General features: G+C 38.6%; 1 protein-coding gene across 1 annotated transcript; it reads left to right on the top strand.

Moving 5' to 3' along the window:
- Positions 1-2105: 2105 nt before the first annotated feature.
- LOC134801325 (uncharacterized) lies at positions 2106-41701 on the top strand. The gene is made up of 11 exons (XM_063773866.1): positions 2106-2231; positions 2825-2910; positions 3015-3096; positions 3339-3420; positions 12094-12265; positions 13898-14123; positions 28618-28781; positions 29776-29918; positions 30798-30933; positions 34685-34850; positions 41576-41701. The coding sequence occupies exons 1-11, from the start codon at positions 2106-2108 to the stop codon at positions 41699-41701; spliced, it is 1509 nt and encodes a 502-aa protein (XP_063629936.1).
- The last annotated feature ends 30388 nt before the right edge of the window (positions 41702-72089 follow it).

Raw genomic sequence — 72089 nt, forward strand, 5'->3', positions numbered from 1 at the left:
CCATGCATTGTTAATTACTCCGAGGGAAAAAATGATAAACTCGAGACAGCGTAAGGCGTCTCTCCTCTCTTTGCACTCTGCACGGCGAAAATGTATGCCTGATGAGCCTGCTGTTTCATGTAGGCGGCGCAGGGCGCTTGCGTGACTTTATGTTATGTGTGACGGACAATGTTATTCACCAAAGAACTTTAGTCATAACGTATCATAATCAGGTCAATTATTTAAAACTGGACTTTTATATTAAGCAATAAAGCTCAATGTTCTAATCTTGTACGGGCTGAAATACGAGGATCTCACAGTTACATTCTAACTTTATATCACTCCAATATAATTCAATAAAGCTACATATTATCTTGATGAAATCGATAATAAAAGTGAACTCTAGTACTGGTGAATAAAACTCAAAATATCATGACCAAATATATTTAGATGCGAGGTCTGCAAGGTAACTTTACAATTTCTATTCGAATTTTAAACAATTAACGCTACAAATTTAAGCTCACTGGCCAGCAATTTCGGAACTAAAGTTTTTCAATAGAAAAGGACGATTGGACAATTATACATAGTGCTGCAGACATTTTGGACTAGTCATTGAGTTTTCACTTCAGTCGGCGCTCCCGGAATGCAACCCGTTGTTTTTTATTTAAATGCCATCTAGTGAGATTCCCTCAAACGGGTATTAATATACCTAACTGTAGTACCAGTAGTACTTACAGTGATGTGCTTAGGGGTCCAGTAATGCGACGATACAACGCTAGATGGCGTTAACATCAATTACACATAGTGCTGCAGACATTTTGCACTATATGTTATTCATATTTTGAGTTACAATGTCGTTGAGTTTTCACTTCTGCCGGCACTCCCGGAGTGCAACCCGTTGTTTTTTTCATACTATACTGGACTGTCCCTCTATAGTCTATACAATGAGAACAACTTACTTTACTCTTCGCATGAGAATAACAGCGCCAAAGAGTAAAGTTGATCAAACCAATTTGTCAGTTAGTAACAACCAGGAAAACTATACTCATCCTTTTCTTTTGAGTGCTAGTACTATATTATAGTGTAAAACAAAGATTCTCTCTGTCTAAGATTGAAATGAGACAGTCCTTTGACAAACAAAATTATTCTGTAGAAATGTAACAAGCTAAACCTCTACCTCTATAAACTCTTGACATATGACGTCATAAAATGTCTAGAAGACACGTAAACAAACCCACACCTACCAATATTTTTGTATAATTCTACATTTTTTACCCAATGTTGCCTTTATTTTATAGTTTTATATTTAGGTTTATATATATCTACTTCTTTTCATAGCAATGTATTTTAGTATTCTGACTTTTATAATAATTTCGTTGGATAGCAGTGAATATATTTTTGCTGAAATGATGGAGAAATCCTCTAGAACCTTTGACACGTTGGGTAAGAACTACCTACTTAAAATACTAATGCAAATTTGAAATTTAGGTCGCATTAATGAGACATGTTTGACCTAAACCAAAAAAGTATTAGTTGTTTAGTTGAAAATCAGGCAGATCATGAAAGTTCAGTCTTGTTACTATCCTCTACCCTCACATTAGGGCCTGTTTATCTACAATTCGATTAGTGTTTATTGCGAGTTCATACATTTCCCATTAGCCGGGTCCACACAGAGCGAGCATACGCGTGAGGCAATTTCCTCGCCCACAAAACGGCCAGTGTAGACGTGCCTCGGCCGAAGAGGCTATTGAACTAATTCAGTGTTTTTCGAACTGTGGGTCATGACCCCACAGGCCTCTGCCAGCCTTAAAACAATACATAAGCGAAACATTTTATACGTAAGTAGGTACCTACTAAGGGGGTCGCGTATCGTGTCATGAAAAAGTTTTAAAAACACTGAACTAACTAAACGCAAGTAGCAAATATGAAGCCCACCCACTTATCTGTATTGACTTTACTAAATTGTATTCCAGAAATGTATCTACTAATATTGTTGGTTGGCCTGACTCTGGCTACAGAGGACGAACAGCAATACTGCGATGGGCGCTACACACACCTGTGTCTAGGGAAGGGGCAGCATGTGGCCTGCCAGTTTCCAGTGGTAAGATAACAGCAGATATACAGAAATGTGTCTACTAATATTGTTGGTTGGCCTGACTCTGGCTACAGAGGACGAGCAACAATACTGCGGGGGGCGCTACACACACCTGTGTCTAGGGAAAGGGCAGCATGTGGCCTGCCAGTTTCCAGTGGTAAGATAACAGCAGATATACAGAAATGTGTCTACTAGTATTGTTGGTTGGCCTACTCTGGCTTTAGATGACGAACAGCAATACTGCGGGGGGCGGTACTCACACCTGTGTCTAGGGAAAGGGCAGCATGTGGCCTGCCAGTTTCCAGTGGTAAGATAACAGCAGATATACAGAAATGTGTCTACTAATATTGTTGGTTGGCCTACTCTGGCTTCAGAGAACGAGCAACAATACTGCTAGGGGCGCTACACACACCTGTGTCTAGGGAAGGGGCAGCATGTGGCCTGCCAGTTTCCAGTGGTAAGATAACAGCAGATATACAGAAATGTGTCTACTAATATTGTTGGTTGGCCTGACTCTGGCTTCAGAGGACGAACAACAATACTGCGGGAGGCGCTACACACACCTGTGTCTAGGAAAAGGGCAGCATGTGGCCTGCCAGTTTCAGATGTGTCATACATTTTACGATGGAAATAGTTCATAATGTGAATGCACTTATGGCCCCGGCGGATCGCTTAAAGAGCGATCTCTTCCAGACAACGTTTAGATAGTGGAAAAATGATAATATTAATTTAACTACGCTATTATTACAGGCAGGTTCGGGGCCTAACTGTCAAAACTACTCGAGGATTCGTTTCACCGCTGAACTTCGAAATGTTATCACTAATTTCATAAACAAGTAAGTTGAATTACTTATAATATTTGCTCGACAAGAAGCGTGTTTGGATGCGCGGCGATTCGCCACAAAATGTTACTTACTTCAAATGCGAATAATTCTTTCAGAAGGCGGCAGAGGATAGCGGCGGGCCATGAAAGAGTGCGAGGAGGCAAACACATACCGACTCCGCAGGTCATGATGCTGGTTGTGAGTATCTATCCTATTACGGCCTTTACGTATTCGGTGTAGTTCGGCCTAATAATAAGAGAAAAAGGTAGGTAGGTACGGTTATCAACATAAGTCTTAATGATGCATCCATTGTATTCAGGTATGTACCTATGGTAGCTATCCCGAACACTTATAGGATGTCATCGTGTAGGTACATATATATTCGCAGCACAGTGTATTCTACTTTAGCAGTTTATGAAGTTATTACCTATTTATTTTAGGAATGGGATGTCGAGTTGGCGAGACTTGCTCAGAGATTGGCTGACCAATGCTACTTTGTCCATGACGAATGCAGAGCGACAGGTATGTACATACCTATAGGTACTTCCGACAAAATAAGTACTGAGAATATTCTTCTTTGCATAGCATTGAGATATACAAGGTGAAATTTAATTCACTGGCCAAATTGAAACACCCGAAAAACTCGAAAAAATATTAAACACGTGTTTTTTCTTTTAATACCGCTCAGTACATTTTTTTCGAAATAAATCATCATCAAGTTGTCCTAAAAACCTCGTACGTTATGGTGAACCGTCAACTACCCACTACACCCGCTTCTCTCTTATCAGTTAAGGTCATTGACACCCCGCCCCTCCCGCTGTTTGCAATCGCGTCACCAATTATGAACCCTATTGCAGCGAGATAAGATGCTTACCTACATAAGTTGCTAATTTTTCCTTCATACTTTAACGGGCTTAGGACCGTCAAAAAGCAAAGGCAACCCATTTTTAATCTAAAATGTTATTTCTGACTAATGATTATTAACAAAACGTCCGTGGCTTTAAAACAATGAGTAAAAACTAGGTCAGGAATCTATGCATTCAGGCGTATTTAAAAAATTGAATCAACTTATGTACATTTGAATAAAAATCGACGCAATTAAACTATTTACATATCACCCTCGGTACTTACTGAAGCAAGTAATTGCACTTTAGTTGTACTGCAATAAATGTTCGAACTGTAATCCGTGCTGCTCCAAACAAAGTGCGGCACGTTTATGCACATTGTTCTTTAGTTTTCTAAGCACTACAACGTTGTTTCGCACTTGGTCAAATTAGTCCGGTAGCAATAACTTTTGAAGTTATAAGATTATTAATGTTGCTTATTTTTTACATATAGTTTCCAGACCACATACCAAACCTAATAATAATAATTTGTGTCATCCTAGGTATTTGCTTAGGTAGAAATTTAGGTATTTCTTTTTTTAAACAGCATTTGGTAAAAAAAATATTCGAGATGAAATTCTTTGTTTCCCTGTAAAAGCAAAGTGGCTTCCGACGTACACACGCATTTTGTGTCATTATTATCCACGGGTATAATGACATTTAATAAATACCTAATAGTGACCCTAAAATGCCTAAAATAAAATTATAGTCGGTAAGTGAAGTGTTGTACTTCACAGGATATTATAATATGTTATTCCATCAAATGTGTGTCAAATTCATCCACCGCTTTTATTTTTAATATTTTTTTTTCTTATAAACATCATGTATCTGCCACAAAAAAAAATTCATGTTATTAAGTTTACGTCTACATTATTATAATGCCACATCAAGACAACATTCATAATTTGGGTCATTTTCAACAACGGTTTTTTACTATTTGGCTAAATAAAACTTTGCATGAACGGCGTACGCGGGGAGGGCTACCTACGCGGGTAAGGTGCTTGCTAGATGAACATTATGGCCCCTTTACACGATGGGTCAACGCCGGCCACTCCAAGGGACGCAACCATGCGGTAGAATGAGATAGCAATATCACTTGCTCCCTCTAACGCATAAATGCGTCCCTTGGAGTGGCCGGCGTTGGCCCATCGTGTAGAGGAGCCATTACAGTGTATTTATTTAATTCGGAGGCATAATTACATTAAATCTTTTCATAGTGTGGGAGTAAGTATGTTGTAAGTATATTTAAAAATAAAATGTAGGCTCCTCATACTGACCAACATTCGTGACGTACGCAATCAAAATGTAGCACTTTATCCTTGCCATAAGCACTCTCTGACAGGCTATTTGTATAAAGATACAATAAAATTTCGTCTTTATGGTAAACGACAAAGTGGTCCCTACCTTTTGAACGAGAATGTCACATCAGCGACTTTTAAAAATAACTTATATTCGATATTTAGTACACTTTTTAAGATTATTTTAAGATGCAATGTATTGCTAATTTTGTGATGTATAAAGCGTGGCAAGCAACGTCAATTACAATGATGATGGTGTACATTGAATAGGTACAAGACTTCATAAATTAAAAAAAGTTATTGAAAAAAATATATGTTCGTTTGAGGAGCAGAATAATTGTTTTAATTATTGAGGTGATACGGCCTCCACCGGGTTGGTATAATCATGAGAAAAAATGTTGGCTTGCGATTATCGTTAGCCACGCCCCCCACAACATAGCATGAATTGAATGCAATGAAAATATTTGCACTTACATGTGCAACTATAATATGTACCTTGTTGATACACAACACAAAGACTGATTTTATTAATTTTAGTAATATATATTATTACGATTATACGATACCTTTTGGTTCAATTGGCGTAAAGGACAAAATGCTACTTTTCAGGAGACGCGAAAAACTGATTTTTTTTTAAATGTTTATAATATATTTTTGTTGTTTATCGAGCAATGTTTTTGATGTGTATTGGAAAAGTAGGTACTCAAAATGTTAGTCTCTTTAACCTGTTTTCGCCTCTTTACGCCCATGAAATTATTGATAATTTAGTGAATCTTGTTTATTAGGGGGTCGTAAGTTACGTTATCAGACTATTTTATACCACATTCGGGGTGTATTAGTTACCAGTCACGGTACACATGTTAACTCTTCTCAGCATAATTTACTGTTACGAAGCTTAAAAATGTATCAAACGGTAGTTGATTATGCCAGGTATATCCCGATTAGAGCTATAATTTTTTTTTGATAATATAGTAATAATAAAGAAAACACAGAAGCGGTGGTAGCCGAGTGGATATGACGTCCGACTTTCAATCCGGAGGTCGCGGGTTCAAATCCTGGCTCGTACCAATGAGTTTTTCGGAACTTATGTACGAAATATCATTTGATATTTACCACTAGCTTTTCGGTGAAGGAAAACATCGTGAGGAAACCTGCATACATCTGCGAAGAAATTCAAAGGTGTATGTGAAGTCCCCAATCCGCATTGGGCTAGCGTGGGGACTATAGCCCAAGCCCTCTCGCGCATGAGAGGAGGCCTGTGCCCAGCAGTGGGACGTATATAGGCTGAAATGAAAGAAAACACAGGCATATTATTTCCGGTTGTTTTCATCTTGCTAACGGCGAGTACTTGCACAGACATAATCTCGTAGCCAGAATTATTCACCAGCAGCTTGCCTTGGCTATACGGCCTTGTGGACCGCGAAGTTCTCAGCTGCGCCAGTTCTCGAAAATGGCCGTACCACGCTCTATTGGGATCGATCTATCATCACTGACAGAACTATTGTAGCCAATAAGCCTGAAATCGTGCTGATAGATCGATCGCAGCGCCGGGCCGTGCTCGTCGACGTCACCATCCCCCATGATGAGAATCTCGTGAAGGCCGAGAAGGACATGTCCAGTAAGTACCTCGACTTAGCTCATGAGATAACCGCCGTGTGGGATGTTGATTCTACGATGATTGTTCCTATAGTCGTGTTGGTGAATGGCCTCATAGCGAAGAGTCTCGCCCAACACCTAGAGAGACTCTCGCTGGGTGGTTGGATCAAGGGTCAGATGCAGAAGGCAGTAATTTTGGACACGGCGCGTATAGTACGTCAGTTCCTCACTCTGCGGCCCTGACTACCGGCAGCTTGGGCCCTGCCCCGCTGCCGGCGGCACCCTAGGTTGGGTTTTGATAATGTGTTTATATATTTTTTGTAATGATTTGTAAGTGTTTTTATATTGTACTTTTATACTCACATTGTAAAACCCTAACTTAAGACCTAAATTAAATAAAGAAGAAAACACAAATAATACAAAATAATTACATGCTCAAAAAGTACCTAATATTCGGGAATGAAGGTAAAGTAAATGTCCCACTGCCTTAAAACAATCATAACATAACAGCTTTTAATCATAACAAGGGAAGTAATAGATCGCCTAGCGATGATTAGAATGAGCGTATTATTATCAAGCATTTGGACGTTTACTTAATTAACAAAAGACTATAATTCTATACAGTATGTTATAATAGGTAATACATAATTGGTTCACTATTTCAAGTGGTCTTATTTTAAAATACGGTTTGAAAATTCCTATTTAAGTAGTAATTTCTGTGTTATTTAGACCCCGTTACCTTTAGCTGCAATAATTTATAATTTCAAACGTTTAAAAATATTTTCTGTTAGAACGATTATGAAACAATTGAATGAATGAATGATTTTATAGGACATTCGCTACACAGATTGGCTTAGGGTCGGTTGCACCAAACTGTTCGTATCGTTAAAGAGTTCGCTAAATTTTTATGTATGGAAAGTTTCATAATAAAGCACCGGGGCGCGCCGGCTGATGTTGATCAGTCTGTCAAATGTGGTTGGTGCAACTGGCACTTAGTCGATAAACAACGATATTATAGAATATAAGAAATTATATGTATATAATACTATAAGAAATTCCACTGCGAGTAAAACGATGATAGTTGTTGAAAAACACCGAGCTGAGGTTTTTTTAATTTGAAGAGCAAACATTACATTTTAGTAATAAAGGACCCATTAAACTATTTATTTATTAGGCATTCTAGACCGCCCATGAACAAAGATAACTGCCGAAAAAACTTTTAGCGTAAATGCTTTGAAAGCAAAAGCTAACAATATTTATATATTTGAAATGTGCTAATTGAGCTCTTTCAAACGATATACAACACGTCATCATTACTTATTTTTATTTTTTTGGTTCGTGACTTTATGACCTCTAGAGGGCGCAGTGTTCATTTTTTGTGACGTCATATAGCCTATAACCAGCGGACGATTAAGACGATTCGAATGACATATCGTTTATCAAATTATAATGAGTACTTTAGAAGTTATGAGCGAACAGATGAACATACATACATACCGGTCAAAATCATAACCCTCCTTTTGCGTTGCCGTAGTCGGACGACAAAAGACATGTAAGTCATTTACAACAATATTTATATTTAGCGGTAACCTTTACGACAATATCTATGAATTTCTAATTTATACCTGGTCATTTACGCCCCTTGTGATAAGCTGTTGTTGCAAGCTCATAGTGCAAAAATTGGGTCGTAAAGGCAACTTTTTAAGAGATATCGAAATTTTCAAAATACGGAACGAAAGCGCTTGGAATTCTGAACAAAACTGTATATAACGACTACCGTAGGCTCAAAGGGCGTAAGGGACAAAATTGCGAAAATGCAGTTATTTATACTCAGTATTTTTTTCTCTATCGAATAATATATTTAAAGTCTCGATAACTTGAAAAAAATATCCGTTAAGCCCTATGAAAAATCAATGCTTGAACACAATTTTCCAACGCATTTGGCCGGATCTGCGAATTCAACTGCGTAACTCCCAACTTTGTGTGCGATACGCCCTTTTGCATCGGAAATTTTATTAAATATGTGGTAATTTTTTACGTTACGCCTCTTTGCAGTAGCTTTTTGAGTGCTAAATGTACGTTACGCCCACAACTAATGGATATTTATACGAGTGTTAGATAATTCAAAGTAAGAGATACGGCTCCATACTATGTATAATTTCGGGTTTATAATTGTTCCTTTTTTGTGTTTAAGTGGGATGACCTTGTCAATTTTTTCATTAAGTAGGTACTTGCATTACCTGCTCATGTGCTCATTGCTTTATTTATAGGGTTACTAAATTTTGATAATTTAAACTGAACTAGTGGGTACTTTTTCATCAGTTTTAGGAAAATGATTAAACATGACTATATTCAAATGATAATTATGGCTAATTCTATTAGTTTTGTTTGTGACTGGGTTATTGGTAATATTGATTATAATATTAATACTTTTTTGTTTAAACCCTAATTTACAGGATTAACCTTATGAAAGTTACTAGTATAATGTCTAGGTATAACGTTTGCTTTTAAATCCATAGAAGTACGTAAGCCTGGCCGTATGCCTTTTTCTACTCTAATGTAATGTCATAAATATGCGATCATATTCATTAAGTTTTACTGAATAGACATACGAAATTTCAAAACTACTATTGTACCTAATAATATTTTAGTATGTAAAAGTAAAATTTATAATCCAATTAACATTACAAACAGAAATAACGCGTAATACTTTCTATAGTAAAATTAATTTGTTACAAATTGTTGTAAGTATATCAATATACATAAATGGTGGGACAGCAGTGATTCTGTTGAAATAAAATCATCATCATCATCATCATCATTTCGGCCTATATACGTCCCACTGCTGAGCACAGGCCTCCTCTCATGCGCGAGAGGCCCCTCGCCCATGAAATAATATAAACAAATAAAAAAAAAAACATTGTTTTTGTGGCTAAGAAAACGACCTTTTTGACGTTTAAGTATCCAAAATAACAAAAATGGGGAAAACTTAACAGTGAATACATCTCTATAATTTTTTGGAAAAAAATGTAAATTATAGTACTTAGAAGTATAGTGTTCCCGAAATGCAAGTTGTCAATATTGCAACAAAATTGTTGGATTTACGCCAAATGGTACTAAAACAGTTTAATTTTTAGTACATTACGCCCTTTTTCTAATAAGATAAACAAACATGCTATTTTCGTACATAAGCATTGTATTATAAGTTCAAGAAATCAGTTTAAAATACCTCAAAAAGTTAGGAATAAGCCGCATACAGGCATCAGTTAATTCAAGCAAACAAAAAGGGTCTGATTTCGTTTCTCAAAACAAAACTGTTTGTTGGCTCTCCTGAAAAATTGCGTTTTGTCAGTTAACGGTAGTCCTACGGTAGTGGATATAACTCATTTTCGCCAAAACGTCCTTTACGCCAATTGAACCCAAAGGTAAATTATTATCCAAGAAGCTTGAACTATCAAAAGTGTTGGTAATTATTATTTAAGGTAAATGTATTCAAAACATCAGAATAAACAGGCATTAAATAACCTCAATACGTGAAATTAATAATACCTATTATAAAAAAATGCTAAGAACAAAAAAATACATAAAAAAAATAATGTGCATAATTTACGTTAAGTATGGAAAGACTGGTTTATGCTATTTATAAGGAAAAAAAAATTATACACGTTTATATTAAAATTTATTAGTCCATATAATTAAGACATATTGAAGTTAGACTTATTAATTAGATATATATTTTTTTTATTTACATACAATATATATACAGTGGTACTACTAAACTAAATTAATAACTAGCTTAAATCTAAAATAGGCCCTTGAGGCATTGTACAGTCGCCATCAGATATATCGGAGCGGCCAAGGTGCTCACAAATATCGGAACACGCCTCTATTGTCAGGGCGTTAGAGCGCGTGTTCAGATATTGTGAACACCTTGGCCGCTCCTACATATCTGATGGCGACTGTACCAAGGATGCTGGCGGCATTAGATATTAGATATAGAAATAAAAATATTAATAACATTAATATAAATTAATTTCAAGAAGTAATATTCAATTGGCGCACAGGCGAAGTAAACATGCGCTGCGTACGCAACGTGTGGTTTTTAGAGAGAGGCCCTTACCCGCCGCCACGCCAAGGTCGCGCCGCGCCCGCCGCGCCCGCCCCCCCTGCACGGCCCGCGTTGCCCGTTTAGAACCACCCGCTAGCGTCGTATGAACGCAAACATTATTTTTGTATTATTTGTTTATGCTATGGATGAAACTGACACAAATTCATATTTCTTATTTATCCCGCCTTTTAAATTAATAAGATGTGAACTCTAGTAACTTTAATAATCTTTTGTTATGGTAATAGCCTGTTAGAACAAAATTATCAAAAATCTTATGAAGCTATGCCTTAATAAGACACAAAAACATGTAACGTACATTTGACACGATTAAATGCGATGTCAGCAATTTTTTTTTACTTTAATTATTTTTTGTGTCATTTTGAATAGTATGGCATAGTATCCGATTGCAATGGACGTAATTGACACAAACTATGTTTTCACATTAAAAAAACTATCCTAAATGCGATACAGTTACATGTTTTCTCTAGAATATTCTTTTCTTCAAAATAATTCAAAATAAAAATAATTACCACAAATTGTTAAATTACTTAAAAAGCAAATAATATCTGTGACACAAAACAAAATGTAAGATTAACATCTTAAAACACTATTCGTAGGCGAAAAAATAATTGACTTTAATATTACTTTAAGTTAGGGCTCAAAATATAGCCAGCGCTACAGGACTAAATGCACGCACAATTAAATAACACCGTACCATTTCGTAATATTCCCGGTTCGAAAACATTTTTTTAAACCTTAGTACGCGCGCGATTATTATTTTAAGGTTGGTGAGTGACGAGTGACTAATCATTTATGCTTACGTTATGTTTACCGCTAGCGCGGAATGGTTTGGACTACCCTCGAAATTGATAAACCTGCCTACCATCGCCAACACTAACTGGGTGGATTGCAACGATTATAAGGTTTAATGAAGGTCAGATAAGGGTTTTGCTGATGTTGTTGTTAAAACCTACTATTAGGTTTGTTTACATTTGTGGTAATAGGGTGACAACGACTCGTGGAAAATATTTAAAAATTGAAAAATGAAAATTAAAAAAAATTTACTCTTTTTTTTCGCTAAATAGATTCCTTAAGTGTAACCTAGTGCCGGGAATGAATATGGCCAGTGATTTAAATTTCACCCTGTATATCTACGTAGGTATTTTACAAATCGCTGACATTTTTTTGTAACTTGTGACCGTTCCTTTGTAACCCTTCTGCCGGAGAAATAGGTATTATTTATCAGTTGTCTAGAATAACTATATATATATATATATATATATATATATATTCATCTTCCTGTTTCAAGTTCGGTACCCTTACGCCGGCCAATCCGTTGGCGAAGTGCGGTGGCGACATCTGAGCGACAACTACGAACTGAGCGCTCAGCGGGCCATTCGGCGTGTGTTCGACGCCTGGTGGGGCGAGCGGCGGCGGGTAGAACCGCACCAGCTGGTGAACCCTTTCAGGATTAGCGACAAGTAAAGTGACAACACCTTTAGATACTCGACAGCTATGAATGAAGTGCGGTGGCGACATCTGAGCGACAATTACGAACTGAGCGCTCAGTGCGCTCGACGCGTGTTCGACGCCGGTGGGTAGAACCGCACCAGCTGGTGAACCCTTTCAGGATTAGCGACAAGTAAGTGACAACACCTGTAGGTAGTTTGTTTAGACTCGACAGCTATGAACGAAGTGCGGTGGCCACATCTGAACGACAACTAAGAACCGAGCGCTCAGCGCGCTCGACGCGTGTTCGACGCCGGTGGGTAGAACCGCACGAGCTGGTGAACGCTTTCAGGATTAGCGACAAGTAAGTGACAACACCTTTAGATAGTTACTCGACAGCTATGAATGAAGTGCGGTGGCGACATCTGAGCGACAACTACGAACCGAGCGCTCAGTACGCTCGACGCGTGTTCGACGCCGGTGGAGCGAGCGGCGGCGGGTAGAACCGCACCAGCTGGTGAACCCTTTCACGATTAGCGACAAGTAAGTAACAACACCTTTAGAGATAGTTACTCTACAGCTATGAATGAAGTGCGGTGGCGACATCTGAGCGACAACTACGAACCGAGCGCTCAGTACGCTCGACGCGTGTTCGACGCCGGTGGAGCGAGCGGCGGCGGGTAGAACCGCACCAGCTGGTGAACCCTTTCACGATTAGCGACAAGTAAGTAACAACACCTTTAGAGATAGTTACTCTACAGCTATGAATGAAGTGCGGTGGCGACATCTGAGCGACAACTACGAACCGAGCGCTCAGTGCGCTCGACGCGTGTTCGACGCCGGTGGAGCGAGCGGCGGCGGGTAGAACCGCACCAGCTGGTGAACCCTTTCACGATTAGCGACAAGTAAGTAACAACACCTTTAGAGATAGTTACTCTACAGCTATGAATGAAGTGCGGTGGCGACATCTGAGCGACAACTACGAACCGAGCGCTCAGTGCGCTCGACGCGTGTTCGACGCCGATAGGGCGAGCGGCGACGGGTAGAACCGCACCAGCTTGTGAATCCTTTCAGGATTAGCGACAACTCAGTAACAACTAAGTTAACTAGAGAAATTGTGGTTATAACTGAAAATTTTGAAGACAGTCGGAATACTATCAAACTGCACAACGGGACTTAATCGCGTATTTAAGTTTTAAGATTTACCTCCGACGTTTCGAGGACGGCGTTGTCCCCGTGGTCTCGGAGAAGACTAAGTCCCGTTGTGCAGTTTGATAATGTTTAATAATCGTGAAAGTTTAAATCAGAGTCGGAATACTGTCGAAGTCTAGACTCTAGACTAAGTAGCTCAGTAATTGATACTATTGGCTCACGATGCTCAACAGATAGAAATAAAGGCTGTTCCTTGAAAATGACACGACCCTTAGTAAGGAAACTGATAGGTACTCGACAGCCTACGACGAGCTAGGCTAGTGCGGTAACGACAGAACTACCTATACTTACCTATTACCTACCTATGATACTCGATCTTATCTAGGGGAGATCATTATGTCTGTTACCAATATAAGACGTAACTTATTATAAGAAGATTGTGGTCAAGATAGACTTTAATATATTAAAACAAAAAATGTTTTCTTGTATAAACCCCCCCTTTCTTTCTCCAGAGGCCTATCCTGGGGCCACTTCAGCCAACTCGCAGTATGGTCGCTCCGCGCTGTCGGCTGCGGCGCCGTCCGCCACGGCGAAGACTACCCTCGCCTGTTACTAGTCTGTGACTTCTCCCATACCAACATGCTTGGGGAGAAGACGATACTTCCGGGGGAAGTCGGGCCGTGCCCGGGCCATACGAGGAGGAAATCGAGGTCTAACTTCCCGCTGCTGTGTGCGCCGGTTAGTACCTACTATTTGTGTACCTTAGTTACCTAATCATTCCTCTAGCCGCCCAGAGGCCTATAAAAAGGTCTCCAGTTCCATTCTAATTTGAATCTTTATTGTGACAAATGAAAATTGCATTTGTATTGGGAAGTTTTGATGTCTGGGCGGCTTAGCATCATGATTAAAAATCAGCTGAAGGTGTTTAGGTCTTATTATGGATGTTTTGAGGCACATTTTACTAGTGTTTCTGAACTTTTCAATCATAATAAAAAGGTTTAAGCGAAATAAGTGTGTGTGTGTGTTCACGTAAGACTGACGTCCCAGCAAATTGTCAACGGAGATATTGCTAAACACCACTAAACTACCTTAAATTAATTTATATAAATGTTCGGGGCAGACAAATAAATTGAAAACCGTTTTTGTTTAATGTTTATTGTCTACGGCTACGGGATGACATAATGACACGCAACATTAGCAATATCCGCACACTGGTCCAAAGATAGATCCCTTGGTTTCAACATCTGAATCACTTGTCCTCAAGTTGATGATATTTAATTTTTAGGTACCCGTCCTCTCTGTTATGAAATCTTTAGAGTGTTTGCATAGTCTAATAAAACATGGTCTTCTCTTCCCAGAGTGACACAAGCCTACGTCACAATAACACTGCCACTTTATATAGCGCTATCTCATATGTGACGTTATCTATGAAAAGGGACCTTATTGTCGATGACGCTTACGCCATTATTAACGATGCTCCGTTATAAATACAATGCCGCTGTGCGGCGTAAGCGCCCTCGACAATAAGGCCCCTTTTCATAGATAATGCCCCATATTATTATATAGCGCTGTCGCATGATGACGTAGACTTGTGTCAGTCACGTGGTCGGAAGAGAGTACCAGGCGGAGTATATTATTATACCATGGGGTGTTTGTTATTTATTTATTTCAAACGCCTTTCTCACGATCCGAGGATAATAGTGACCTAAGGTGATAGTGACGCTCGATGGAGAGGACTTTGGGTTTGTGAAGCTCAACTCAATCCAGCGATTCGTCCCAGTAGTCAGCAAGTACTCAACCATTGCGGATTTCTGTACTTGGCTATTTTTAACAGCCGCTATGTGTTCCTTTACCCTATGTACCGCTACGCTTAGGCTGATCAATTTGCTATATGTATTGTTATTATTACTGCTGCTACTATAATTTATGTTTTAATTTTAACATGAGATCTCTTCTTAAGTACCTTAAGTGCCATACAAATCATTATTGTGGCATTCACTTGGTGGCAAAAAGTCAAATTAGATGCAGGACGCGCTTATAGTTCGTTTTTTTAGCATTAGAAAGAACTTCGCAGAAGTAAGCTTGTGGTTCCAAATCCGGCACTTTTAGCGGTAATAATTTGAAGTAAATTATATGTATTGACCATGCTATAGGTAAACCAGAACTTTGGGAGTATTGTCAAGAGGGCGCTCGTTTTGAATTTTATATAGCAACAATTTGCATAGTGGGGACAATGGAAATTGGCAGATGATTTTTGTTTTAATCCGACAACTTTAATAAGTGCGAAGTTTGATGTTTAGATATTTCTTCGGTTTTTACGCTATAAAATTCGTGAATTTTACGACGTATGACACATAAATCAAAATCATCCAAATCTATTTTCTTTTTTTGTTTTCTTTTTTTTAGGTTTGGTCGTTTAATTCCGCCCTTACGCCCTTCGCTAGCAATCCGTGATACCGATGCATGCGATACACCTAATACATAAATCAAATTATTACAAGACATCAACCAAATCGTGACGACCTGACTATAGTGACATTTGTCCATAAGTTTGAAACTTACCCGTCAATTCAGGTGGTAATTTCGTTATGTTAGCTAATGGAAGAAATTTCTCTCCCGCACGTTATTTTTCCAATAAATAACTATATACACTATTTACAACTTTTTCTCTGTAAAATCTAAAACTTTCGGCATGATTATTGCAGTCTAATAATAATTCACACGAAACTAGACAAAGCAATGTTTACATTGTCAATATTGACAACTATCATAGAGGGTAGATGTTGTCTATTATTAAAATTGTTGCCATTGCAAGAAATTAGTACCATCAAATTTCCGTAACATGGCGCACCCTCAATAGATCCTGGTTCACCTATACATTAGATAATTCAATAATTATGAACAATTAAAGAGCCTGATAAAAACTGCACGCTTGCTTCTGTGGAGTTCTCTCTAATGCTAAAAAAAACGAACTATAAAGCGTCTACGTCTGCTAGACGGTCGCCGACAAGCCTCAGACGGCGCGACCTTGGTCTGTAGGTCGTCGTGAAGGCCGTCTGAGTTTTCTGGCCTATGGCGAATACCGAAGTTCGCAAATTGCGGGCATCTTTCTCTGTCACTCTAATTACGCCTGAATTAGAGTAAATGAGAAAGTTGCCCGCAATTTGCGAACTTCGGTGTGTGGGCCTTCTGGCTAGACGGTTGGCCGACCACAGTGTGTTCGGAACTCGCGGACGGACAACACGGATTGCAAGCGCGCAAAATGGCCCCTAGCCTATCGAAATTTCAAAAAGTTGGCGCGGCATTGGTAGAGTTAGACCAAGAAAAGTCTGCAGCGATTATGATAGCCCACGCAGTGCAAGTGTTATTTTAAACGTCAACGACTATGAAATTATGACTTATAAACAACACTTGCACTGCTATCAAAATCGCTGCAGACTTTTCTTGGTCTAACTCTACATATAAGTGCAATTGACATAAGACAAGAAAAAAAGAAAAGGGTATCGATGAAACGCTGGCTTAAATATCGGCAAACCCGAGTCATTTAAACTTAATGAATTTACTAGACTACTAGACGATGACATTTATAACTTTCTCAGAATGGAGAGGAAAGTATTTGATGAGTTATTAGAAACGGTACGATCTCTGATAACGAAACGAGATACAAATACGAGACCTGCTGTGTCTGCTGAAGAAGGGCTTATCGCTACACTTAGATATTTAGCCACAGGAAGGGATTACCTTTAGATACAGTGCAACAGTTTCACGTCTACTGCTGTCGGAAATACCAGAAAATAGTCGGGCAATCTACAAGGTATTAAGAAAAACAATTAGGGTAAGTTACAAATTATTTATTATTATAAACGTATTTTTAACATGACTATGCCAATTTTTTTTAAATTATCAAGCACCGATATTTTTTTAAATACTTCAATTGCCGGTTCCGAGTATACTGAGCAGAAATTGATGAGTGATCTTGGGGTTCAGGCACATGTAGGGTAGGTAATTGTGTGAAAGAATGTGTAACTTGGCTATGAATGGAAGAATATGTGACAGGTGAAAGTGATTCGGGATTATACTCTGTATCTTTAGGTATTTAAAAAAGTAAACAAAATCTACCCTCAAATGGCTCTTTAAGCCAGTTGAGGGTAGATGAAAACATTACATGATCAAATACTGTAGGTTAAAGTCAGGTTGTTCAGTGACTGATTTAGGCGGTTTTGTATTTGGTTGGTTAGCCAATAAATGTTTTAACTACCCGAAAATGTACAAATTGTTTGTTTACTTTTATTTAAATACCTAAAGATACAGACTATAGGGTTGTGCATTACGGTTGGGGTCGGCGGCGAGTGGACGCGAAGTGTGCAGCTGATAGGCGATGTAGTTGTCACTATGTTTTGTGAGGGATGAAAGGATGGCGAGAGATTAAGAGAGAGAGAAATAAGGATCGAAAGAGCTCGTGATTCTGAGTACATAAAATTCTTCAAAAAAGTGGAGTGTACAACTTTAATAAAAGCCCTTAGCCATTCAGATAAGCTCTCTAATGGATTCCGATATTGTTAAAACACAGCTATGTTCCTCAATACAAATTCTTTCCCTATTTCATATAATCTCCTTTCTCGGCCTAAGTTTCTCAGCCTAAGTTTCTCAGTCACCTCGCTCGTCATTCAATGTTTCCTTCAATCCGTTAAGGCCCCTGTACATATTGGGCCAACGTAGGCCAATCTAAGGGACGCATTTATGCGTTAGAGGGAGCAAGTGATTGCTATCTCGTTCCACCGCATAGCTGCGTCCCTTACATTGGCCTACGTTGTCCCAATATGTACAGGGGCCTCTACCTCAGCCCCAGACGCACCATCATATATTTAGCAAATCTTATATATATTGCGGGTAGCAAATACGACTCTGGCAAATTCAATTCCTTCTTCATGAGTTTTGCATAGAACGATGTATTTTTTATACGGTCGGTGCCCCAACTTAAGTACCCATGTCGCCATACTAATTGTATAGAAAAGTCGATACTTATATTAGGGAACCGACTGTACTTACATAAACTCGTAATTAGAACTAACTACAGCAAATAAAATAGCACTGAAAGTGTTTTTGTACTTATATTATACAGATCCACTTCTAGCATATTATGGATGGCTTTATCCACGTGATAAAACAACCGTCACTTTTTAACACCGCGGCGCGGGATTAAGTGACAAGCACCGTTTTATCACGCTATCACGAAGACAAGAACGACCATCATATCCGTACAAGTTATTTTAGTATCAAAATATGTTTCCCGTCCATACAGCCAACACAATTATGGAATTGCCACTGTTTTTCAAATAACTGTGCAGCCGCTTTCCATTTCTCTTGTGTTTCTACGCAAGAGAAATGGAAAGCGGCAGCTGTAGAATTTAAGATGTATTACTAGAGCGTAAGATAGGGAACAGTGGGTCAGACGGAAGGGTTTTATCAATCTAGCATTCAAATTTCTCGGTTGGCGGTTATTTAATCTTACTTTTTTTATTTTGTTTCAGGAAGAAAGCCGAAACGAAACTAGTACAAAAAAGAATAAACAGAAATATCGTAATGTAAGATCGACACAACAACAGGAATCTACAGCGGTGGAGGAAGGATACCAAACTGAAACTAGTGCAAAAAACAAAATACAGAAATATCGTAATGTAAGATGGACACAACAACAGGAATTGCTAACTACAGCGGTGACGGTGGAGGAAGGATATTATCAAACCGAAACTAGTGCAAAAAAGAAAAAACAGAAATATCGTAATGTAAGATCGACACCACAACAAAATATGCTAACTACAGCGGTGACCTTATTAATAGAAAATAAAAAGGAAATGAACGCATTTCTAACGTACGTAAGCGAAACAATACAACGAATCCCATCTGATCAGCGAGAAGTAGCTGAAAAACTTATTTCTGATATGCTTTTTCTGGCTAGAAGAAATAAATTAAACTGTGATTCAAAAATAGAAGCTAATCCTCGTCATGCTCACAGCCATGCTTCTCTATATCATTCCTCGCCCTATGTCATAAAATCTCCTTACCCGGTCAAAGTTACCCAGTCACCTCACTCGTCATTCAATATTCCCTTAAATCAATTACCTCAGGCCCAGACGCACCATCGTATACTTATGTATACTCCACAAACTACTCAACGAGCTTCTTCACCTATAGTATATTCACATACTCACATCCACAGACAACCTCCGCCTCCCTCGCCATCCTTTCATCCCACTCCCATCACCTATTTATTTCATCACACCGAGTCTCCTATATCCTTTCATCCCCTCCAAAACAAAGTAGCAACTAAGTCGCCTATTACCTATTTATTACCTCAACACATTGCGTCACCTCCGACTGCGACTCTAAAGCAAATTCCTCCCCCTCAAAACAAAATAGCAAATAGGTCGCCTGTTACCTATTTATTACCTCAATACATTGCGTCACCTCTGACTGCGGCTCTAAAGCAAATTCCTCCTCTATCCTTTCATCCCCCCCAAAATAATGTAGCAACTACGTCGCTTATCACCTATTCACCTCCTCACATTGCGTCATCTCCGAGTCCGACTCGAACGCAAACTCCTTCATCCTTTGATCTCTTCCAAAACACAGAAAGAACTGCGTTACCTATCAGCTACATACTTCACGTCCTGCGGCCGCCGACTTCAACCGAAATGCAAAACCCTAATCCCGCATCACTTTCACCTATCACTTATTCCCCCATTCATAGCCAAGTTTCACATCCTAACACACAACCGCTTACCCTACATGTGCCATCCCAAGATCACATATCAACTTCCGACGGCCGATCATACATTCAACATTCACCTCATTACATTACGTCACCTCCGACTCTGACTCCAACGCAAACTCCTCCAACCCACCCCTTCCAAAACACAGTAGCTACTTCAACCAAAATGCAAAACCCTAATCCCGCATCACGTTCATCTGTCACATATTCTCCCGTTCATAGCCAAGTTTCACATCCTTACACACAACCTACCCTACACGTGGTTGAACCCCAAGATGATTTATCAATTTCTACCTTTACTAACATGGATGACTATGATGTAAAATTAAATAATCACGACGATATCGTATACTCGGATCCGGCAATTGATGCATTTAAAACATTGTCGGTGGTTGATGATTAAAAAAAAATTGGCATGAATATGTTAAAAATACCTACATTTATAATAATAAATCATTTTTACCTAACCGCTTCGCTTATCAGCTACACACTTCGCGTCCAGTCGCCGCCGCGCGCCGACTTCAACCGGAATGTAAAACCCTAATCCCGCATCACCTTCATCTGTCACATATTCTCCCATTCATAGGCAAGTTTCACATCCTTACACACAACAACCTACCCTACATGGTCTACATGTGCGTGAACCCCAAGATCACTCATTAATTTCTACTATTATATATGGGATGTAAATAAATAAAATAAATAAATAAAATATCTTTATTTCAGAATATAAAAATTCCATACAATATTGTTAGTACCATAATATATTACAGCTAGATGTTAGTAAGTACATTAAAATTAATCATTAACACAATATTTTGACAATGAGATCAAGATTTATAAATATCCACGACGATATCGTATAGTCGGATCCGGCAATTGAAGTATTTAAAAAGTTATCGGTGGTTGATAATTAAGAAAAAATATTGTCATAGTCATGTTAAAAACACTTTAATAAATAAATTGTAACTTACCTAATTGTTTTTCTTAATACCTTGTAGATTGCCCGACTATTTTCTGGAATTTCCGACAGCAGTAGACGTGAAACTGTTGCACTGTATCTAAGGTAATCCCTTCCTGTGGCTAAATATCTAAGTGTAGCGATCCCTTCTTCAGCCGACACAGCAGGTCTCGTATTTGTATCTCGTTTCGTTATCAGAGGTCCTACCGTTTCTAATAACTCATCAAATTACTTTCCTCTCCATTCTGAGAAAGTTATAAATGTCATCGTAGTCCAGTAAATTCATTAAGTTTAAATGACTTGGTATATGCCGATTTTTAAGCCAGCGTTTCATCGATACCCTTTTCTATATCCTATCTTTTCTTATGTATATTGCACTATAAGTACCAATGCCACGCCAACTTTTAGAAATTTCGATAGGCTAGGGGCCATTTTGCGCGCTTGTAATCCGTGTTGTCCGTCCGCGAGTTCTGAACACACTGTGGTCGGCCAGCCGTCTAGCCAAGGCCTACCGCGTGCACCGAAGTTCACAAATTGCGGGCAGCTTTCTCTTTTACTCTAATTCAGGCCTAATTTTAGAGTGACAGAGAAACATGCCCGCAATTTGCGAACTTCGGTATACGTCGCAGGCCCTTAGAAAACTCAGACGGCCTTCACAACGACCCACAGACCAAGGTCGCGCCGTCTGAGTCTTGTCGGCGACACATATGGGCTAACATTTGGCTCTCATTGACATAAGAGTAGAAACCAAAGTTTTATTTTTTTTTGATTACCTCTATTAGTATTTTCTAATTATAATTTTCTAACATTGGGGACTTTTAAACATTAAAATTGAATGTATATAATTATACTTTACTTAAGTATATCAACCATAAATATAACTTCAAAATAAAGTTCAAGTCATGGGAATCTTTTACGTTATTGCCCTATCAAGATGTATCTTATATATTTAGGTATTTAAATAAAAGTAAACAAACAATTTGTACATTTTCGGGTAGTTATAACATTTAACCGACCAATTACAAAACCGCTTGGATCAGTCACTGAACGACCTGACTTAACCTACCTACATTATTTGATCGTGTAATGTTTTCTTCTACCCTCAAAGAACTAGCTTAAGGAGAATTCAATTATTCTTCATCTGTCGAACGAAGGAGCTCAAAAGCTTCGTTTTGACTACCTTCGGTTCTAGGTACCCTGTTCCAAAGACCTTCTTGGTCTGGCTAGAATTTTTGAGGCCTACTTCTAATTTTCTACTAATTATTTTGTACTAGCTGTGCCCGCGGCTCCGCCCGCGTGGAATTCGGTCTGTGTCAGTAAGCGGCTAATTTCTAATCCTAATTTCTCTCCCTCTCCCCTGGAGGCGGAACTTGAAGTAAAGTTGACAAATGGATATGCTGGAGGACTGTAGTCCAGATAAAATATTTTACAATTAGGTACCACTAAATAAAACTACACTCCAAAATGTATAACAGACGATACAGTAAGGTAAACGCGCGCGAGCGAAAGCGAAGCGGCCTGCCTGGCTAGAGCGCCACCCACTCACCGTGGTCTTCTTCAGACTCCCGAGGAAGACCACGTGCCCCTTGTAACCTCAATGCGTTGCGAGACTTTCGCGAATGATTCGATTTTTTTCGGGAAGGCATGGTAATGCGTATAAAATGCGAGTCCCAAATCGTTAGACTCCGCAAACGACCATTGCCGGAGTAAGATATTTTGATGCCCTAAGCATTTCTAGACCATGATGCCCCCTCTCCCTAGGGTCATCGAGATTACATTGTTTTTTTTAGTTGAGTGACGTTCATTGGCCCATTACAGCTGAGAATGGAAATCAGTCACATAATTTTCGATATAAAAACGCAATTTGATAGACAGTTGTACATTTTTCCTTTTAGTATGGAAATCAGTCAAATAATTTTATCGCGAAAATTGACAGTGCTGCAGCAGTAACGTTGCAACAGAGTAATGCTGCTACAGTCGCCATATCTTAGAAAGTAATTGAAAACGCGAGCGAAGCGAGCGCGAAAATTTTTCGATATAAAAACGCAATTTGATAGACAGTTGTACATTTCTACTTTTAGTATGGAAATCAGTCATATCATTTTATTACGAAAATTGACAGTGCTGCAGCAGTAACGTTCCAACAGAGTAATGCTACTGCAGTCGCCACGCCAAAACGCGAGCGAAGCGAGCGCGAAAATTTTTCGATATAAAAAACGCAATTTGACTTTAAAAGTTATTAAAAACGCGAGCGAAGCGAGCGCGAAAATTGTTCAATATAAAAACGCAATTTGATGTTAGACAGTTGTACATATCTACTTTTAGTATGGAAATCAGTCACACCATTTTATTACGAAAATTGACAGTGCTGCAGCAGTAACTTTGCAAGAGAGTAATGCTACTGCAGTCGCCACCCGAATGTCACCTTTATCATGTCATATAATGTTATTGAAAACGCGAGCGACGCGAGCGCGAAAATTTTTCGATATAAAAAACCCAATTTGACTTAGAAAGTTAATTAAAACGCGAGCGAAGCGTGCGCGAAAATTGTTCGATATAAAAACGCCATTTGATAGACAGTTGTACATTTTTTCTTTTAGTATGGAAATCAATCACATAATTTTATCACGAAAATTGACAGTGCTGCAGCAGTAACGTTGCAAAAGAGTAATGCTGCTGCAGTCGCCATATCTCAGAAAGTTATTGAAATCGCGAGCGAAGCGAGCGCGACAATTTTTCGATATAAAAAACGCAATTTGACTTAGAAAGTTATTAAAAACGCGAGCGAAGCGAGCGCGAAAATTGTTCGATACAAAAACGCCACTTGATAGACAGTTGTACATTTTTTCTTTTAGTATGGAAATCAGTCACTTAATTTTATCACGAAAATTGACAGTGCTGCAGCAGTAACGTTGCAAAAGAGTAATGCTGCTGCAGTCGCCATATCTTAGAAAGTTATTGAAATCGCGAGCGAAGCGAGCGCGAAAATTTTTCGATATAAAAACGCAATTTGATAGACAGTTGTACATTTCTACTTTTAGTATGGAAATCAGTCACATCATTTTATCACGAAAATTGACAGCGCTGCAGCAGTAACGTTACAACAGAGTAAAGCTGCTGCAGTCGCCAACCGAATGTCACCTTTATCATATCTTATAACGTGATTGTAAACGCGAAAATTTTTCGATATAGAAAACGCAATTTGATAGACAGTTGTACATTTTTACTTTTAGTCCCAACCAGGCGCGAATCCAGGATTTCACACAGAGAAGGGATGGGACAGTTTTATATCAGCCTAGCTTCGCATAGGGCTCGATATTTAAGGGTCTCAGCGAGGATGTTCTCATACAGAAAAGATGCAAGAAAGCAGAGCTTGGAATTGACCAAGTGAATGTGAAGTGTGAGCTAGGCAGAAGGCCCAGCTGCGAAAGAGGAAAGCTTAGATTTGGATCCACGCCCAAGTGTAATTAAGGCAGAAGATCAACTTTGCCATAAGGCAGAAGACCTCGCATAAGACCTTACGCCTAACTGTAAAAGAGTGGCTTGAAGCCGAATCTATGCATGTAATCACGAATCTTCTACTGCTCGCTCTTTGGCTTCACTCGAAAGCGCTACTTGATGGGATGCTTTTAGTTTTCGGCTTTCACGGGGCCCCTTATAACAGACAGACCTTTTGACAGTTAGGTCTCAGGATCGCGGCTAAGGAGCAACTCGGCTTGGCCGACAAAGCTGGCGTGCAAGAGAGCAAAATTCGCTATAAAATCGGTAACCTATGTCGAAAAAATCGGCTGGCCGCAAGCCCGAAAGCAAGATTTTTTTCCATGACTTTAAGGGCCTCCGCGTAAGGTCAAATCGAAAGCCTACGTTGGAGATGTTCTTATGTACCCTCACTCCCTTACTTGATCCCTACGACCCTTCGTTATTAGATGGGTACTTGTACACGTATAAAAGTTTCATGTAGGTACACTACTCCACGACGACTGCAATGCTGATGCAGCCTGCGCGTTTTTTTTGCCTACGGTTTGGTGCCCCCTAGACGTGGTGCCCTAAGTAAGTGCTTATTTTGCTTAAAACTAAAAGGGTTAATCCGGCACTGCAAATGACAGAGGTCAATGTTTTTTAGGGTTCCGTACCCAAAGGGTAAAACGGGACCCTATTACTAAGACTTCGCTGTCCGTCCGTCCGTCCGTCCGTCCGTCCGTCCGTCTGTCACCAGGCTGTATCTCACAAACCGTGATAGCTAGACAGTTGAAATTTTCACAGATGATGTATTTCTGTTGCCGCTATAACAACAAATACTAAAAACAGAATAAAATAAAGATTTAAATGGGGCTCCCATACAACAAACGTGATTTTTGACCAAAGTTAAGCAACGTCGGGAGTGGTCAGTACTTGGATGGGTGACCGTTTTTTTTTTGTTTTTTTTTTGCATTATGGTACGGAACCCTTCGTGCGCGAGTCCGACTCGCACTTGCCCGGTTTTTTTTTTTCAAAGTACCCACCTTCGTCGCCATTATTAAGTGCATAAAGGAGGCGATACCTACGTATGAATATGGATTTGATATCCTGGGGGCGATATAATTACGATTAGGTATAATTAATGATGGAGAAAATTTATAATTTTAAATAATTATGCAATTATACGCGTGTTTATATGTGTGTTTATTTTACCACTACGTAACTAATGTAAACTCATTTTTAGTTTTCTTGATTACTTAATGTTTACTCAGTTCCCCAAAAGATGGCACTGTGCAATGAGGGGCAATTAATTTACTGTCGTTTAATTTTGTCGTATTATTAATTTATTAAATCAACATAATTATTCAATTATTTTTGTTGATATCCGTAGCCCCTCTTCTAAACTTAGAGTTAATTTGGCAAAATCTTTCCTCGGTGGCTTATTCATGTCACAACATATTAAATTCAACGCCATCTGTTAGTTTACCAGGGTACTCAATAGTGGTAGCACATATTTGAAAAAAGTTTGCCCCTCCTTCCTAAGTAGCGTCATAAGATTCAGGGGCAAACTTAAGTCAGTCGAGTGTTGTGGCTACCCCCCCTTTTAGGGGTTGAATTTTTATAGCCTATAACCTGGCCGGGAATTTTCTTGACAGATTAGTAAAGTTTTCATCAAAATCCGTTCAGCCGTTTTCACGTGATGCGCGTTCAAATAAACAGACAAACAGATAAACAGATAAACAGACAAACAGACAAAAATTCTAAAAACTTTTGGAACGTGTTCTGTTATCGATTCTAAGTATCCCCAGCCAACTTTTTTTCAAATATCTTCCATGTACAGACTTTCGACCCTCTTCAGCTTTATTATATGTATAGATTGTCTAACGTAGCTGTTTGGAGATGAGAACGTTGACATATACAGGGTGATCAATCCAAATGGGTCAGTATGGAGAAGTCGGAAACTATGAGAGATAGCGAAATCGGTTCTTAGGAACCATGGCTTCGATTTTAGATTTAATAATAATGGCATTCAATTTTTTTTTTTAAATCTATCATACATAACCGGGATTCGAACCTGGTCAATATTCTTGTTGTTTGTTTGTATGGCAACTTTTAAACGATGCGTGTTAGGTGGGGGGTGCACGACCAAATATCATAGAGGGCCCCGAGACAAATCAAACTACATTAAAAAAAAATTCAAAATGGCCGATTTTTTTTAAATTTTTTTAAGTTGGTCCGAGCGCGCTGAGATTTGGCATGCGGCGAGCCTGGGGGCCCAAGATTACCATGTCAAAAAAAATTTTGGAAAAATCTAAAATGGTGGCGGACACGGGCAAAGTCAAATTTCCAAGTAGGTTAAGCGAGCCCGAAGCGCGAGCTTCAGGCCGGGAGGCCGAAGGCCGACCCCGGCGGAGGGCCGAAGGCCCGGGGCCTCCACCCCGACTCCCAAAACTCGAGGCCGAGGCCGAGTAAACGAAGAGGTCACAGGAGAGGGGGAAGTTGGAGCTTAGACACGACCCAACACTTTTCCTATTGGGAGTCGCGTTTTGGGAGTCGGGGTGGAGGCTCCGAGCCTTCGGCCCTCTGCCGGGGTCGGTCTTCGGCCTCCCGGCCTGAAGCTCGCCCTTCGGGCTCGCTTAACCTACTTGGAAATTTGACTTTGTCCGTGTCCGCCGCCATTTTGGATTTTTCCAAGTTTTATTTTGACATGGTAATCTTGGGCTCCCAGGCTCGCCGCATGCCAAATCTCAGCGCGCTCAGACCAACTTGAAAAAATTAAAAAAAAGTCGGCCATTTTGAATTTTTTTTTATGTAGTTTGTTTTGTCTCGGGGCCCTCTATGATATTTGGTCGAGCACCCTCCACCTATCACGCATCGTTTAAAAGTTGCCATACAAACAAACAACAAGAATATTGACCAGGTTCGAATCCCGGTTATGTATGATAGATTTAAAAAAAAATTGAATGCCATTATTATTAAATCTAAAATCGAAGCCATGGTTCCTAAGAACAGATTTCGCTATCTCTTATAGTTTCTGACTTCTCCATACTGACCCATTTGGATTGATCACCCTGTATATGGATGTGTGGCGTGACGAGAATTGATAGATAGAATAGGGAATTACCTCTAATACAGAAAGTTGCACCCATAACCAAAAAACTCAGATCAAATCGCCTAGCGAGGTACGGGCATGTGGTGCGGAGGGATGAAAGTAATGTGACGCGAAAGGTATTGAGAATGAATGTGGAGGGATGTAAGAGGAAAGGAAAACCAAGGCAAAGGATGGAGTGCGTGAGAGTTGATAGGAAAAGAAAGCGTGTGAATGATGAGGTGAACGACGAAAGAGTAAAAAACCTGCTGCGCCGACCCCAAGTAATGGGAATAGGGCAAGCAAATGATGATGTAGCTGTTTGCAACCATCATGTGAATACAGCACATCGAGCACATATTACATACTCGTACTAGCGACCTGCCCCGGCTTCGCACGGGTTAACAAATATACCTAAACCTTCCTCAAGAATCACTCTATTGATAGGTGAAAACCGCATGAAAATCTGTTCAGTAGTTTTTGAGTTTATATATAAATTAAAACACAAACAGACAGACGCGGCGGGGGACTTTGTTTTATAAGGTGTAGGGATAGTCATATATAATATTGATGTTACCTGCTCATTGGAACGGTGATTACGTTAATTGGAGCCCCAAATGTCTATTCTTTCTTGTTGGGCTGCAGATACAGATGTGCATGGGCAAGTTGCGGTCGTTGCGGAGTTACCAAAGTTCGAAAACTCCTAAAATTCAGAAAAAGGAATTTCCAATTAAAAAACAAGGAGTGCCGGCAGAAGTGAAAACTCAATGACATTGTAACAGTTTTTCGATCAGGTCACGTGTCCGTCTTACGAATTTTCAATCTGTCGAATCCGTCGGTCACGTGACCTGTCGCGAGTTTAACATTTTTTCCCCATCACAAAAAATGCACAGCGTCGCTAAAGAAGTTTTCACTTCAAAAAAATCCAAATCATATTTATATTGGTCCTAAGGTAAAAGAACAAATCAAGAACTCGCGAGTGGTCGAGGAAGATGTTATGGACGAGTCGGATTATGATGACGAGCTAGGCAACTCTGAGGTTTTGCAGGAGAGTTTGAAGAAACTCGGCGTGGTTGTCACTGGGAAACCAATAAAACGGGACAGGGAAGAGGAATGGTTCGTATAAGTTTTTATACACATTTTTACAAGCTTTGATTTATCTTGCCCTGTTCTGTTAGTTAGTGTGAGTCAAATCTTGGAAGCGAAAGTTGAGCAACTTCGATTTTCGATTGAGCTGAATTTGAATTTCTGCTTTTCTATTTTTGCATACACATAATTATACATAAACTAAGTATATGTTAATCGGATGACAATGTAATGGATGATTATGATTGATAAACACTATCCTTATGTCCGTTCCCGGCGGAGCTCAAACTATCTCCATGCCAAATTTCGTCCAAATTGCTAGTGGTCCAAAGTGGCTTATACAGTGTGGAAAGATAAGTCGGGCCCTGGAGGGAAACTACCTTAAATCCTTAAGCTGGCTCATTTTACTTAAAGGAGACATTCCTTTAGTTTTAAAAAGAAACAAAACTGCATTCAAAGATTTTCTAAAACTCGCTGGCCTCGCGGGACTCGAACCGACTAAAAATTCCAAAAAATAAAAACTCGCAATTTTATTCTGCTAGTCGATACAGTTAATGTTAATGATAACATTTCTCCAAGAAACATTAGGTCTTACACTCGTCTGTCGTACAAAATATCCATAAAATCTAATATTTAGTACTCAAGATTTTTTTAGACAAGCCAAATTGAAGAAAGAAAGAAAAATACTTTTAATGCAGTTTTGTTTCTTTTTAAAAATAAAGGAATGTCTCCTTTAAGTAAAATGAGCCAGCTTAAGGATTTAAGGTAGTTTCCATCCAGGGCCCGACTTATCTTTCCACCCTGTATATTTAAAGTTCATTTATTTAAGTTATTAGTCCGTCTTTGGGTCACAGACTTACTTATGAGCAGCAGGTTCGGAGCAAATAGGCTGTCATCGTAGACGGACAGATGCATCGAGTGATCCCACAAGGGTTTTGTTTTTTTCTTTCGAGGAATCCTAAAAACTCATGCCTGTGAAAAACACGTACCTACATTTACTTTTTTCTTTTGATTTTTCCGAAAGGGCCGGATATAACAGATTGAAACCGACCGAAGAAGCGGACATCGAAGAAACGGCCACAATGAAGAAATGGACCACGGGAGCATATATAGATCAACACGAAATCATCAGTGATGATGAATCAGATTACATTACTAGTTTACAAGGTAAATATACTAAATATATAGCATGAATTTTATGAAATGATTTTTTCGGCTTTGACCCTAATCTGTTAAACAAAAGGTACTTATTGTTCCCTTTAAGAGCCCATCAACGTGCACACTAGCGCCACTGCTAAATCATCGTGATTATTTAAATTTAACGATAGGTATTTAAAAAGGGGGGCCGCTACGTACTGTATTTTGTATTTAAGTACCTCTTGAATATATCAAACTAGTTTTTATGTTGCTGGATTCGTCAATCTATGCGTCCAAAGTTAAAACGGCCGTTTTTGTTTTGAGTTCGACGAATCCAGCAACATAAAAACTAGTTTGATATATTTAAAAGGTACTTAAATACACAATACAGTACGTAGCGGCCCCCTTTTTTAAATATCTTTCGTTAAATTTAAATAATCACGATTATTTGGCAGTGGCGCTAGTGTGCACGTTGATGGGCTCTTAACACATTCAACACCAAGAACCCGACTGTCGGGTACACTGTTCGTAGCGACTACGCGCTACATACGACGAAACCGTGGCTACGCGCTACGAGCGTAACCCGTAGCACTTAGTGGTATTGAATGTGTTAAGCAGTGAATACTTCTGCTAGTCTGTAGTTACTTTCGGTTGCTTACAATGAAAATGAAAATCTTTATTTTTAAACATATGCATGTTAATAAATAAACTCACATACATACATATAAACATGAACGCTGAAAATAATAGTCCTTTTTTTGGCCTTTGGGTAAAAAAATCGCCTAGGTACCACAACAGGCATACAGGAATTTAAACCATTTTTAAGTAACACTGTGTGGTGGGTTATATGGATGAATGCAAAAAAAAACATGAAAATGACTGTGTTACCATTATATGTAACATTTTCAGGTACAAAAGCCCCATTCAAGAATCTGGGAGTAAAAATGAGACCTGTTACCACTACTGAACCATCGATTGGGAGGAAGGTTATTATAGATGAAGAAGAATATAGGAGTCTTACAGAGAAGAGTGAAAGAAATAACCGGTAAGAATAACAAGTTACTGACTTTTTTATTGCTGACTGTACTTCTTCTCATTTGAATGCAGGGACCGTTACCGGTATAACTAAAAATCAATATTCACAATATTTTTTTGATATTATAGAATAGTATTTAGATAAGCATAATGATTGGTCACATTATCTAAATTAAGTGCAAAAATATACATAAACAACCGTGATATCGAAATTTAATACCGGTTAATTTGTATGAAAAATATACCGGTATGCGGTCCCCTATTTGCATGACTATCCCTATTTCTGTTCTAATGATCTCAAACTCGATGTTTATGTGTTTTTCCATCGAAGAGTTCCGTTTGGTTCCGACAGCATCATCAGATCAGCTCCATGTTAGCATACTATTGCATTGTCACCGGATTGTACTCCAAATTTCAATTGATCAGACACCGGAAAGTGGTTCAAATTTAATTTACAAGTTTTTAAGCACACATTATTACCTACAGGGTGAAATTTTAACCACCGTCCATGCTCTACGTAGCATAGAGTAATATATTAAGTAAAGGAAGAGTGGTAACTCCATACATCAGTTTTCTTACCAAAACGGGAGTTATTTCGTAGTCGACATCTAGTGCAACTATCAGTACCACTAGATGACACCAGATGTCACAAGTGTCGCTACTGACGAAAAATGTACTACTTACTAATACAATTTACAAATAATATTATACCTAAGCAGAAGTTGAAAATAGACTTCCAGTTAATCCGGTTATAATATTACCTGAAAATTGTTGAGCATTAGAGTTTTCGTTCGCCGCGACATCTATTGTCAACTAGCAGTACTGATAAATTCCGCTACTTGACGCTAGATGTCGACTATGAAATAACTCGCGTTTTGGTATGAAACCTGATGTATGGACTTTACTTATTACTTTATGCTACGTAGTGACTTTCTAGGTCGTACTGAACAACTTTTATAATGGGACTAATGCCGAAAACGCGAAAAAAAATTCGACTGTTTCATACATTCCGACTGATGTTGTTCCCGCTGATTTCTATGGGACAGTCAAATTTTTTTTCGCGATTTCTGCATTGGCCCCATATTGAAGTTGTTCAGTATGATCTATAAAATCACTACGTAGAGTATGAATGGTGGTTTAAATTGCACCCTGTATAAAAAAAAAGATAGAAAAAGACAAAGTGCTAAAATAGTTTGGATATACGGGGTAAAGGTAAATAAAAGTGTGTAAAAAAAACCGGACAAGTGCGAGTCGGACTCGCCCACCGAGGGTTCCGTACTTTTTAGTATTTGTTGTTATAGCGGCAACAGAAATACATCATCTGTGAAAATTTTAACTGCCTAGCTATCACGGCTCATGAGATACAGCCTGGTGACAGACGGGCGGACGGACAGCGAAGTCTTAGTAATAGGGTCCCGTTTTTACCCTTTGGGTACGGAACCCTAAAAACGGGTTGGCTATCAAGGGACCTAAAGTATGGACACTTAGCATAAAGAATGTCGTACACTGACCCGGCATTCTCTATCGCACGCGCATAAGTATAGTGCGTCAAGCAAATCTTGTCATGACGACCGGTCTGGTCTAGTGGATAGTGACCCTGTCTGCTAAGCCGATGGTCCTGGGTTCGAATCCCAGTAAGGGCATTTATTTGTGTGATGAACACTAATATTTGTTCCTGAGTCATGGTTGTTTTCTATGTATATAAGTATGTATTTATCTATACAAGTATGTATATCGTCGCCTAGTACCCATATAGGGTTTGCAATCCGGATCTGAAATGTATGAAATTATCCGGATCTGGATCCGGATCCGCGGATCTTCCCATACATTTCGGATCCGTCGTGCAAACCCTATACCCATAGTACAAGCTTTGCTTAGTTTGGGGCTAGGTTTGATTTGTGTAAGATGTCCCCAATATTTAAAAAAAAAAATTAAAAAAAAAAAAGCAAACTAAAGTAGGGCAACACTCAAAGAGTAGTATTGCGCTAATTAAAGCAGCAATGGACAATGTACATCGAACCAAAACTTTTTTTCCGCTGAGCGCGCCCTATCCTATTACGTACGTCAATTCAACTTGTCACTCGCGGATTCTCTATTGAAAATGTTTGAAATTGTTATTAATAGGTATGGGTATGGACTGACAATTTAAAAGCGGTGTGTGATGTTGTTAAAAATGATTAAGTAACTAATTTGAAGATCTCAAAATAAAATTAGAAGTGGACTATGCCGTTAAACGAGAATGTATGAATAAAATCATTGCTTCAGATAGATGTCCTACTGGATTTTAATATTTTATTAGATTTCTCAGTTGGCATTGTAGGCATTGTAGGCACCTTAGCTTTGATTAAGCACAAACTTATCTAATATATTGGTATTTAATGGTGACACAGCAGAAATATCTCTTGAAATAGAATCGATTCAGAATGTAAACAAACAAGATGATGGCTGTCATTCACGATCCACATTCCACAGATAAAACACAGATGACACGCGATTTTCGAATTATTCGAACACAGTGTTGCTAACCCGCGATTTTTCAAATTTGCCGCCGTTTGCTACTGACAAGATTTGCTTGACCCAGTATATCGTTTCCCGCTCGCACAGACGGGACAGCAATATGTGTGCGAAAGAGATAGGATCAAGCGGTTCAATGTACAAAAATCTACGTGCTAATCTAATCTAATCTTAGTTAGACCAAGACAAGTCTGCAACGATTTTGATAGCACATGCAGTGCAAGTGTTATTTATAGGTACGTCATAATTTCATAGAAAATTGCAGACTTGACTTGGTCAAGCTGTAGCGTCGTTACTTTAGTTTAGAAAAGCTGGAACTTATATTTTATTTGATTTTCTTCCACAGTTTATTAACCGGATTTAAGGTCTACGATCCCCGTGAGACCTTACCAGGCTTACCAGCGGACATAGGATCCGAAAGCAAGTAGGTGTTAGCTGTGCCTTTCTTAAATTTCATCTATGTCCTCATTACTTTTTCTAGAATAAACTGTCCTAAGTTTAAAAAAAATTAAATGCTGACGAAATAAAAAAATCATTTAAAGATTCAGAGCTCATGAAATTCCCATACCTAGTTAAAATAAGTAGGAAGTACGTATTTTTTCCGCAATGGACCACCTACAATTTAATTTGACAGAAAATAAGCTACAAATATGAAAATAAACAATGTTTTATTCCTTTGACGGGACATTCCAGCGATGATCAAAAACAATTTTAACATCCAGGCATTCTGAGCTCAAACAATACTTAATACTACAAACTACAAACTGCCCTGCAGTTTGGCAAAAGAAAAAAATCTGTAAAATAGGGTTTATTTCATCTGTAAATGTTTATTTTTTTTCAAAATGTTCCTACTTAAAAAAAGGGTCCTGTTTTTTTCGAACCTAACTTAAAATTTAGATTGATGAACACATAAAAGAGCTAGGTACCTATAGTGCGACATAAAATAGTAGAAATTAAATAAAATGGCATTAAAAAGTTCCATAGGTACTAAATTGTTGCCATGTTTAAGCATTAATACGTCAAAAAAGTGACTGTTACCATAGAGAAATATAGTGTTCACTCCATACATTTGGTATTCAAACTGACTATTATTTTCGTAGTCGACATCGAGCATCGAGTAGCGGAGCACTGTACATTTTTCTCTATGCAGTTACGTAGGAAGTGGCGCCCTCATTTATTTTCTACAATTGTCGGACTATATTAGACATGTTTAATCCGATGTATTATAAGTATTATTTATATTTCAGCGATGAACAGGACATCGATGTACCAGAAACGCTTATTTTAGCAAATACCGTCACCGCCCCATTCGTAATGGACACCAAGCTTCGGAGTCGGATACGGGAACGAGTCCACAATCGAATCGGCTCTACTACCCCCAGGGAGCGAATACCCCCCGGGGAGCGAATACCGGTATATATTTCATACAACCGGTATTCAATTTCGGTATCACGGACTTAGAGCATTTAATAACTGGAGTGGCCAGTGAGAGCTTACCCCTCTGCCGAAAAACTTGCACAATTGTGCAAACTTTTGTCTGGATATCATTCGATACCTCTCTATTAATAGAGAGGTATGGGAGGCCGTGCCCGCCTTTCGGCTGCGACGGCTGTGGCGGGTCGCTCCCCACCGCGTGGGGAGGTCAGTGGACGTCAATTTGAGGACGTCAGTGCTGCTGGTGTAGGCCAGCTTTTTCGCCACCGATCGTTTATCCAACCCCGCGACCCCTAGCCCGGTGATACCGTTTGAGCGGGGCCGGGCATCGGGGACGCAGGGAAGGCGACCGGCAGCTTAGGCTGGCGTGTGTGGCGTGTCAAACTTTTGTATGGACTGACATGGCTATTTGTACGTTACGTACAAGTCATGTAGAAATAGCAATAGGTACATTTGACGTCCCCTCCCCCGCAAAAATCGGCAGACTGTTTCGTAAAGAAAATGACAGCGATGACATCTCCAGTTACTAAATGCTCTAAGATTACGGTGGTTTGTGTATATTTTTGCACTTAGCTAATGTAATCTATCATTATGCATAGTCATTATGCTTATCTAAATACTATTCTATAATATCAAAGAAATATTGTGAATATTTCTTTGATATTATAGAATAAAGATATTTTGATTCTTATTTATTACCGGCAACGGTCCCTGACTAACTACCCCAAGTGCAAAGGTAAACAAACATTGGTGGTACTTACTTATCCTCCTAAGGTTCGGCCACGACCTTGCGTGACCCGCGACGGCGGCGGCAACCACAGGTGGGAACGAAAGGTCCGATTGCTGTATTTGGCTCCAACCTATGGTTGCCGACGCCGCCGTCGCCGGTCGCGCAAAGTCGTGGCCGAGCCGTAAGGCTCAAGGTCCTACTTGCGGCAAGATGCCTCAAAATGGACGCTCTCCGACAACCGCGCATGCGGCGGCCGACATTTTAAATATCGCAAACTTGCCGCCTAGAGGCTGTGCGCCGCACGGCGCGTAAATTTAAAATACATATTGCTTCGCCACCCGATACATACCTACCCTCTGTTTACGAGGTACATCACGCAGACAAATAGGTGGCCAGACAAAAAAAAACACTTTCAATGTGTCTGGGTTAGTGTTGTTTATAACTATTCCAAATTTCAAATCGATAGCTCAAGTAGTTCTCGAGATATTTAGCAATGCGACAGACAGATGGACGGACAGAGTCAGTGGCGGATTTGCAGTCTTTGTCGCCCTAGGCCCCAGGCCCTGTAGCCGCCCCTTTCTCAGCACTCATCATAGTGACTACATTTGGAGTTATTTCTTGTTATCTCTTTTTCCTCGCGTTATCCCGGCATTTTGCCACGGCTCATGGGAGCCTGGGGTCCGCTTGACAACTAATCCCAAGAATTGACGTAGGCACTAGTTAGGGTTCCGTACCCAAAGGGTAAAACGGGACCCTATTACTAAGACTTCGCTGTCCGTCCGTCCGTCCGTCCGTCCGTCCGTCCGTCCGTCTGTCACCAGGCTGTATCTCACGAACCGTGATAGCTAGACACTTGAAATTTTCACAGATGATGTATTTCTGTTGCCGCTATAACAACAAATACTAAAAACAGAATAAAATAAAGATTTAAATGGGGCTCCCATACAACAAACGTGATTTTTGACCAAAGTTAAGCAACGTCGGGAGTGGTCAGTATTTGGATGGGTGACCGTTTTTTTTTGCTTTTTTTTGTTTTTTTTTTGCATTATGGTACGGAACCCTTCGTGCGCGAGTCCGACTCGCACTTGCCCGGTTTTTTTACTACGAAAGCTACTGCCATCTGACCTTCCAACCCAGAGGGTAAATTAGGCCTTATTGGGATTAGTCCGGTTTCTCCACGATGTTTTCCTTCACCGAAAAGCGACTGGTAAATGTCAAATGATATTTCGTACATAAGTTTCGAAAAACTCATTGGTACGGGTTTGAATTGAACCCGCGACTTTCGGATTGCAGGTCGCACGCTCTTACCGCTAGGCCACCAGCGCTTGAATTATTTCTTGTTATCATAAGCGAATTTTTAGTCACAATTTGCCGCCCCTAATATCTTCCCGCCCTAGGCCTGGGCCTACTTGGCCTTAGGGCAAATCCGCCACTGGACAGTCGCACCATAAGGGATCCTTTTACCTATACCTTTTTGGCACGGAACCCTAAAATCTGTACTTTTATTATTAAATATTTATTAAGACATTATCAATTATTTTTTTCTAGGTAACTCAACACCGATGGAAACCCGAGAGGGATCGCCCTACAAGGTATGTTGACTTTTGTCTTGTGGTTGCCTCGAACACGGGACTAGGGTTACCAGATACAAATTTAGAATTTCCTGACAAAATTCCTGATTACCGAATATTTTTCCTGACATTCATATATTTTTGACGACGACGGGGGGGTCTAGCGATGGCCACCCGATTGAGCCGGTAGCCGCGTTTAATTAATTTAGTTTTATTTAAAAAATTCCTGACATTTTCGTGTTCCGTCCCCATTCCTGACATAAGGCCAAAATTCCTGACATTTCAGGGAAATTCCTGTCATCTGGTAACCCTACACGGGACGCACGCTCCATGTAATAGGTAGGCCCCTACCTATGCTTGTGTATAATACGATACGATCCCTCGGGGTAAAATGATTCCCTATCGTCTCTGAGCAACTACTGGTGCCATCTATCGAAATATGCAATAAACGTATGACCCGTGACCCCGCCAGTTGCCTCTTAAAGTGTCATGTAATTACGAGCACGCAGCGAGATTTTATTAGGAAATAATTCAAAAATATATGTCTAATTAATTAGGACCCCCCCCCCCCCGAAAAAAATGTATAGGGATGATAGATTCTACGAAAAGTCACGTGACTATTTCCATACACTGTTTGAGTTTCTGTTAGTTAATTCGTGGGTACAAACCAAAGCAGAAAAAAGCGTTCTCGAAAAAAATGCACAACGATGACATAAATAAGACTGTTAATTAAGAATTATAACTAAATTGAAAGTTTTCTCTAGACCGGGAGCGGCGGCGTTACTCCGACCCGCACAACATCACCCCCTTGCGGGTGAGAGGCGCGAACCAGTTATACCTCCTAGAGTAAGTACACATCTCTAACTCCCCTACACATTATGTTCATTAGTAGACCTGGCATTACTTCGACCGGCACAACATCCCCCCTTGCGGGTGAGAGGCGCGAACCAGTTATACCTCCTAGAGTAAGTACACATCACTAACTCCCCTACACATTATGTTCATTAGTAGACCTGGCACTACTTCGACCCGCACAACCCCCCTTGCGGGTGAGAGGCACGAACCAGTTATACCTCCTAGAGTAAGTACACATCTCTAACTCCCCTACACATTATGTTCATTAGTAGACCTGGCATTACTTCGACCGGCACAACATCCCCCCTTGCGGGTGAGAGGCGCGAACCAGTTATACCTCCTAGAGTAAGTACACATCACTAACTCCCCTACACATTATGTTCATTAGTAGACCTGGCATTACTTCGACCGGCACAACATCCCCCCTTGCGGGTGAGAGGCGCGAACCAGTTATACCTCCTAGAGTAAGTACACATCACTAACTCCCCTACACATTATGTTCATTAGTAGACCTGGCATTACTTCGACCGGCACAACATCCCCCCTTGCGGGTGAGAGGCGCGAACCAGTTATACCTCCTAGAGTAAGTACACATCACTAACTCCCCTACACATTATGTTCATTAGTAGACCTGGCATTACTTCGACCGGCACAACATCCCCCCTTGCGGGTGAGAGGCGCGAACCAGTTATACCTCCTAGAGTAAGTACACATCACTAACTCCCCTACACATTATGTTCATTAGTAGACCTGGCATTACTTCGACCGGCACAACATCCCCCCTTGCGGGTGAGAGGCGCGAATCAGTTATACCTCCTAGAGTAAGTACACATCACTAACTCCCCTACACATTATGTTCATTAGTAGACCTGGCACTACTTCGACCCGCACAACATCGCCCCTTGCGGGTGAGAGGCACGAACCAGTTATACCTCCTAGAGTAAGTACACATCACTAACTCGCCTACACATTATGTTCATTAGTAGACCTGGCACTACTTCGACCCGCACAACATCCCCCCTTGCGGGTGAGAGGCACGAACCAGTTATACCTCCTAGAGTAAGTACACAGCACTTACTCCCCTAAACATTATATACTTTAGCAAACCTGGCATTACTCCGACCCGCACAACCCCCCTTGCGGGTGAGAGGCACGAATCAGTTATACCTCCTATAGTTCGTTTTTTTTAGCATTAGAAAGAACTTGAAAGAAGGTAAGCGATCTTGACATGTCTTTTAATTGAAAAACGCTTTTTAAAAATCAGTAACTATTAGTTATGAAAGCAGATGAATATAAATGATCGTATTAGATTCATATTTGTTACATATTTGCCGTAACTTATTTTTAAAATGTGTTTTTCAATTAAAAGACACATCAAGATTGTTTACCTTATTTCTAATGCTAAAAAAACGAACTATAGAGTAAGTACACATCACTTACTCCCCTAAACATTATATACTTTACTAAACCTGGCATTACTCCGACCCGCACAACCCCCTTGTGGGTGAGAGGCACGAACCAGTTATACCTCTTAGAGTAAGTACACATCACTTACTCCCCTAAACATTATGTACATTAATAGACCTGGCATTACTTCGACCCGCACAACATCCCCCCTTTGCGGGTGGGAGGCAAGAACCAGCTATACCTCCTAGAGTAAGTACCCCCTAAGAAACATTCTGTATATTAATAGACCAGCCGGCCTAGCCAAGGTTACAATCGCTATCGCTTCGACAACGAAAAGCATTATGTCTCTCTATAACTCTTCCATATTAAATTAGTGCGACAGTGACAGTTGCGTTTCGATCGCTACGGAGCGTAAGCGATCGGCATCTTGGCTACGCGGCCTGGAGCGGCGGAATTGCTCTGACCCGCACAACATTCGCCTCCTGCGGGTGAGAGGCAGGAACCAGTTGTACCTCCTAGAGTAAGTACAAGTGCAAGTACATGGCGTTCAAAAGTGCATGGAGATGTTTAAACTGTAATATTAAGCCATTACGGTCGACATCTATCCATGCACTTTTGAACACCACTTTACATGCAGGCACAGAACATACCCCCTAAAAAACATTATGCCTCATTAGTAACGGATGAAACAGCGCGTCATAATCCACTAATTAATTTGACAATCCCTACTAATATTTTTTTTTTTTTTTCCTAGCCTACTTTGGTGTCCCACTGCTGGGCAAAGGCCTCCCCTCGTTTTTTCCACTCGACCCTGTCATCGGCATTTTCCCACCATTTGGGGTAGAATGCGTCCAAGTCGTCCCGCCATCTCCTTTTCGGTCTGCCTAAACTCCGGCCTGCACCGTCTATTGTGTTCCGTGGGTCCCTACTAATATTATAAATTCAAAAGTAACTCTGTCTGCCTGTCTGTCTGTCTGCTAGTTCTAGTCTCAGACAGAGACTCAAAGACAGAGAGATTTTCTAATTTTTCTTTTTGGTATTTCTAAGTACCCGTACAGAAAGGAAACTTCCTACAAAACCGAAGTTTGACAGCGGTTCAGGGACCAATCATGCTGTGCCTTTCTAATGTATGGCACTTTATCTCTTTCGGCTAATTAGGGTTGTCAAAATTCAAGTAATTATCTTATCTGTGGTTGTGCACGCAAAGGGACGTCAAGTTGTGCCATCCCTAATAATTGCTCGGAGCAATGCTGAGCCGAACGGAGCCCAGAATATGAACGCTCTAGTTTCCTACCCCCAGGGGTAGGTATCGGTGGCAGACGTTTCAGCTTACTACAAAATTTATTCGACGACCAGTCTGGCCTAGTGGGTAGTGACCCTGCCTGTGAAGCCGATGGTCCTGGGTTCGAATCCCGGTAAGGGCATTTATTTGTGTGATAAACACAGATATTTGTTCCTAAGTCATGGATGTTTTCTATGTATTTAAGTATTTGTATATTATATTTAACGTTGTCTGAGTATCCACAACACAAGCCTTAATTCTTGAGCTCACCGTGGGACTTAGTCAATTTGTGTAAGAATGTCCTTATAATATTTATTATTTGTATGTCTTTCCCATCACGGAACAATGGTGTTCCGGACCTTTGGGAGGCGTGCGCGGAGCCGAAGCCAACACGTAGAGGCCCTTTTGACACTTTAATGATGTAAGGGGTACACTGAGCGGAGGCTGCCCTTGCCCGTGTCATGGGACGCACGCAGAGGCAGCACCCGCCAGGGTGTAAGGACTATTGAGAGTAGATGGAATCTAAAATGAACTAGGTTATTGGGTGAAAGCGATGGACTCAGAACTGAGCTATGGGGTAAAAAACCGGACGCCTGCCTAATAAAACGGTATGCAATTTTATTTCTGGCAGACGGTGACTCGCCCTCACAAGATGGGCCCCCACAAAAAGCGACATCTAGGATGGCTCAAGGGCAACACCGGTGTGATCGGCTCAGGGGTGTCGAGAGGTGTGCGCCGCTTTCTACCCAGTGGCTGTTAAGTGTTAACAGCCACTGTGCCAACTCGCGTCTTATGCATATTTCACTTCCACCCCTGGAGCTTATTTATTATTTATTTATTATTTAAATTGTCCATACAGATATCATTTAAAATGGACGACGATGATGTGGAGCAGCTTCAAGCCGACACAGGATTCCAGCCTTCGTGGAAGATAAACGACACCGAACCGCAGCGTAAAGATCACCGGGCTTCGTCTTCTGAATAACCCGTTGACTGTCAAAGATGTTGACGTATATGACGTACCTATATCGAGCCTTAACCTTTTGAACGCCACCGACGCCAATTTACGTCAACGCAAAATCGTGACGGCATTTGATGTCGCTCGTTTTTTGATGAATATCTATCTACTGAAAAACACCCCACTTTTAGGTTGGCATTATTTATTCACAAAACTAAATTTTATCCCCGTGGCGTCAGTGGCACGGCAAATGGATGTGCAGTTTGGAGTTCAAAAGGTTAAGCGCAATAAGAATGGTGCTAGTTCAGCGGTGTCACTCACGAATTCGAGCCAATCGTGCAGTCTAGGGGTCATTTACACGATGCGAGAACTCGCATGCGAGTTTCATTACATTGCGGTTTTTGATCGGTCGGTTGAATTGGACGTAACCAACAGTCCGCAATGTAAATAGTTCGTTTTTTTTAGCATTAGAAATAAGGTAAAAAAAAAAAAAAATCATTTATTTCGGACGATTCAATCCATATTTGTTAGTAACAAACTTAAAAATAGACTTAAATTACTATGTTAGTACCTAAACTAAGATGTTGGGAGGTCCAGTGCCTAACTAATGCACTGTCCCATCTCCCTGCCACTACGGCCAGGAGACTATGGCGGCTATCGCGCACCCTGCGGGGCGTCGCGGCGCAGCGCTTGCGCAGCGTCGCGTGGAAACCGTCCACATGCGCGTCGGCGAACATGCCCGACGCGCTGCAGTATCGCGGCAGCCGCAACAGTACCCTGAACGCGTCGTTGTATTGTACCCGCATTGCGTTTATAGTACCTACTGAACCTACGAGCTACCATATTAGCCCTAATAGCTAACGCCCTGCGCTCGCGTTCAATGTCCGCGTCGTCACGCAAATCGTCGGTGACCAAGTGCCCAAGATATTTGAAGGAATAAACCCTCCTCAGCTGTTCGCCATTCAAACGAATGGGTGGGACGTATGATGGGCACTTGCTCCCCGCCTTAAAAACCATATATTCACTTTTCGCGACATTATATCGTAAGTTATGTTTTTGGGCATAGGACTCACACTTTTCAATTAGTATTCTTATACCACCGACCGATGGGTCAGCAGTACCATGTCATCGGCATAACTTATGTTATTAAAACACACCCTATCTACATGACAACCCACATGAGTACTGCTGAGCTCACCGATCAGGGCATCCATGTAAAGATTGAAAAGCTTTGGGGAGGTCAACCCCCCCTGCCTCACCCCGCACTCGAGTCCATACTCGTCGGACATCACGTCTTCCCAGCGTACGCTATTTCTCTGGCCAGAGTACCAACACCTAAATATGCGTGTAAGTTCTCGAGGATATTGCACTTCGTCAAGTTTTTTCCAAAGTAAATTGTAATTAACGAGATCAAAGGCTTTACTAAGGTCTAAAAAACACGCATAAATAGGTGTTTTTCTACGCGTATAGTACTCGACAGCCTGCTTCAAACAAATGATAGCACTTTCGGTAGATAAGCCTGCACGGAAGCCGAACTGCGCGTCATGCAATTTCAAGTACTTATCTAATTGTACGTTTAGCAAGCCATCGAGCACCCTCGCTACAATTGTTGCCAGAGAAATAGGCCTATAGTTAGCACTATCCGAAATGTCACCCGTCTTATTTTTGACAATAGGTATTACAATCGTTTTTGTCATAAGCGGCGGTAGGTAAGAGTGACATATCGTCGTTGAGAATGCCAAATACGGTATGTGCGCGATTTTAATCAAATTAATTGTGACGTTCCACGGGAAAAGGTACCTTATGAGGGTTTCTAGTTTCGGAGATATTAAATGTTTTGTAAAGAGGTGAAAAAATGCTCAATTTTTTTTTTATTGTGTGATCTGAAACCTTAATGCGCAACGTTTGTTTACCTGTTTTTATTTTTGTTATAAGTTAGTTATAAGCCTAGTAATGTCGTCTCAGAGTTTAGTAGAAAAGGTACCTTATGGAAAAAAGATTGAAAATTCCCAAAAAAACTAGTCAATACGGGAAAAGAAGTTTGGTAAAGAACTGTATTAGCATTCTGCAAAACTAATTTGATAATTTCAGTTCTGGTTGGGGCGCCTCGCAAATATTATAACCGTACATAGACCGACATCACAAATCCAAGTAGACTGCTATTATACCAAAGTTACTCTCGTCAAGTCTTTCTTAACTAGAATAATCTTCATTTGGTTTGGTCGCATGCAGTAAATCAGCCATTGGTTTGCTGAAAAATGCCAATACCCGACGCATTACCTTATGGAATATCTGAGGTCATTGAACCTCAATGCCGCTTATCTTCAATAGCAACCGAAATATATTATTGATAAGAAATAGACGATTTATACCATCTTAACCTCAAAATATTATTAGTTTATCCTAACTGTTCCATCATCATCATGCCTCATCATGTAACTTGACCACAAGGTACCTTTTCATTACATACAAATTATTGGTCTTTTTTAAGATTATTATGACGAAGAACTAATTAAATTGGGGGTAGTTTAATGTAAATTAATATTTTCTATTCATAAAAGATAAACTGTAATATGATTGATATTTTGTAGTGATGTATTATTAGATTTATTTCCATAAGGTACCTTTTCGTAAATGTATGGAGCAAATACTGTTATTGTTATGTAAGTTTAAAGTGGCATAAGGGGTTAAATATAGTATTTAGTTGGGGTTTTAGGATTTATTTCATTTGAATGACAGAATTTCTTTCATATGTGCTCAGAAAAATTGATTGTGTGTCACATTAAAAGTAAAAATATTCAATTTTGTGATTTTATATGAAAAAGTCGCAAATACATTTTCACCTCTAAATCGGTATTGTATTTTGCTTAAACTGTCTGTCAGTGTCGTTTTCTAATAGATAAAATTTAAATCTTGAGAGCTCATTGCAATCAATCGTGAAAATGAAATAAAACTTTATTTTCAAGAGATTGGTTAGTATACACATAAATCAGTCGATATCAAAAGTTTCTATTTGCATTACAGAACAAGTCGCAATATTTTTTTAATCTCAGATATATAAGGTATTATTATTTGTAGTCAACTATGTAACTTACTTCAGGAACATAGTTTTTTAGGCGGCTAAACTTAAAACTTCTCTATCGTAAAGTTGCTCATTTCACAACATTATTTTCAAAAAATCATATCTCTGTAACTACGCAACCTAGAAGGTTGATCTTTTGTGTTATCGATAGCTTATTTATTGTAGATTACTGGGGTATGCATAACTCCATACCCGCCATAAGGTACCTTTGACCGTGGGACGTCACAATTAATACCTTATGTATTTTGTTGCTAGGTAACTATTTGTCAATCAAAAATCGTGCACATAACGGATTTGGCATTCTCAACGACGATATACATAAGTTGTAAAACATCGCTAATACTCGAGGCAGGTGGGGACCGGCAAACTGCAGGTGCTCGATGCTCAAGTGGTCGTGACCGGGTGATTTACCCCTTTTCATAGATTTTATTATTTTACTTACGTCACTAACGCAAAACCGGGTCGGTGAGTCCCCGTCCAGTCTTCCAGCATCAGGCACCTGCAGCGGCTCGGCTTCGCCGACGGCGGTGAAAGAGCACCTCACATTAAACTGATCCATAAACACATTAGCAACACACTTAGGATCCGAGAAACCGTTCACACTTACAGACAGACCAGGCCTAGATTCCAACTTTTTTGTGCACTTCCAAAAGTTTCTAAAATCGTTATTTATTTGCCATTGCCTAGTCCGCTCGTGACGGCCTTACTGTATGAAGAAGCTTCACATAGCGAGGATATTATTTTAAGGTACAGATTGTCAAGTATCTTGCAATGCTCATGGTTGTCCATACAGCATCCGTCACAGCAGTCCGAAAGCTCAGAAGGAAAATCAATAGTCTTTAATAGTTCGTTACATTTATTCACATAATTATCAATTTCATGGGAAGCTCTCTCCCCCCCAGACAACATACTTTTTATTCGAAATTACACTGTTATCCTTATTATTATTACATATGTGCTTAGATTTAACCAAGTCTAGGTTACATTTTATTACAATGGGATAGTGATCTGAACAGTACACATTATAATCGATGTAAACATCTATAATAGTGTCCCACGCAGCTGTTGTGGTTACGCAATGATCTAACCATCGTTGTGAACCGTGTGTTTCACTTAAGTACGTATGCGCGCCCGAGTCTATGCCTAGTTTTACGGTATCGGCACAAATCCACCCCTGTCCCGTACAAAAACTAAACATCTCGTCCCAAAAAAACTCACCAGGGTGCGCGTTGAAGTCACCTAATAATCCTAATATATAAACATTTTCAACGCAGTTTTCTTTTACAATAGCGTCTATGGCACTCATACACTGCACGAAATCAGGTAAGTTATCCACACCGTTGATTGGCATGTATACGCAGAACACTATTAATATATGCTTATCGCCCGACGATATCTTAACCGCACTGATTCTAACATTGTCGCACTGGATAACCGAGGTCGATGGAAACAACTTCTTACGCCATAAAATGGCAGTCCCGCCGAACGGCCTGCCCCGCAGAATACCCGTCGACGTGTCATCTGCTGATGTTCCAGTACAGGCAAACTCGTCACTGATACTGCTTAAATATCCGAGGTCATGAGGTAGAATCCAAGTCTCTGGTAAAGCTATAATATCAGCCGTGGTACACAGTCGTCTAATATCATCAATTGACCGCTTAACACTTCGACAGTTAAAAGAACAAAGGGTAACTTCATTTATTTTACTTTTCCCATTGTCTGTTTTATTGTTAGAACTCGTCGTAGCGCACGTAGCAATCGTAGCATCCACCGTAGCACTCACAGCCGCTCGGGAGCTCGATGTGTTATCATTGTTTTCGGTACGTTTAAAACTAGACGCTATAAAACGGCGAAATATAACTCCGCTCGGCCACAATTTCTCGTCCAGAAACATATTCACTTTATTTTTGCACACGTAGAACTTATACGCGTTGTGATTGCTATTTTTAGGGTTCCGTACCTCAAAAGGAAAAAACGGAACCCTTATAGGATCACTCGTGCGTCTGTCTGTCTGTCTGTCTGTCTGTCTGTCTGTCTGTCTGTCTGTCCGTCTGTCACAGCCGATTTTCTCCGGAACTACTGGACCAATCAAGTTGAAATTTGGTACACATATGTAAGTTTGTGACCCGAATACGGACATGTAACGTAAACAAATGAATTTTAAACATGGGGGCCACTTTTGGGGGGTAAATGAAAAAATGAAAAAAAAATTTTTTCAAACTATATCATGTTACATATCAAATGAAAGAGCTTATTGTAAGGATTTCAAATATTTTTTTTTTATAATTTTCGAATCAACAGTTTAGAAGTTATTGAAGAAAATAGGCAAAAAATGACCATTCCCCCCCCCTTATCTCCGAAACTACTAGGTCTAAAATTTTGAAAAAAATACATAAAATAGGTCTATACCTATAGATGACAGGAAAACCTATTAGAAATGTACAGTCAAGCGTGAGTCGGACTTAATTACAGTTTTTAATCCGACCCCTACGGATGTTTTAAAGAGATTTCATTCACGTTTCACATAAAAAATACATTGTTAACAGTGCCGGATTAGTTAGAGTAGTAGTTTTCTTAGAGTAATTGGTGATAATTTTCTGATAAGATAATCATTTTAAATATTTAACGGTCTTACCTACTTACGAGTAATTGTAAGGTCAAATTAAAAATTTTTTTTTTTAAAAATGTTAAATTGAGAGCTAGCTTAAAGTTTTTTGTACTCGTCGACTTTAATGGTTGAATTAATAAAGACTTTGTAACCAATAAGCAAAACAAGCACGTGCTTCGCGCACGTTCAGGAGGGGCACCAAAATGCCAGGTTGAAAAAGGTGAACAAATTTTAAAATTAGGGACAGACACATCGTTTTTACCACACGCTTTTTTTTAGCTGTCCAAAAGCTAATTTTCAAAAATAATGGCGCGTAATTCTTTGGGAAACAATCGGTAGCAGTAGAAGAGTCGTGATTACATGCATAGATTCGATTTCAACCCACTCTTTTGCGGTTCGGCGTTAGGTCTTATGCGAGGCCTTCTGCCTTAATTACACTTGGGCGTGGATCCAAATCCAAGCTTTTCTCTTTCGCAGCTAGGCCTACTGCCTTTCTCACACTTCGCCAATTCAATTCCAAGCTCTACTTTCTTGCATATTTTATGCATGAAAACAACCTCGAATATCGAAGCCTAAGGAATATCGAGCCCTATGCGAAGCTAGGCTGATAGAAAACTGTCCCATCACTTCTCTGTATGAAATCCTGGATTCGCGCCTGGTTAGGACTAAAAGTAAAATTGCGTTTGTATATCGAAAAATTTTCGCGCTCGCTTCGCTCGCGTTTTCAATAACTATAAGGTATGATAAAGGTGACATTCGGATGGCGACTGCAGCAACATTACTCTGTTGCACCGTTACTGCTGCAGTACTGTCAACTTCCGTGATAAAATGATGTGACTGATTTCCATACTAAAAGTAAAAAATTACAACTGTCTAGCATATTGCGTTTTTATATCGAAAAATTTCCGCGCTCGCTTCTCTCGCGTTTCTATTACTTTCTAAGCTATGATAAAGGTGACATTCGGGTGGCGACTGCAACAGCATTAGGTACTCTGTTGCAACATTACTGCTGCGGCACTGTCAATTTTCGTGATAAAATGATGTGACTGATTTCCATTCTCAGCTGTAACGCGGCAATGAACTTCTCTCAATTTACCAAAAAATCAATGTAATCTTGATGACCCGAGGGAGAGGGGGCACCTAGAAATCCTTAGGGCATCAACATATCTTATCAAGTAAGTTTTCTTTTAAGCGGTTGTTGCGTAAGCATTTGCTAAAACAAGAGTTCGAATAATATCCATCATTATTATATTTATAGTATGTATTGTATAAATATGTAGTAGTTTATATATATTTTATTTATTTATGTAGTTTATATGTATAGTTTGCTTTTTTTATATTCACTGAATAGGTATATTTCTCTCTCTGTACCAATTGTAGATGTCTGTTTGGCCCTATGGTTGACTGGTAGAGAATGCCATTTGGCATTAAGTCCGCCATTTGTACATTTTGTATATACTTTGTGCAATAAAGTTTAAATAAATAAATAAATATCTTAATCCGGCACTGATTGTTAAAAATTGTGTAATATACGGAACCCTTGGAACGCGAGTCCGACTCGCACTTGGCCGGTTTTTGTCTTTCATGACTATTTGATCTAGCGAGATGTTATCTTTGGTTTTTTCGCGTATATATTCCATAATGTCGGATTTCGAAGTATCCTTATGCACATTTGTGATCAAGATAGGAACTTTCGGTTCGGCAGCTCTAAACTTGCAACTGATATCGGCCTTGCCCATTTTTCCGATGAGGCGGTTCTTCGGGGCCGGTTTCGACGGCTTTTTGACTGTACGCCATTCTCCTTCGTTTGCTACACTCGCAAATCTGCCCTCTTAAGCTAAAAAGCCGTATTTGCATTCAGTTTTCATACAAATTGACTGCAAATACGGTTTTTTAGCTTAGGAGGGCAGAAATGTCTTTCGTTGGTTATTTCCCTCAATAACAGGCAGGTTCGTCGATTCCGGAGCTCCATCCACCTGGCTGGCCGCGCACGATATTTGTTTACCCTGCGGCTGTTCCGTTAAAATGTCAGGCGACGGCGGGGAGAGCGGCGGAGAGGGCCGCTGTGCAGAGTCGGGCGCATGCGCACACGCACTGTTTTGATTGATGTTCGGCTTTAGGACACTCTGTCGCGACGGTGAGCAGGATGGCGACTTGTGAGATTCGTGCGGGCTGGAGTGAGAGCGCGCATTTCTGTTATGCTCGTCGTTATTATATTCGCTGCTTCTATAGAATGCGTCAAAGTTGGTTATCCCCATTGGTCCGCTGTTCAAATAACCGCCGCGTCTTCCAACGTTCACATTCAAATATGACTGGCTAACGTTCTGATAAAATGGATCATCATTTAATTCTGGAATCTTGCGGTTCATGAGCTTCTTTTCCAGGTTTTCTAGCATCTCCATTGTAACATACTGTGACTTTATGGTTCGCAGTTCATTTCTGAGCACCACAATATCTTTTAAAAGCGACGTTACGTCTACGGAGTTAAAGTCTAACGGCGGCAATTTATGCAGATCGCGGGCAGCGAACACTGGAAATTTCTCAGGCTCCGTAACCCGGGCTAACTCGATTATGTCGTCAATATCGCGGCGTTCTTTTCCGTCGTTTTTTCGGACAATCTTTCTCTTTCGCGCAGGGACAGATAGAAATAATAAGTCCTTAGCCTTCTTTATATCTTCCGCCGAGTAAAAATCCACACATATTTTGCTCATGCTCTCGTCGTCCATAAGATGCAACTTATTAACAACAAAAGTTAAGAGTTCGTTTATCACAATATCACAACTATTGCACTTCAAAGTAACTGCCATGATGCGAGTTCACAGCGGCTAGCTGACAGCGACACGACAATACATACATACCAGTTATAAACGAGGTAAGTTTCATAAACTTTGAAAGAAAATGACTAGCCCAAACTGACTGAAAATACATATCTGCCTAAGTAAAAATTACAATTTTCCGTAATTTCCACATAAAGCTGACTAGATTACACTTTGTGTTTAGTACCATTAGAACCGCCTTGTTACCAGTTGTAAACAAGGTAAAAATGATCAAGATTAAAAGAACATGACTACCCCAAACTGACTGAAAATACATATCTGCCTAAGTAAAAATGTAAATTTTCTGGAATTTCCACATGAAGCTGTCTAGATTACACTTTGTGTTTGATACCAATAGAATCGCCTTGTTGCCAGTTATAAACGAGGTAAGTTTCATATACTTCCAAAGAAAATGACTAGCCCAAACTGACTGAAAATACATATCTGCCTAAGTAAAAATTACAATTTTCCGTAATTTCCACATCAAGCTGTCTAGATTACACTTTGTGTTTAGTACCATTAGAACCGCATTGTTACCAGTTCTAAACAAGGTAAAAATGATCAAGATTAAAAGAACATGACTACCCCAAACTGACTGAAAATACATATCTGCCTAAGTAAAAATGTAAATTTTCTGGAATTTCCATATGAAGCTGTCTAGATTACACTTTCTGTTTTATACCAATAGAATCGCCTTGTGACCAGTTATAAACGAGGTAAGTTTCATGACTTTGAAAGAAAATGGCTAGCCCAAACTGACTGAAAATACATATCTGCCTAAGTAAAAATGACAATTTCCTGCAATTTCCACATAAAGCTGTCTAGATTACACTTTGTCTTTAGTACCATTAGAACCGCCTTGTTAGTTAGTAATCTAGACAGCTTCATGTGGAAATTCCAGAAAATATACATTTTTACTTAGACAGATATGTATTTTCAGTCAGTTTGGGCTAGTCATGTCCTTTTATCTTGATCATTCTTACCGTGTTTACAACTGGTAACAAGGCGGTTCTAATGGTACTAAACACAAAGTGTAATCTAGACAGCTATATGTGGAAATTGCAGAAAATTGTCATTTTTACTTAGGCAGATATGTATTTTCAGTCAGTTTGGGCTAGTCATTTTCTTTCAAAGTTTATGAAACTTACCTCGTTTATAACTGGTAACAAGGCGATTCCATTGGTGTCAAACAGAAAGTGTAATCTAGACAGATTTATGTGGAAATTACAGAAAATTGTCATTTTTACTTAGGCAGATATGTATTTTCAGTCAGTTTGGGCTAATCATTTTCTTTCAAATTTTATGAAACTTACCTCGTTTATAACTGGTAACAAGGCGATTCTATTGGTATCAAACAGAAAGTGTAATCTAGACAGCTTCATGTGGAAATTCCAGAAATTTAAATTTTTACTTAGGCAGATATGTATTTTCAGTCAGTTTGGGGTAGTCATGTTCTTTTAATCTTGATCATTTTTACCTTGTTTACAACTGGTAACAAGGCGGTTCTAATGGTACTAAACACAAAGTGTAATCTAGACAGCTTTATGTGGAAATTGCAGAAAATTGACATTTTTACTTAGGCAGATATGTATTTTCAGTCAGTTTGGGCTAGTCATTTTCTTTCAAAGTTTATGAAACTTACCTCGTTTATAACTGGTAACAAGGCAATTCTATTGGTATCAAACACAAAGTGTAATCTAGACAGCTTCATGTGAAAATTCCAGAAAATTTACATTTTTACTTAGGCAGATATCTATTTTCAGTCAGTTTGGGGTAGTCATATTCTTTTAATCTTGATCTTTCTTACCGTGTTTACAACTGGTAACAAGGCGGTTCTAATGGTACTAAACACAAAGTGTAATCTAGACAGCTTTATGTGGAAATTGCAGGAAATTGACATTTTTACTTAGGCAGATATGTATTTTCAGTCAGTTTGGGCTAGTCATTTTCTTTCAAAGTTTATGAAACTTACCTCGGTTATAACTGGTCACAAGTCGATTCTATTGGTATCAAACAGAAAGTGTAATCTAGACAGCTTCATGTGGAAATTCCAGAAAATTTACATTTTTACTTAGGCAGATATGTATTTTCAGTCAGTTTGGGGTAGTCATGTTCTTTTAATCTTGATCATTTTTACCTTGTTTACAACTGGTAACAAGGCGGTTCTAATGGTACTAAACACAAAGTGTAATCTAGACAGCTTTATGTGGAAATTACGGAAAATTGTAATTTTTACTTAGGCAGATATGTATTTTCAGTCAGTTTGGGCTAGTCATTTTCTTTCAAAGTTTATGAAACTTACCTAGTTTATAACTGGTAACAAGGCGATTCTATTGGTATCAAACACAAAGTGTAATCTAGACAGCACATGTGAAAATTCCAGAAAATTTACATTTTTACTTAGGCAGACATGTATTTTCAGTCAGTTTGGGGTAGTCATGTTCTTTTAATCTTGATCATTCTTACCTTGTTTACAACCAGTAACAAGGCGGTTCTAATGGTACTAAACACAAAGTGTAATCTATACAGCTTTATGTGGAAATTACGGAATATTCTAATTTTTACTTAGGCAGATATGTATTTTCAGTCAGTTTGGGCTAGTCATTTTCTTTCAAAGTTTATGAAACTTATCTCGTTTATAACTGGCAACAAGGCGATTCTATTGGTATCAAACACAAAGTGTAATCTAGACAGCTTCATGTGGAAATTCCAGAAAATTTACATTTTTACTTAGACAGATATGTATTTTCAGTCAGTTTGGGCTAGTCATGTTCTTTTAATCTTGATCATTCTTACCGTGTTTACAACTGGTAACGAGGCGGTTCTAATGGTACTAAACACAAAGTGTAATCTAGACAGCTATATGTGGAAATTGCAGAAACTTGTCATTTTTACTTAGGCAGATATGTATTTTCAGTCAGTTTGGGCTAGTCATTTTCTTTCAAAGTTTATGAAACTTACCTCGTTTATAACTGGTAACAAGGCAATTCTATTGGTATCAAACACAAAGTGTAATCTAGACAGCTTCATGTGAAAATTCCAGAATATTTACATTTTTACTTAGGCAGATATCTATTTTCAGTCAGTTTGGGGTAGTCATATTCTTTTAATCTTGATCTTTCTTACCGTGTTTACAACTGGTAACAAGGCGGTTCTAATGGTTCTAAACACAAAGTGTAATCTAGACAGCTTTATGTGGAAATTGCAGGAAATTGACATTTTTACTTAGGCAGATATGTATTTTCAGTCAGTTTGGGCTAGTCATTTTCTTTCAAAGTTTATGAAACTTACCTCGGTTATAACTGGTCACAAGGCGATTCTATTGGTATCAAACAGAAAGTGTAATCTAGACAGCTTCATGTGGAAATTCCAGAAAATTTACATTTTTACTTAGGCAGATATGTATTTTCAGTCAGTTTGGGGTAGTCATGTTCTTTTAATCTTGATCATTTTTACCTTGTTTACACCTGGTAACAAGGCGGTTCTAATGGTACTAAACACAAAGTGTAATCTAGACAGCTTTATGTGGAAATTACGGAAAATTGTAATTTTTACTTAGGCAGATATGTATTTTCAGTCAGTTTGGGCTAGTCATTTTCTTTCAAAGTTTATGAAACTTACCTAGTTTATAACTGGTAACAAGGCGATTCTATTGGTATCAAACACAAAGTGTAATCTAGACAGCACATGTGAAAATTCCAGAAAATTTACATTTTTACTTAGGCAGACATGTATTTTCAGTCAGTTTGGGGTAGTCATGTTCTTTTAATCTTGATCATTCTTACCTTGTTTACAACCAGTAACAAGGCGGTTCTAATGGTACTAAACACAAAGTGTAATCTATACAGCTTTAAGTGGAAATTACGGAATATTCTAATTTTTACTTAGGCAGATATGTATTTTCAGTCAGTTTGGGCTAGTCATTTTCTTTCAAAGTTTATGAAACTTACCTCGTTTATAACTGGCAACAAGGCGATTCTATTGGTATCAAACACAAAGTGTAACCTAGACAGCTTCATGTGGAAATTCCAGAAAATTTACATTTTTACTTAGACAGATATGTATTTTCAGTCAGTTTGGGCTAGTCATGTTCATTTAATCTTGATCATTCTTACCGTGTTTACAACTGGTAACAAGGCGGTTCTAATGGTACTAAACACAAAGTGTAATCTAGACAGCTATATGTGGAAATTGCAGAAAATTGTCATTTTTACTTAGGCAGATATGTATTTTCAGTCAGTTTGGGCTAGTCATTTTCTTTCAAAGTTTATGAAACTTACCTCGTTTATAACTGGTAACAAGGCGATTCCATTGGTATCAAACAGAAAGTGTAATCTAGACAGCTTCATGTGGAAATTCCAGAAAATTTACATTTTTACTTAGGCAGATATGTATTTTCAGTCAGTTTGGGGTAGTCATGTTCTCTTAATCTTGATCATTCTCACCGTGTTTACAACTGGTAACAAGGCGGTTCTAATGGTACTAAACACAAAGTGTAAGCTAGACAGCTTTATGTGGAAATTGCAGAAAATTATCATTTTTACTTAGGCAGATATGTATTTTCAGTCAGTTTGGGGTAGTCATGTTCTTTTAATCTTGATCATTTTTACCTTGTTTACAACTGGTAACAAGGCGGTTCTAATGGTACTAAACACAAAGTGTAATCTAGACAGCTTTATGTGGAAATTACGGAAAATTGTAATTTTTACTTAGGCAGATATGTATTTTCAGTCAGTTTGGGCTAGTCATTTTCTTTCAAAGTTTATGAAACTTACCTCGTTTATAACTGGTAACAAGGCAATTCTATTGGTATCAAACACAAAGTGTAATCTAGACAGCTTCATGTGAAAATTCCAGAAAATTTACATTTTTACTTAGGCAGATATCTATTTTCAGTCAGTTTGGGGTAGTCATATTCTTTTAATCTTGATCTTTCTTACCGTGTTTACAACTGGTAACAAGGCGGTTCTAATGGTACTAAACACAAAGTGTAATCTAGACAGCTTTATGTGGAAATTGCAGGAAATTGACATTTTTACTTAGGCAGATATGTATTTTCAGTCAGTTTGGGCTAGTCATTTTCTTTCAAAGTTTATGAAACTTACCTCGGTTATAACTGGTCACAAGGCGATTCTATTGGTATCAAACAGAAAGTGTAATCTAGACAGCTTCATGTGGAAATTCCAGAAAATTTACATTTTTACTTAGGCAGATATGTATTTTCAGTCAGTTTGGGGTAGTCATGTTCTTTTAATCTTGATCATTTTTACCTTGTTTACAACTGGTAACAAGGCGGTTCTAATGGTACTAAACACAAAGTGTAATCTAGACAGCTTTATGTGGAAATTACGGAAAATTGTAATTTTTACTTAGGCAGATATGTATTTTCAGTAAGTTTGGGCTAGTCATTTTCTTTCAAAGTTTATGAAACTTACCTAGTTTATAACTGGTAACAAGGCGATTCTATTGGTATCAAACACAAAGTGTAATCTAGACAGCACATGTGAAAATTCCAGAAAATTTACATTTTTACTTAGGCAGACATGTATTTTCAGTCAGTTTGGGGTAGTCATGTTCTTTTAATCTTGATCATTCTTACCTTGTTTACAACCAGTAACAAGGCGGTTCTAATGGTACTAAACACAAAGTGTAATCTATACAGCTTTATGTGGAAATTACGGAATATTCTAATTTTTACTTAGGCAGATATGTATTTTCAGTCAGTTTGGGCTAGTCATTTTCTTTCAAAGTTTATGAAACTTATCTCGTTTATAACTGGCAACAAGGCGATTCTATTGGTATCAAACACAAAGTGTAATCTAGACAGCTTCATGTGGAAATTCCAGAAAATTTACATTTTTACTTAGACAGATATGTATTTTCAGTCAGTTTGGGCTAGTCATGTTCTTTTAATCTTGATCATTCTTACCGTGTTTACAACTGGTAACGAGGCGGTTCTAATGGTACTAAACACAAAGTGTAATCTAGACAGCTATATGTGGAAATTGCAGAAAATTGTCATTTTTACTTAGGCAGATATGTATTTTCAGTCAGTTTGGGCTAGTCATTTTCTTTCAAAGTTTATGAAACTTACCTCGTTTATAACCGGTAACAAGGCAATTCTATTGGTATCAAACACAAAGTGTAATCTAGACAGCTTCATGTGAAAATTCCAGAATATTTACATTTTTACTTAGGCAGATATCTATTTTCAGTCAGTTTGGGGTAGTCATATTCTTTTAATCTTGATCTTTCTTACCGTGTTTACAACTGGTAATAAGGCGGTTCTAATGGTTCTAAACACAAAGTGTAATCTAGACAGCTTTATGTGGAAATTGCAGGAAATTGACATTTTTACTTAGGCAGATATGTATTTTCAGTCAGTTTGGGCTAGTCATTTTCTTTCAAAGTTTATGAAACTTACCTCGGTTATAACTGGTCACAAGGCGATTCTATTGGTATCAAACAGAAAGTGTAATCTAGACAGCTTCATGTGGAAATTCCAGAAAATTTACATTTTTACTTAGGCAGATATGAATTTTCAGTCAGTTTGGGGTAGTCATGTTCTTTTAATCTTGATCATTTTTACCTTGTTTACACCTGGTAACAAGGCGGTTCTAATGGTACTAAACACAAAGTGTAATCTAGACAGCTTTATGTGGAAATTACGGAAAATTGTAATTTTTACTTAGGCAGATATGTATTTTCAGTCAGTTTGGGCTAGTCATTTTCTTTCAAAGTTTATGAAACTTACCTCGGTTATAACTGGTCACAAGGCGATTCTATTGGTATCAAACAGAAAGTGTAATCTAGACAGCTTCATGTGGAAATTCCAGAAAATTTACATTTTTACTTAGGCAGATATGTATTTTCAGTCAGTTTGGGCTAGTCATTTTCTTTCAAAGTTTATGAAACTTACCTCGTTTATAACTGGTAACAAGGCGATTCTAATGGTACTAAACACAAAGTGTAATCTAGAGAGCTATATGTGGAAATTGCAGAAAATTGTCATTTTTACTTAGGCAGATATGTATTTTCAGTCAGTTTGGGCTAGTCATTTTCTTTCAAAGTTTATGAAACTTACCTCGTTTATAACTGGTAACAAGGCGATTCCATTGGTATCAAACAGAAAGTGTAATCTAGACAGCTTCATGTGGAAATTCCAGAAAATTTACATTTTTACTTAGGCAGATATGTATTTTCAGTCAGTTTGGGGTAGTCATGTTCTCTTAATCTTGATCATTCTCACCGTGTTTACAACTGGTAACAAGGCGGTTCTAATGGTACTAAACACAAAGTGTAATCTAGACAGCTTTATGTGGAAATTACGGAAAATTGTAATTTTTACTTAGGCAGATATGTATTTTCAGTCAGTTTGGGCTAGTCATTTTCTTTCAAAGTTTATGAAACTTACCTCGTTTATAACTGGTAACAAGGCAATTCTATTGGTATCAAACACAAAGTGTAATCTAGACAGCTTCATGTGAAAATTCCAGAAAATTTACATTTTTACTTAGGCAGATATCTATTTTCAGTCAGTTTGGGGTAGTCATATTCTTTTAATCTTGATCTTTCTTACCGTGTTTACAACTGGTAACAAGGCGGTTCTAATGGTACTAAACACAAAGTGTAATCTAGACAGCTTTATGTGGAAATTGCAGGAAATTGACATTTTTACTTAGGCAGATATGTATTTTCAGTCAGTTTGGGCTAGTCATTTTCTTTCAAAGTTTATGAAACTTACCTCGGTTATAACTGGTCACAAGGCGATTCTATTGGTATCAAACAGAAAGTGTAATCTAGACAGCTTCATGTGGAAATTCCAGAAAATTTACATTTTTACTTAGGCAGATATGTATTTTCAGTCAGTTTGGGGTAGTCATGTTCTTTTAATCTTGATCATTTTTACCTTGTTTACAACTGGTAACAAGGCGGTTCTAATGGTACTAAACACAAAGTGTAATCTAGACAGCTTTATGTGGAAATTACGGAAAATTGTAATTTTTACTTAGGCAGATATGTATTTTCAGTCAGTTTGGGCTAGTCATTTTCTTTCAAAGTTTATGAAACTTACCTAGTTTATAACTGGTAACAAGGCGATTCTATTGGTATCAAACACAAAGTGTAATCTAGACAGCACATGTGAAAATTCCAGAAAATTTACATTTTTACTTAGGCAGACATGTATTTTCAGTCAGTTTGGGGTAGTCATGTTCTTTTAATCTTGATCATTCTTACCTTGTTTACAACCAGTAACAAGGCGGTTCTAATGGTACTAAACACAAAGTGTAATCTATACAGCTTTATGTGGAAATTACGGAATATTCTAATTTTTACTTAGGCAGATATGTATTTTCAGTCAGTTTGGGCTAGTCATTTTCTTTCAAAGTTTATGAAACTTACCTCGTTTATAACTGGCAACAAGGCGATTCTATTGGTATCAAACACAAAGTGTAACCTAGACAGCTTCATGTGGAAATTCCAGAAAATTTACATTTTTACTTAGACAGATATGTATTTTCAGTCAGTTTGGGCTAGTCATGTTCTTTTAATCTTGATCATTCTTACCGTGTTTACAACTGGTAACAAGGCGGTTCTAATGGTACTAAACACAAAGTGTAATCTATTCAGCTTTATGTGGAAATTACGGAATATTCTAATTTTTACTTAGGCAGATATGTATTTTCAGTCAGTTTGGGCTAGTCATTTTCTTTCAAAGTTTATGAAACTTACCTCGTTTATAACTGGCAACAAGGCGATTCTATTGGTATCAAACACAAAGTGTAATCTAGACAGCTTCATGTGGAAATTCCAGAAAATATACATTTTTACTTAGACAGATATGTATTTTCAGTCAGTTTGGGCTAGTCATGTCCTTTTATCTTGATCATTCTTACCGTGTTTACAACTGGTAACAAGGCGGTTCTAATGGTACTAAACACAAAGTGTAATCTAGACAGCTATATGTGGAAATTGCAGAAAATTGTCATTTTTACTTAGGCAGATATGTATTTTCAGTCAGTTTGGGCTAGTCATTTTCTTTCAAAGTTTATGAAACTTACCTCGTTTATAACTGGTAACAAGGCGATTCCATTGGTGTCAAACAGAAAGTGTAATCTAGACAGATTTATGTGGAAATTACAGAAAATTGACATTTTTACTTAGGCAGATATGTATTTTCAGTCAGTTTGGGCTAATCATTTTCTTTCAAATTTTATGAAACTTACCTCGTTTATAACTGGTAACAAGGCGATTCTATTGGTATCAAACAGAAAGTGTAATCTAGACAGCTTCATGTGGAAATTCCAGAAATTTAAATTTTTACTTAGGCAGATATGTATTTTCAGTCAGTTTGGGGTAGTCATGTTCTTTTAATCTTGATCATTTTTACCTTGTTTACAACTGGTAACAAGGCGGTTCTAATGGTACTAAACACAAAGTGTAATCTAGACAGCTTTATGTGGAAATTGCAGAAAATTGTCATTTTTACTTAGGCAGATATGTATTTTCAGTCAGTTTGGGCTAGTCATTTTCTTTCAAAGTTTATGAAACTTACCTCGTTTATAACTTGTAACAAGGCAATTCTATTGGTATCAAACACAAAGTGTAATCTAGACAGCTTCATGTGAAAATTCCAGAAAATTTACATTTTTACTTAGGCAGATATCTATTTTCAGTCAGTTTGGGGTAGTCATATTCTTTTAATCTTGATCTTTCTTACCGTGTTTACAACTGGTAACAATGCGGTTCTAATGGTACTAAACACAAAGTGTAATCTAGACAGCTTTATGTGGAAATTGCAGGAAATTGACATTTTTACTTAGGCAGATATGTATTTTCAGTCAGTTTGGGCTAGTCATTTTCTTTCAAAGTTTATGAAACTTACCTCGGTTATAACTGGTCACAAGGCGATTCTATTGGTATCAAACAGAAAGTGTAATCTAGACAGCTTCATGTGGAAATTCCAGAAAATTTACATTTTTACTTAGGCAGATATGTATTTTCAGTCAGTTTGGGGTAGTCATGTTCTTTTAATCTTGATCATTTTTACCTTGTTTACAACTGGTAACAAGGCGGTTCTAATGGTACTAAACACAAAGTGTAATCTAGACAGCTTTATGTGGAAATTACGGAAAATTGTAATTTTTACTTAGGCAGATATGTATTTTCAGTCAGTTTGGGCTAGTCATTTTCTTTCAAAGTTTATGAAACTTACCTAGTTTATAACTGGTAACAAGGCGATTCTATTGGTATCAAACACAAAGTGTAATCTAGACAGCTTCATGTGGAAATTCCAGAAAATATACATTTTTACTTAGACAGATATGTATTTTCAGTCAGTTTGGGCTAGTCATGTCCTTTTATCTTGATCATTCTTACCGTGTTTACAACTGGTAACAAGGCGGTTCTAATGGTACTAAACACAAAGTGTAATCTAGACAGCTATATGTGGAAATTGCAGAAAATTGTCATTTTTACTTAGGCAGATATGTATTTTCAGTCAGTTTGGGCTAGTCATTTTCTTTCAAAGTTTATGAAACTTACCTCGGTTATAACTGGTCACAAGGCGATTCTATTGGTATCAAACAGAAAGTGTAATCTAGACAGCTTCATGTGGAAATTCCAGAAAATTTACATTTTTACTTAGGCAGATATGTATTTTCAGTCAGTTTGGGCTAGTCATTTTCTTTCAAAGTTTATGAAACTTACCTCGTTTATAACTGGTAACAAGGCGATTCTATTGGTATCAAACACAAAGTGTAACCTAGACAGCTTCATGTGGAAATTCCAGAAAATTTACATTTTTACTTAGACAGATATGTATTTTCAGTCAGTTTGGGGTAGTCATGTTCTTTTAATCTTGATCATTCTTACCTTGTTTACAACCAGTAACAAGGCGGTTCTAATGGTACTAAACACAAAGTGTAATCTATACAGCTTTATGTGGAAATTACGGAATATTCTAATTTTTACTTAGGCAGATATGTATTTTCAGTCAGTTTGGGCTAGTCATTTTCTTTCAAAGTTTATGAAACTTATCTCGTTTATAACTGGCAACAAGGCGATTCTATTGGTATCAAACACAAAGTGAAATCTAGACAGCTTCATGTGGAAATTCCAGAAAATTTACATTTTTACTTAGACAGATATGTATTTTCAGTCAGTTTGGGCTAGTCATGTTCTTTTAATCTTGATCATTCTTACCGTGTTTACAACTGGTAACGAGGCGGTTCTAATGGTACTAAACACAAAGTGTAATCTAGACAGCTATATGTGGAAATTGCAGAAAATTGTCATTTTTACTTAGGCAGATATGTATTTTCAGTCAGTTTGGGCTAGTCATTTTCTTTCAAAGTTTATGAAACTTACCTCGTTTATAACTGGTAACAAGGCAATTCTATTGGTATCAAACACAAAGTGTAATCTAGACAGCTTCATGTGAAAATTCCAGAATATTTACATTTTTACTTAGGCAGATATCTATTTTCAGTCAGTTTGGGGTAGTCATATTCTTTTAATCTTGATCTTTCTTACCATGTTTACAACTGGTAACAAGGCGGTTCTAATGGTTCTAAACACAAAGTGTAATCTAGACAGCTTTATGTGGAAATTGCAGGAAATTGACATTTTTACTTAGGCAGATATGTATTTTCAGTCAGTTTGGGCTAGTCATTTTCTTTCAAAGTTTATGAAACTTACCTCGGTTATAACTGGTCACAAGGCGATTCTATTGGTATCAAACAGAAAGTGTAATCTAGACAGCTTCATGTGGAAATTCCAGAAAATTTACATTTTTACTTAGGCAGATATGAATTTTCAGTCAGTTTGGGGTAGTCATGTTCTTTTAATCTTGATCATTTTTACCTTGTTTACACCTGGTAACAAGGCGGTTCTAATGGTACTAAACACAAAGTGTAATCTAGACAGCTTTATGTGGAAATTACGGAAAATTGTAATTTTTACTTAGGCAGATATGTATTTTCAGTCAGTTTGGGCTAGTCATTTTCTTTCAAAGTTTATGAAACTTACCTCGGTTATAACTGGTCACAAGGCGATTCTATTGGTATCAAACAGAAAGTGTAATCTAGACAGCTTCATGTGGAAATTCCAGAAAATTTACATTTTTACTTAGGCAGATATGTATTTTCAGTCAGTTTGGGCTAGTCATTTTCTTTCAAAGTTTATGAAACTTACCTCGTTTATAACTGGTAACAAGGCGATTCTATTGGTATCAAACACAAAGTGTAACCTAGACAGCTTCATGTGGAAATTCCAGAAAATTTACATTTTTACTTAGGCAGATATGTATTTTCAGTCAGTTTGGGGTAGTCATGTTCTCTTAATCTTGATCATTCTCACCGTGTTTACAACTGGTAACAAGGCGGTTCTAATGGTACTAAACACAAAGTGTAATCTAGACAGCTTTATGTGGAAATTGCAGAAAATTATCATTTTTACTCAGGCAGATATGTATTTTCAGTCAGTTTGGGGTAGTCATGTTCTTTTAATCTTGATCATTTTTACCTTGTTTACAACTGGTAACAAGGCGGTTCTAATGGTACTAAACACAAAGTGTAATCTAGACAGCTTTATGTGGAAATTACGGAAAATTGTAATTTTTACTTAGGCAGATATGTATTTTCAGTCAGTTTGGGCTAGTCATTTTCTTTCAAAGTTTATGAAACTTACCTCGTTTATAACTGGTAACAAGGCAATTCTATTGGTATCAAACACAAAGTGTAATCTAGACAGCTTCATGTGAAAATTCCAGAAAATTTACATTTTTACTTAGGCAGATATCTATTTTCAGTCAGTTTGGGGTAGTCATATTCTTTTAATCTTGATCTTTCTTACCGTGTTTACAACTGGTAACAAGGCGGTTCTAATGGTACTAAACACAAAGTGTAATCTAGACAGCTTTATGTGGAAATTGCAGGAAATTGACATTTTTACTTAGGCAGATATGTATTTTCAGTCAGTTTGGGCTAGTCATTTTCTTTCAAAGTTTATGAAACTTACCTCGGTTATAACTGGTCACAAGGCGATTCTATTGGTATCAAACAGAAAGTGTAATCTAGACAGCTTCATGTGGAAATTCCAGAAAATTTACATTTTTACTTAGGCAGATATGTATTTTCAGTCAGTTTGGGGTAGTCATGTTCTTTTAATCTTGATCATTTTTACCTTGTTTACAACTGGTAACAAGGCGGTTCTAATGGTACTAAACACAAAGTGTAATCTAGACAGCTTTATGTGGAAATTACGGAAAATTGTAATTTTTACTTAGGCAGATATGTATTTTCAGTCAGTTTGGGCTAGTCATTTTCTTTCAAAGTTTATGAAACTTACCTAGTTTATAACTGGTAACAAGGCGATTCTATTGGTATCAAACACAAAGTGTAATCTAGACAGCACATGTGAAAATTCCAGAAAATTTACATTTTTACTTAGGCAGACATGTATTTTCAGTCAGTTTGGGGTAGTCATGTTCTTTTAATCTTGATCATTCTTACCTTGTTTACAACCAGTAACAAGGCGGTTCTAATGGTACTAAACACAAAGTGTAATCTATACAGCTTTATGTGGAAATTACGGAATATTCTAATTTTTACTTAGGCAGATATGTATTTTCAGTCAGTTTGGGCTAGTCATTTTCTTTCAAAGTTTATGAAACTTACCTCGTTTATAACTGGCAACAAGGCGATTCTATTGGTATCAAACACAAAGTGTAACCTAGACAGCTTCATGTGGAAATTCCAGAAAATTTACATTTTTACTTAGACAGATATGTATTTTCAGTCAGTTTGGGCTAGTCATGTTCTTTTAATCTTGATCATTCTTACCGTGTTTACAACTGGTAACAAGGCGGTTCTAATGGTACTAAACACAAAGTGTAATCTATTCAGCTTTATGTGGAAATTACGGAATATTCTAATTTTTACTTAGGCAGATATGTATTTTCAGTCAGTTTGGGCTAGTCATTTTCTTTCAAAGTTTATGAAACTTACCTCGTTTATAACTGGCAACAAGGCGATTCTATTGGTATCAAACACAAAGTGTAATCTAGACAGCTTCATGTGGAAATTCCAGAAAATATACATTTTTACTTAGACAGATATGTATTTTCAGTCAGTTTGGGCTAGTCATGTCCTTTTATCTTGATCATTCTTACCGTGTTTACAACTGGTAACAAGGCGGTTCTAATGGTACTAAACACAAAGTGTAATCTAGACAGCTATATGTGGAAATTGCAGAAAATTGTCATTTTTACTTAGGCAGATATGTATTTTCAGTCAGTTTGGGCTAGTCATTTTCTTTCAAAGTTTATGAAACTTACCTCGTTTATAACTGGTAACAAGGCGATTCCATTGGTATCAAACAGAAAGTGTAATCTAGACAGATTTATGTGGAAATTACAGAAAATTGTCATTTTTACTTAGGCAGATATGTATTTTCAGTCAGTTTGGGCTAATCATTTTCTTTCAAATTTTATGAAACTTACCTCGTTTATAACTGGTAACAAGGCGATTCTATTGGTATCAAACAGAAAGTGTAATCTAGACAGCTTCATGTGGAAATTCCAGAAATTTAAATTTTTACTTAGGCAGATATGTATTTTCAGTCAGTTTGGGGTAGTCATGTTCTTTTAATCTTGATCATTTTTACCTTGTTTACAACTGGTAACAAGGCGGTTCTAATGGTACTAAACACAAAGTGTAATCTAGACAGCTTTATGTGGAAATTGCAGAAAATTGTCATTTTTACTTAGGCAGATATGTATTTTCAGTCAGTTTGGGCTAGTCATTTTCTTTCAAAGTTTATGAAACTTACCTCGTTTATAACTGGTAACAAGGCAATTCTATTGGTATCAAACACAAAGTGTAATCTAGACAGCTTCATGTGAAAATTCCAGAAAATTTACATTTTTACTTAGGCAGATATGTATTTTCAGTCAGTTTGGGGTAGTCATGTTCTTTTAATCTTGATCATTTTTACCTTGTTTACAACTGGTAACAAGGCGGTTCTAATGGTACTAAACACAAAGTGTAATCTAGACAGCTTTATGTGGAAATTACGGAAAATTGTAATTTTTACTTAGGCAGATATGTATTTTCAGTCAGTTTGGGCTAGTCATTTTCTTTCAAAGTTTATGAAACTTACCTCGTTTATAACTGGTAACAAGGCAATTCTATTGGTATCAAACACAAAGTGTAATCTAGACAGCTTCATGTGAAAATTCCAGAAAATTTACATTTTTACTTAGGCAGATATCTATTTTCAGTCAGTTTGGGGTAGTCATATTCTTTTAATCTTGATCTTTCTTACCGTGTTTACAACTGGTAACAAGGCGGTTCTAATGGTACTAAACACAAAGTGTAATCTAGACAGCTTTATGTGGAAATTGCAGGAAATTGACATTTTTACTTAGGCAGATATGTATTTTCAGTCAGTTTGGGCTAGTCATTTTCTTTCAAAGTTTATGAAACTTACCTCGGTTATAACTGGTCACAAGGCGATTCTATTGGTATCAAACAGAAAGTGTAATCTAGACAGCTTCATGTGAAAATTCCAGAAAATTTACATTTTTACTTAGGCAGACATGTATTTTCAGTCAGTTTGTGGTAGTCATGTTCTTTTAATCTTGATCATTCTTACCTTGTTTACAACCAGTAACAAGGCGGTTCTAATGGTACTAAACACAAAGTGTAATCTATACAGCTTTATGTGGAAATTACGGAATATTCTAATTTTTACTTAGGCAGATATGTATTTTCAGTCAGTTTGGGCTAGTCATTTTCTTTCAAAGTTTATGAAACTTACCTCGTTTATAACTGGCAACAAGGCGATTCTATTGGTATCAAACACAACGTGTAATCTAGACAGGTTCATGTGGAAATTCCAGAAAATTTACATTTTTACTTAGGCAGATATGTATTTTCAGTCAGTTTGGGGTAGTCATGTTCTTTTAATCTTGATCATTCTTACCTCGTTTATAACTGGTAACAAGGCGGTTCTATTGGTACCAAACACAAAGTGTAATCTAGACAGCTTCATGTGGAAATTTGATCGTATTTGTAAGGCTGCCTTTTGTGAAGTTAGCTGCCTATGTAATTGTTGCAATATTTTTCCTATTTTATCTCACACATTTAGCCAGGACATCAGAAAAGTCATTATTTGCGTTTTAGGTTTGTCCCTGACCTTGAAACCGTATATTTTACTGTTTTGTATAATTTATAAAACTCGACTTCTTTATTTGGTCGGGTTATCATAGGCAGATAACTTTAGGCTGCTAACTTCACGCCGATTACGAACCGATGCGCGCGCGCGACTCTTACACAAACAAAACAATCTTGACGTAAACAATCTTGATGTCTTTTAATTGAAAAACACATTTTAAAAATAAGTTACGGCAAATATGTAACAATTATGAATCTAATACGATCATTTATATTCTTCTGCTTTCGTAAGTAATAGTTACTGATTTTTAAAAAGCGTTTATCAATTAAAAGACATGTCAAGATCGCTTACCTTCTTTCAAGTTATTTCTAATGCTAAAAAAACGAACTATAAAATCGAATGCGCGGCGTCTAAATCAGCCCTAACGCAACTAGTTGCGACCAAACGCGCGCGCGATGCGAACTCATCAACCAATCGCGTTGTGGCGTTAGACTGCACGGTTGGCTCGAATTCGGCGTGACACCGCTGTACTGGCCCCATTCTTATTGCCCGTAAGGCCCGTCCACAGACAAGATCCTCCAGGCTGAGCATACTAGCTCTACCCCCTCTGCCACAAATACGGTAGTTTTACTCCATTTTCGAATCGAAAGTGTCTTTGTGTGACGTCCGTGTCTTTGACGGGACCAATCACGGCACGGGACCTCGCTGACCTCGTCCCCCGCACCCCCGTATTTTTGGCAGCATCGGTTTCATGAAATAATTGCTCTAAACTCCGTCTAGAGGATTCCTAGTCTATGGGCCCGTCTTATATATGTCAATGGCCTTTGCCCGTCAAAGACGTCAACTGACGCGCGCGGCTACAGCCCAATATCAACCTTAGTACATTACGATAAGGTTCACAATGATGCGCCGCGCACGATATGCGTGGTGTTCAAAGGGCCAATAAAACTGTTTTTTTTTTTACCGATTTTTTGTTGTTTCTATGGCGATTTAGTCGTATTAAGATATAGTTTCCCTTCCCTCCCTTTTACCCCCTTAAGACGAAAGAGGACGAAGTCACGTGACTGCTTCCCACACAAACGTAATCCCCATATTCATTCTAGATTTTAACATAGAAAATATTTTTACGCAATTTGATGTACAGTCAGCAGCAGAAGTTGCTAAGCGGGCGAGGTGTTCAAAATTACCTTGACACGCTCTTACGGCTTGATTCGGAAAATGAATTAGATTTCTACTAGACTTCAACAAGTTACGATACGGATAATGTAAAGATATTTGTAAGATAGATATATGTCAAATTTGACGTTTCCGCGATTCTGGAAGTCCTCTTGAACGATTTCGACAAGTTATGACTTAATTATAGATATCCAAGTCACATCTAATCGATATCTAATGTACTTAGATCTAGTTGATCTCTAAATCGTCTCAAGATCTTGTGATTATCTCGAAATCCGAATAGGCCTGTTAGCTGTTAGTCTCTTAACAATAAAGTCGCGTCAAAATTATTGTGAACTAGACGGGCCCGCATCTCCGCTCGCGTAAATGAAATAAAAAGTTTGTCTAAAGGCCCCAGTACACAATGGGCCATCGCCGGCCACTCCAAGGGACGCAGCCATGCGGTAGAATGAGATAGCAATATCACTTGCTCCCTCTAACGCATAAATGCGTCCCTTGGAGTGGCCGGCGATGGCCCATTGTGTACTGGGGCCTTTATGTTTAGTTAAATACCGACATTATTATGTATTCAACCCTGCCAGGGTTTAAGTATAACTGTGATAGGGATTTCTTATTTGTAGCCGTTAATTAGATATCTTAATTCGCAAATTTCTCAAAAAATTATGTGATTTGATAAAAGGCAATATTGTATTTTTTCATCTACCTACGTAGGTATTTATTTAAAACTTGTTTCAACATAAAATTATTATTTATTTTTATAAGCCTAGTTGCAAAAACGTTCATTAGATTAATTTCCGCCTTAAGATGAATATGGACGGCCACCGCCCATAAATCGCCTTTTCATACAAACGTAGGTAGTCCCCATTTCCCTTTCTGGATATTAACATTACTTACTATGGCTACGGTGACGCAACGACCCAAAGTGAGTCCTGGCCTCCGATACCAGATCACGCCATGTTTCTCGGTCTTGCGATAGCTCTCGCCAGTCGCCAACGCCATGGTTGAGATTGAGCAGGTCTTGAGCAACTACGTCGTTTCAGCGGTACCTAGGACGTCCACTCGGGCGTGGCCCATTTTGTTGTCCCAAGTACGCTCTCTTCACGGCACGATCCTCTCCCATTCCCTCTAAGTGTCCGAGCTCCGAGCCACTAAAGCGGCAAGCTTTGGTCTCTCAACCATTGCGCCACTATATCGGAACACATCCTTATTTATATGGCAACAAAGTTATATTAAGATATTTGGCTGACTGCTGACTGTACATTTGCTTATTTTCATCAGGTCGCTCAAAAATATCTGAACATGTACTTTATCTACCTACATTATAACTTACTATCAACTTTGTATTTTTGGCCCATCTCGGCAGCCCGTTCCGCGGACGAATAGCAATGTTTGCCGAAGCCGTGAAAGTCAATCTGAACAATATAACTTAAAAAGAAATTTAAAACAACAAAATACAAATTATTAATAATATGATAATATTATTTTGATTCTTCTTCTTTGCCTGGCCCTTTCCCATTTTATTTGGGGTCGGCCCTCCGTATCATGCGTCTCCAGGTAGCTCGGTCCTGGGTCGTCTGTTTGTTAACTTGGGCTTCTTTGAGGTTCTTATATACTACGGACATCCATGTGATTCGGGGTCTTCCTCGTCCTCGGGGTTCAGTTTCGATATCTAGCACTTTTCTGGTCATGTGGTCGGATGGTCGCCTCATAACGTGTCCGTACCACCTCAGACGGTTCTCCTGTAGTTTATCTGGGATAGGTCTCACTTTGAAGGTGCCTCTTATGTGTGTGTTTCTGACATGATCCAGCCTAGTTACACCACCTGCCCACCTGAGCATCTTCATCTCTGCACAGTGTAATTGATTTTCATGCTGCTTATTTATTAATATTATTTTGATTGATAATGATAAGTCATATGTGGCATAAGTCACTCGTATATTAGGCTATAGACTAAGGTTGAGGTTGACAGCACTTTTTATTTTACTTCGTGTAAAAAAACGCCGAAATAACTGTATACCAACATGACAAACATAATTTAGGTTACTTTAACTTACGAATAATTTGGTCTAGTCTGTGGCACCACCGAAACGAAACTAACCGAGAGTTGCCGAGAAACAGCCGATCGTCCTAAAATAAAGATTGTTATGAAAATTTCTTTTGCTTATTGTAAATTAAATACATATCGAAAGCGATAGTTTTTATGCTCTAGTTCTATTCCCATATTTAGATAATAGATTGAAACAGTTTTTTCTTATCATACGTGCGTCGTATTTGAAAACGTGTCAAAAACTTTTTTAGAAATTTGTAAGGCGCCATCTCGCTTATTCCCTCGTTTTTTATCCCGTTCTGGTTTTTCGATTTTAAATATATGATGATGATGATGATGATACCTGGGCTGCTTAGCAACTTCTGCTGCTGACTGTACCTTCCCTATATATGTTAACTACAGCTTCGTTTTTCGCTCCGAACTCCTATAATTATCAGAATGTCAAAAAAATCAATACGGAGGGACATTGGGGCATAGCTAAATAAATAAATTGTAAGTAAGTAAAGCCCGGTTCACATTTGTCTATCGTGTTGTGTTGTGATGCTCTCTGTCGTGATGACATACTGTTCACATCTATATGACGTGTTATGACGCATATTTTATCAGTTCCGTCTTGGCTCTCGGAGAGTTCACACTCCTCGTCCATACTTGATGCGGCTCTGATGGGTCACAACACAACACTGGCGCTGGCACGTGCACACTAGTCTGAATAGTCTGATGCGCTGTGTCGTGTCGCTGCACCGCCCCCCGCACCTCACCCGTCCTGACGCGGACCGTGATCGCTTGTGATGCGACACAACACAAGCCGTCACAACACACGGCATCAGAGAAATGTGAACGCAACCATATTAAATGTATGAAACCGATACCGTTCTGATGCATCATAACACAACACGACAGACAAATGTGAACCCGGCTTTAAGCCGGATTCACATTTGTCTGTCGTGTTGTGTTGTGATGCTCTCTGTCGTGATGCTATACTGTTCACATCTATATGACGCAATACGACGCATTATTTACCAGTTCCGTCTTGGCTCTCGGAGAGTTCACACTCCTCGTCCATACTTGATGCGGCTCTGACGCGTCACAACACAACACTGGCGCGTGCACACTAGTCTGATGCGCTGTGTCGCGTCGCTGTACCGCCCCCCGCACCTCACCCGTCCTGACGCGGACGGGGATCGCTTGCGATGCGACACAACACAAGCCGTCACAACACACGGCATCAGAGAAATGTGAACGCAACCATATTAAATGTATGAAACCGATACCGTTCTTATGCATCATAACACAACACGACAGACAAATGTGAACCCGGCTTAATTGTACTGATTGTACGGAAGAGAGGAATACAGAATTGTGTGACAATATTTTCCATAATATCAATATAGAGTGAAAAATGAGTAACGTGTCAGGTGAATTTTCCTAGCCCGGCAGGGGCTTTACCCAGAGGATACCCACGGACAATTAAAGTTACTTAATTAACCAAACTAAATCTTACCAAAAGCTCAACAGGTGCTAACACTTATTTCCATCAGCAATTCAGGGGTTTACTAAAGGATACAAAAATGAAATGTTAATTTTTTTGTGACACATCATTTATTTCTATTTCGAACACGGGCAGTTGTTCTACAAGTAAATCATTAAGCTAGCATAAGCATCTTATATTAATAATGTCAGACGATAGAGCTGGGTCGTGCCAATAATGGTTCTACAATGATTTACAAGCAGACCTATCTAAGTTTGTTAGTCCTTAAATTATCATTTGCCATCACATACGATTGTACGAAATTCTCTAACTTTAAATTTGGAAAATGCTTCTAGGATAGAAGGAAAGCGGACACCAACCTCAAACAATGTTACCGCCAGTTCAAGCCCGACGTGTCATCATCCGCTGTGCCGGAGCTGACCGGCAGCAGCAGTTGTCCACCCCGACACCGCAGAGCACCACAGAAGGACAAAGGCCTTAGCTTGAAAGTGTCGCCTCGTCCATCCAGCAGAAGAGCGCAACTCTCATGGCGAACTGCTCACCAGACACACTTGAAGTTTTGGGAATATGGACAGACTTCCATACTCCGATATGATAACCGAATTTACATTCGTAATAATACACCCAGTCAGCTGAAAGAAACATTTCAAGATTTAATAACTAGCAACATGTGGTCGGCTAACCTAAGAGACATTATATGATCTAAGTTTCTCACCAGCTGGAAATTCCTAGAGTGGACTCATCTCTCAGCTGGGACTCGTCCTCCCCACCACATGTCATTGTTTTACCAGCAGACTGGAAACAAAGCGAAATGGTCAAACAAGATCCAACAAGGAGTCCAACCTGGGGATATATTATCATATTCTACTTACTGTTTGTGGCAAAATAACTACAGAATGAGCTTCCTAGCTCATGGATGCAGCGGCTACTGCATAACCAAGCCTCTGATCGATGCTACCAGAGCATGATGTACTTCGCTTCACTGTTCTATGTAAAAGATGCCCATCCAGGGCGAAAA

This window comes from Cydia splendana, chromosome 21 (genome assembly GCF_910591565.1).
Source record: "Cydia splendana chromosome 21, ilCydSple1.2, whole genome shotgun sequence".
In the NCBI taxonomy this organism is placed as follows: Eukaryota; Metazoa; Arthropoda; class Insecta; order Lepidoptera; family Tortricidae; genus Cydia; species Cydia splendana.

What these genes read in the sequence shown, in the direction of transcription:
- LOC134801325 (XM_063773866.1), top strand. Translation starts at nt 2,106, where the DNA reads ATGTGTCTACTAATATTGTTGGTTGGCCTGACTCTGGCTACAGAGGAC. An exon ending in ATCACTAATTTCATAAACAA is followed by an intron (nt 2,911 to 3,014) that starts GTAAGTTGAATT and finishes TAATTCTTTCAG; the next exon opens with AAGGCGGCAGAGGATAGCGG. An exon ending in TTACATTACTAGTTTACAAG is followed by an intron (nt 29,919 to 30,797) that starts GTAAATATACTA and finishes TAACATTTTCAG; the next exon opens with GTACAAAAGCCCCATTCAAG.